This window comes from Theropithecus gelada, chromosome 1, assembly GCF_003255815.1.
Source record: "Theropithecus gelada isolate Dixy chromosome 1, Tgel_1.0, whole genome shotgun sequence".
Lineage (NCBI taxonomy): Eukaryota > Metazoa > Chordata > Mammalia > Primates > Cercopithecidae > Theropithecus > Theropithecus gelada.
Window position 1 is genome coordinate 56,191,890 of NC_037668.1, and position 52,529 is coordinate 56,244,418.

General features: G+C 45.7%; 1 protein-coding gene and 1 non-coding gene across 3 annotated transcripts; both read left to right on the top strand.

The window, feature by feature from the left end:
• Window positions 1–13,401: 13,401 nt before the first annotated feature.
• GMEB1 (glucocorticoid modulatory element binding protein 1) lies at window positions 13,402–45,732 on the top strand. Of its 2 annotated transcripts, none has more exons than XM_025369641.1 (9): window positions 13,402–13,567; window positions 20,457–20,569; window positions 21,958–22,082; window positions 23,564–23,667; window positions 28,808–28,965; window positions 31,659–31,790; window positions 33,111–33,248; window positions 39,560–39,682; window positions 44,561–45,732. In XM_025369641.1, exons 1-9 carry the CDS (start codon window positions 13,440–13,442, stop codon window positions 45,259–45,261), a joined length of 1,722 nt encoding a protein of 573 aa, XP_025225426.1. In that variant the 5' UTR covers window positions 13,402–13,439; the 3' UTR covers window positions 45,262–45,732. The 2 variants fall into 2 exon arrangements, with proteins under 2 accessions (XP_025225426.1, XP_025225434.1); XM_025369649.1 differs by having other exon boundaries at window positions 20,487–20,569.
• On the top strand, window positions 20,045–20,174 carry LOC112616137. The gene has a single exon (XR_003117577.1).
• Window positions 45,733–52,529: the final 6,797 nt, after the last annotated feature.

Below are 52,529 nucleotides of genomic sequence, written 5' to 3' on the forward strand. Positions count from 1 at the left end.
CCACCACGCCCGGCTAGTTTTTTGTATTTTTAGTAGAGACGGGGTTTCACCATGTTAGCCAGGATGGTCTCGATCTCCTGACCTCGTGATCCACCCGCCTCGGCCTCCCAAAGTGCTGGGATTACAGGCTTGAGCCACCGCGCCCGGCCTTCCAGAGAACTCTTATCCCATCTCTCACTCAGACATCTACATAGTAGTCTCCAGTCTGTGACTTGGAATTTCACCTCCTCTGGATACTTCTCTCAGTATTTCTGCATAATTTGCTTGTTGACATCATTACATTTTGTAGCACTCTGGATCACCCATTGAATGCATGAGAAGAAATAAAGGGGATATCAAGGAGTTTTAGCCTCAAGTAACAAAGTTTTAACTTGGATTTTTCCCCCTCGTTTTAAACAAAACCGTAGTTTAGATTGGAAATTTCTTTTTTCTTTTTATTTTTTTAGGGGGACAGTTTTCCTCTGTCGTCCAGGTGGGAGTGCATTGCGGGATCTCAGTTCACTGCAAACTCGATCCTCTCAGCTCAGCCTCCTGAGTAGCTGGGACTACAGGCGCGGCACTGCGCCTGCCTAATTTTGTTAGTTTTCTGGCGGGCGCTGTGATTTATGCCCGTAATGCCAGCACTATAGCATTACAGCACTAATCCCAAAGTGAGTGGCCTCCTTGGCCTCTCTTTAGCTCGAGTTCCAGACCAGCTTGGGCAACATGGTGAAACCCTGTCTCTACAAAAAATAACAAAAATTAGCCGGGTGTGGTGGAGCTAGCTGCCTGTGGTCCCAGCTACTCCAGAGGTTGAAGTGGGAGGATCGCTTGAGCCCCGGAAGTCGAGGTTGCAGTGAGCTGAGAGCTAGCCTCGGCTCTCTGGCCTGGGTGACAGAGTGAGACTATGTCTCACCAAAAAAAAAAAAAAAAAAGAACGACTACACAGTCTCCAAAAATTATAATAGTGTGGAACAAATAAATATTTTGGGCTTGGGGCGGTGGCTCACGCCTGTGATCCCAGCACTTTAGGAGGCGGAGGCGGAGGTGGGCGGATGACCTAAGGCCAAGAGTTTGAGACCCACCTGGCCAACATGGTGAAACCCTGTCTCTACTAAACATACAAAAATTGGCCGAGTGCTGTGGCTCACGCCTGTAATCCCAGCACTTTGGGAGGCTGAGGTGGGCAAATCACGAGGTCAGGAGATCGGGACCATCCGGGCTAACATAGTGAAACCCTGTTTCTACTAAAAATACAAAAAATTAGCAGGGCATGGTGGAGGGCGCCTGTAGTCCCAGGCTGAGGTAAGAGAATGGCGTGAACCCCGGAGGCAGAGCTTGCAGTGAGCCGAGAATCGCGCCACTGCACTCCAGCCTAGGCGATAGAGCAAGACTCCGTCTCAAAAAAAATAAATAAAAATAAAATAAATAAATAAATAAAAATTAGCTGGGTGTGGTGGCAGATGCCCATAATCTACTTGGGAGGCAGGAGAATCGCTTGAACCCGGGAGGCAGAGGTTGCAGTGAGCCGAGACCATGCCATTGCACTCCAGCCTGGGCAACAAGAGAGAAACTCCATCTCAAAAAAAATTAAATAAATATTTTGGGGTTAGAAAATTTCAGAAAATCTCGTATTCATTTTTACTTTTTTAAGTCCCCAGAAAGTGCCAATATTATTATTATTGTTTGTTATTATTGTACTTTAAGTTCTAGGGTACATGTGCACAATGTGCAGGTTTGTTACATATGTATACATGTGCCATGTTGGTGGGTGTGCTGTACCCATTAACTCGTCATTTATATTAGGTATATCTCCTAATGCTATCCATCCCCCCTCCCAAAAGTGCCAATAGTATTCCCTTTTTTTTTTTTTTTTTTGATGGAGTCTCACTGTCGCCAGGCTGGAGTGCAGTGGCGCTATCTTGGTTCACTGCAACCTCCGCCTCCTGCGTTCAAGTGATTCTCCTGCCTCAGCCTCCCGAGTAGCTGGGACTACAGGCACACATCACCACGCCCAGCTAATTTTTTTTTTTTTTTTTTTTTTGAGAGACAGAGTTTTTCTCTTGTTGCCCAGGCTGGAGTGCAGTGGCGCAATCTCAGTTCAACGCAACCTCTGCCTCCTGGGTTCAAGTGATTCTCCTGCCTCAGCTTCCCAAGTAGATGGGATTGCAAGCATGCACCACTATGCCTTGCTAATTTTGTACTTTCAGTAGAGACGGGGTTTCTTCATGTTGGCCAGGCTGGTCTCGAACTCCCGATCTCAGGTGATCCGCCTGCCTCGGCCTCCCAAAGTGCTGGGATTACAGGCGTGAGCCAGTGTGCCCAGCTAATTTTTGTATTTTTAGTAGAGACGGGGTTTCACCATGTTGGCCAGGCTGGTCTCGAACTCCTGACCTAGTGATCCGCCCTCCTTGGCCTCCCAAAGTGCTGGGATTACAGGCGTGAGCCACCACGTGCAGCCTGATACTTGCATCTTGCCACATTTTAGACATTGGATTTTCAGGACACGCAAAAATGAATTTAGAGTGGGTCAGAAGTCATTTGTTTAGTTTTCTGGTAAATACATGAGCAGTGATGTGCTTAGTTTCAAAGCGTCTTTTTTGTCTTTGAAAATAACTACAGGCTGGGCACAGTGGTTCAGGTCTTTAATCTCAGCACTTTGGGAGGCTGAGGTGAGAGGATTGCTTGAGCCCAGGAGTTTGACACCAGGCTAGGCAACATAGCAAGACCTCATGTCTACAAAGAAGTAAAGAAATTAGGCCGGGCATGCTGTCTCACGCCTGTCCCAGCACTTTGGGAGGCTGAGGCAGGTGGATCACGAGGTCAGGAGTTCAAGACCAGCCTGACCAACGTGGTGAAACCCTGTCTCTACTAAAAATAGAAAAAATTAGCCAGGCGTGGTGGCAGCACCTGTAATCCCAGCTACTCAGGAGGCTGAGGCAGATAATTGCTGAACCCGGGAGGTGGAGGTTGCAGTGAGCCAAGACCCTGCCTCTGTGCTCCAGCCTGGGCAACAGAGCGAGACTCTGTCTGGAAAAAAAAAAAAAAAAAAGAGTTAATGAAAAAAAGGAAAACAGAAATTAGCAGGGTTGGTGCTTGGTACCTATAGTGGCAGCTACTCCAGAGGCTGAGGTGGGAGGATCACTTGAGGCTCTGAGGTCGGGGCTGCAGTGAGCCAGAAACACTCTACTCCACTCTGGCCTAGGTGACAGAGGGTGACCCTGTCTCAAAAAACAAGACAAAACAAAACAAAAAACCAAAAAACTACAGAATAGTTATTATTATTTTTTGAGACGGAGTCTCTCTCTGTCCCCCAGGCTGGAGTGCAAAGGCACAATCTCGGCTCACCTGCAACCTCCGCCTCTCGGGCTCAAGCAATTCTCCTACCTCAGCCTCCCAAGTAGCTGGGATTACAGACATGGGCCACCATACCTGGCTAATTTTGTATTTTTAGTAGAGACGGGGTTTCTCCATGTGTGTCAGGCTGGTCTCTAACTCCCAACTTCAGATGATCTGGCTGCCTCGTCTTCCCAAAGTACTGGGTTTACAGGCGTGGGCCACTGTGCCCAGCCAGAATAGTTAATTTTTTTTTTGTTTGTTTGAGACAGAGTTTCGCTCTCCTTGCCCAGACTGGAGTGCAATGGCGCAATCTTGGTTCACCGCAACCTCCGCCTCCCGGGTTCAAGCAATTCTCCTGCCTTAGCCTCCCAAGTAGCTGGGATTACAGGCATGAGCCACCACGCCTGGCTGATTTTGTATTTTTAGTAGAGACAGGGTTTCTCCATGTTGGTCAGGCTGGCCTCCAACTTCCGACCTCAGGTGATCCGCCCGCCTCGGCCTCCCAAAGTGCTAGGATTACAGGCGTGAGCCACCATGCCTGGCCCAGAATAGTGAGTTCTTAAGCATTTAACGTACATTTGACATATTTCCTTTACATGTGTTCACTTAGAATTCCAGATAGAGGCCGGCCAGGGTGGCTCCCTCCTGTAATCCCAGCACCTTGGGAGACAGGCGCGGGCAGATCACTTGAGGCCAGGAGTTCTGACACCAGCCCAGCCAACATGGTGAAACCCCGTCTCTATTAAAAATACAAAAAGTCGAGCATGGTGTTGTGCACATGTCATCCCAGCTGCTAGTCAGAAGGCTGAGGCGCAAGAATCGCTTGAACCCAGGAGGCAGAAGTTGCAGTGAGCCAAGAGCTGCATTCCAGCCTGGGCGACAGAGTGAGACTCTGTCTCAAAATAAAATAAAATAAAAGTAAGTTTAAATTTAAAAAAAGAAAAAGAAAAAAGAATTCCAGAGAGAGTTGTGTGATTTCACAATGAATACTCTAAAGCCCCTTCCATGAAATACTCAAAGGATCAACTCACTGATCTTGCCTCAGGATTTTTTGTTGCTGTAAACAAGAGCTACTTTTCCATTTACACTTAGCTTAGAGATGACCTTGCATTTAGAGCTGGTTTCAGGTTACCTGCAAGGAATATGGTATTTAGGGTAATGAGTGATACTCAACCCAAACTTGCTTCTCTGAAGAAGGTCAGAATTGCCATGGTGAATCAGACCCATGACTTAGACTGACATTGAGAGATGTATTGTGGATGATTATAATTATCCTCTCTGATAAACTCTGAGAAGGCTAGAGAAGAAGCCAGAACATTCTTCTTGGGTGCTAATATATGGTGTGGGTAAAGGGTAAAATGTGAGTTCCTATTGAGGAAGATATTAAGAAGTTAGTCAACCACCTATTCAGAATGTTGTAGAGGGGACTTACTTTAGGGTAGAAAGTTGAAGTTAGAGACATCCTTTTAAATCTGCTTCTTTAACCATCCAGTAACCCATTTTTTTGCCTAAGGTATTACAGATTGAGTATCCCTAATCTGAAAATCTGAAACCCCAAATCTCCAAAATCTGAAAGTTTTTGAGCCAACATGATGCCATAAGTGAAAAAATCCCACAGATTAGTAGTTAATGCAGGCTCTGTTTCATGCAAAAAATTATGAAAAATATTGTATAAAATTGCGATCAAGCGGCCGGGCGCCGTGGTTCACACCTGTAATCCCAGCACTTTGGGAGGCTGAGGTAGGTGGAGTTCAAGTCCAGCCTGGCCAAGATAGTGAAACCCCGACTCTACTAAAAATACAAAAAAATTAGCTGGGTGTGGTGGCGGGTGCCTGTAATCTCAGCTATTCTGGAGGCTGAGGCAGGAGAATCACTTGAACCCTGAAGGCGGAGGTTGCAGTGAGCCGAAATTGCGCCACTACACTTCAGCCTGGGCGAAAAATCGAGACTTTGTCTCAAAAAAAAAAAAAAAAAAAAAAAAAATTGCCATCAGGCTATGTGTTTAAGGTGTATATGAAACATAATTGAATTTTGAATTTTGTGTTTAGACTTGTGTCCCATCCCCCAGGTGTCACATTATGTGTATGTAAATATGCCAAAATTTAAAAAAAATCTGAAATTTGAGGCACTCCTGGTCTCAAGCATTTCAAATAAGGGATGTATAATCTTAATTTTTTTTTTTTTTTGAGACAAAGTCTCGATTTTTCGAGGTTGGACTGCAGTGGTGCGATCTCAGCTGGGACTACAGGTGCCCACCCCCACACCTGGCTAATTTTTTGTATTTTTTTCGGTAGAGACGGGGTTTCACCATGTTAGCCAGGATGGTCTCGATTTCCTGACCTCGTGATCCGCCTGCCTCGGCCTCCCAAAGTGCTGAGATTATAGGCGTGAGCCACTGCACCTGGCTCATAATCTGTAATTTTTGAAAATTTAAAGCACATTTTTGGAATAATGAATTCTATAAGTTTGCTACCTGCTAAAGTATTACATCTTTTAAATTAAATGTGTTATAGCATGATGCTTGACAATGAGTGCTAGCTCAATAAAGGTTAGCTGATTCTTTTAATTCCGCCTGTATTTTTATGGTTCAAATTTTGAAGATATTTATTGGTTCAATTATTCTAGGATTAGATGGCATTTGTATGCTTCATCACATTCCTTTTTGGCCTTTTCTAGACTCAACGGTCTTAATTGTTTTGGTTCTACTGTTGTTAGCCAGCTGAACCAGTTCATTGATTTTTATTATTTTTTAGTTTGGTTTGGTTTTAAGGAGCGGAGAGTTTAATAGGCAAGAAAGAAGGGAGAAGAGGCCGGGCACAGTGGCTCACACCTGTAATCCCAGTACTTTGGGAGGCCGAGGCGGGTGGATCACCTGAGGTCAGGAGTTTGCGACCAGCCTGGCCAACATGGTGAAACCACGTCTCTACTACAAATACAAAATTTAGTCGGGCGTGGTGGCAGGTGCCTGTAATCCCAGCTACTCAGGAGCCTGAGGCAGGATAATTGCTCGAACCTGGGAGGCAGAGGTTGCAGTGAGCTGAGATCACACCATTGCACTCCAGCCTGGGGTACAAGAGCAAGACTTCATCTAAAAAAAAGAAGAAGAAAGAAAGAAAGAAGGGAAAAGAAAGGAATAAGCTCGCCTATACAGAGACAGAGGGAAGGGGGCTCCAAAGCTGAGAGAGGAGACCCGTGATTTTCTTTTCTAGTTTTCTTTTTTTTTTTTTAGAGACAGATTCTCGCTGTGTCGCCCAGGCTAGAGTGCAGTGGCACGATCACGGCTCACTGCAAGCTCTACCTCCTGGGTTTGCCGTTCTCCTGCCTCAGCATCCCGAGTAGCTGGGACTACAGTGGCCTGCCACCACGCCCAGCTTATTTTTTATACTTTGAGTAGAGACAGGGTTTCACCATGTTAGCCAGGAAGATCTCGATCTCTTGACCTCATGATCCACCCGCCTTGGCCTCCCAAAGTGCTGGGATTACAGGCGTGAGCCCCTGCGCCCAGCTCTTTTCTAGTTTTATATAATTTTATTTTGAGACAGACTCTTGCTCTGTCACCTAGGCTGGAGTGCAGTGGCATGATCTTGGCTCACTGCAACCTGTGCCTCCCGAGTAGCTGGGACTACAGGTGCACGCTACCACACCTGGTTAATTTTTTGTACTTTTAGTAGAGACAGAGTCTTACCATGTTGCCCAGGTTGGTCTTGAACTCCTGAGCTCAGGCAATCCACCCACCTCAGCCTCCCAAAGTGCTAGGCATCAGCCACCGTGCCTGGCCCTTTTCTAGTTTTTTTTTTTTTTGAGATGGAGTCTCGCTCTGTCACCAGGCTGGAGTACAGTGGCGCGATCTTGGCTCACTGCAACCTCTGCCTCTCGAGTTCAAGCGATTCTTCTGCCTCAGCCTCTGGCTGATTATGCCTGGCTAATTTTTGTATTTTTAGTAGAGACAGGGTTTCACCATGTTGGCCAGGATGGTCTCGATCTCTTGATCTCGTGATCCGCCCACCTCGACCTCCCAAAGTGCTGGGATCACAGACATGAGCCACCACACCTGGCCTTTTTTTTTTTTTTTTTTGAGATGGAGTTTTGCTCTATCGCCCAGGCTGGAGTGCAGTGGCGCCATCTTGGCTCACTGCAACCTCCGCCTCCTGGGTTCAATGAATTCTCCTCCCTCAGCCTCCTGAGTAGCTGGGGTTACAGGCACCCACCACCATGCTCTGCTAATTTTTCTATTTTTAGTAGAGATGGGGTTTCACCATGTTGGCCAAGGTGATCTTGAACTCCTGACCTCAAGTGATCCACCGGTCTTGGTCTCCCAAAGTACTGGGATTACAGGTGTGAGCCACTGTGCCTGGCCCCTTTCTAATTTTAAGCCTTCAAATTGTAGAAGTTCATATTCTGTACTGTAATATCTTGCAGTTAACTTTTCCCCTGCAATATCCAGTAGTGTCATGTATCTCTTTTCCTTCTGTAGTTCCTCAAGAGCAGGTATTGTTGCTCCTCATATCTAAGGAAACTAACTCTAGCTGATGTGAGGTAGAGACTCAATATAATATTTGTTGAACTGGCCATAATGATGAGCTATAAGCTGTATAGCTTAGCCTAGCTGCCTAAGTAAATTTATATCCCCCCCAGATAGGACGGTAGAAAGTTCTAGAAGTGGCCAGGCATGATGGCTCACACTTTTTTTTTTTGAGACGAGGTTTCACTCTTGTTGTCCAGGCTGGAGTCCACTGGCACTATCTCGGCTCACCCACCACAACCTCTGCCTCCCAGGTTCAAGCAATTCTCCTGCCTGAGACTCCCAAGTAGCTGGGATTATAGGAATGCGCCACCACGCCTGGCTAATTTTTTGTATTTTTAGTAGAGATGGGGTTTCTCCATGTTGGTCAGGCTGACCTCCAACTCCCGACCTCAGGTGATCCACCCGCCTCGGCCTCACAAAGTACTGGGATTACAGGCGTGAGCCACCCCACCTGGCCAGATGGCTCACACTTATAATCACAACACTTTGGGAGGCTGAGGCGGGATGATCACTTGAAGCCAGGAGTTCAAGACTAACCTGGTGAATATAGTGAGATCCTGCCTCTATCTTTAAATAAATAAATATAAAAATAATAAAAAAGAAAATTCCAGAAGTCTTTTTGGGTAAGGCGAGTCACTAATTGGACAAAAATGTATTGCATACCTGCTGTGTGCTCAGGTTTACAAAGGTTCAGATAAGCAGTTTTGTAGATAAAATATAAGTCCGATATTTGAAAACCATTTATTAAACTCCTGTCCTGGGCACTGTGGTAGCCTTGGGGGAATTGCTGAATAAGAAAAGCAATCCTGGCCGGGCGCGGTGGCTCAAGCCTGTAATCCCAGCACTTTGGGAGGCCGAGACGGGCGGATCACGAGGTCAGGAGATCAAGACCATCCTGGCTAACACGGTGAAACCCCGTCTCTAAAAAAATACAAAAAACTAGCCGGGCGAGGTGGCAAGTGCCTGTAGTCCCAGCTACTCGGGAGGCTGAGGCAGGAGAATGGCGGGAACCCGGGAGGCGGAGCTTGCAGTGAGCTGAGATCCGGCCATTGCACTCCAGCCTGGGCAACAGAGCGAGACTCCGTCTCAAAAAAAAAAAAAAAAAAAGAAAAGCAATCCTGTCCAGGCACAGTGGCTCATACCTGTAATACTAGCACTTTGGGAGGCTGAGGTGAGTGGATCACGAGGTCAAGAGATCGAGACCATCCTGGCCAATATGGTGAAACCCTGTCTCTACTAAAAATACAAAAATTAGCTGGGCGTGGTGGTGCGTGCCTATAGTCCCAGCTACTCGGGAGGCAGAGGCAGGAGAATCGCTTGAACCTAGGACAGGGAGGTGGCAGTGAGCTGAGATCACGCCACTGCACTCCAGCCTAAGGAACAGAGCAAGACACCATCTTTTTTTTTTTTTTTTTTTTTTGAGACGGAGTCTTGCTCTGTCACCCAGGCTGGAGTGCAGTGGCCGGATCTCGGCTCACTGCAAGCTCCGCCTCCCGGGTTCATGCCATTCTCCTGCCTCAGCCTCCCGAGTAGCTGGGACTACAGGCGCCCGCCACCTCGCCCGGCTAGTTTTTTGTAATTTTTAGTAGAGATGGGGTTTCACCGTGTTAGCCAGGATGGTCTCGATCTCCTGACCTCGTGATCCGCCCGTCTTGGCCTCCCAAAGTGCTGGGATTATAGGCTTGAGCCACCGCGCCCGGCCAAGACACCATCTTAAAAAAAAAAAAAAAAGAAAGAAAGAAAAGCAATCCTTGGAATTCTTGGCCAGGCATGGTGGCTCATGCTTATAATCCCAGCGCTTTGGGAGGCCAAGGCGGGCGGATCACCCAAGGTTGGGAGTTCGAGACCAATCTGACCAACATGGAGAAACCCCGTCTCTACTAAAAATACAAAAATTGCCGGGCATGGTGCTGCATGCCTGTAATCCCAGCTACTCAGGAGGCTGAGGCAGGAGAATTGCTTGAACCTGGAAGGCGGAGGTTGTAGTGAGCTGAGATTATGCCTTTGCACTCTAGCCTGGGCAACAAGAGTGAAACTGTATCTGGAAAAAAAAAAAAAAAAGGCAATCCTTGCTTTCCCAGGATGCACAGACTGGGGAGGAAAAGCCAACAAAGTGAGATGATGGTTGTGACAGGGGTACTGCAGGTTCTGAGAGATCAAGAACACAAACTCAAACCTAGTGAAGGAATTCACAGAAGGCCTTCCCAAGGAAGTGATGTTTCAAGTAAATCACAAAATGGTTACAAGGGACTAGCCAAAAAGAAAGGGAAAAAGAATTGCTTGAACCTGGGAGGCGGAGGTTGCAGTGAGCCAAGATCATGCCACAGCACTCCAGTCTGGGTGACGGAGCGAGACTGCGTCTCAAAAAAAAGAAAATAGTTTGGCAGTGACTGTGGAGAAGTGAGCTTTGAACTGGACTTTGAAGGGAGAAGATGAGGGAGGAAGGCATTAAAGCCATTTCAGGCTTAAGGAATAAAAGGCAAAGAAATATAAAGGTATATTATGATATGCTCAGAGTACATTAGGTGGCTGGTATGGCTAGGACTTAAGATTATTGGGGTGTGATAGTTGCAGATAAGATCAGAAGAGTATTTTTAGGCCAGTGAGAGAAAATCTGAGTGCCATGCTTAAGTATGTGTGTTATAGGCAAACAAGTGCTGTGGGAGAGGTGAGATGTGGATTAGACCTGACTATACTTTTATTTTTGAGATGGAGTTTTGCTCTTGTTGCCTAGTGGGGAGTGCAATGGCATGATCTCAGCTCACCGCAACCTCTGCCTCCCGAGTTCAAGCGATTCTCCTGCCTCAGCCTCCCGAGTAGCTAGGATTACAGGCATCTAACACCACGCCCGGCTAATTTTTTGTATTTTTAGTAGAGACAGGGTTTCTCCATGTTGGTCAGGCTGGTCTCAAACTCCTGACCTCAGGCGATCCACCCTCCTTGGCCTCCAAAAGTGCTGGGATTACAGGTGTGAACCACCACGCCTGGCCCTGACTACACGTTTTGTACTCAAACTTGCATCCATTGTGTGCCTACTCTGTTCAGGCACAGTCATAGTCATCTTTACACACTCACATATTAAAATAAATACAGTGCTCTTACCTATACTCTCTTTTTTTTTTTTTTTTTTGAGACAGAGTCTTGCTCCGTCGCACAGGTTGGACTGCAGTGGCGCGATCTTGGCTCTCTGCAAGCTCTGCCTCCCGGATTCACACCATTCTCCTGCCTCAGCCTCCCTAGCAGCTGGGACCACAGGCACCTGCCACCGCGCCCGGCTTATTTTTTGTTTTTGTTTTTGTTTTTTGAGACAGAGTCTGGCTCTGTCGCCCAGGCTGGAGTGCAGTGGCACCATCTCGGCTCACTGCAAGTCCGCCTCCCGGGTTCACGCCATTCTCCTGCCTCCTCCCGAGTAGCTGGGACTACAGGCGCCCGCCATCATACCCAGCTAATTTTTTGTATTTTTAGTAGAGACGGGGTTTCACCGTATTAGCCAGGATGGTCTCGATCTCCTGACCTCGTGATCCGCCCGTCTCGGCCTCCCAAAATGCTGGGATTACAGGCGTGAGCCACCGCGCCCGGCAATTTTTTGTGTTTTTAGTAGAGACGGGGTTTCCCTGTGTTAGCCAGGATGGTCTGGATCTCCTGACCTCCTGATCCGCCTGCCTAGGCCTCCCAAAGTGCTGGATTACAGGCCTGAGCCACTGTGCCCGGCACCTATACTCTCTTAAGTGACTCTTTTCAACGGTGAAGACTAATAACTGCAGAATATCTTGGGGTCCTCTGAGTTTTCATTAAGATTGGGACAATGCTTGGAGTAACTTTAGAGTCAAGGAGCACATGGTGCTGGAGGCTGGTTTTCTCAGTAACTCTGCAAGGGAGATACTGGGCAAGATTACCTCTCCATTCAGTCTGAGGCAAAGAGGTATTGAAAAGTCCTAGAGGGGCCAGGCTCGGTGGCTCACACCTGGAATCCAGCACTTTGGGAGGCCGAGACAGGTAGATCATTTGAGGTCAGGAGTTCAAGACCAGCCTGGCCAACATGGTGAAACCCTGTCTATACTAAAAATACGAAAATTAGCTGAGTGGTAGTGGTGCACACCTATAATCCAAGCTACTTGGGGAGGGCGAGGCAGGAGAATCACTTGAGCCTGGGAGGCAGACGTTGCAGTGAGCCGAGATTGTGCCACTGCACTCCAGTCTGGGCGACAGAGTGAGACCTTGGCTCAAAAAAAAAAAAAGTCCTAGAGGTCGTACAAGTGAATTCAGCATTTATTAAGCAACTACATGATGTAAGTCATCTTCCTGTTCCCATGCAGCTCTGTTCACTTACTCCCTCCACAGATACTAAGTATTTTAAAGGACAGAGAACTTGAGGCAAAATGGCTGTTTGCACAGAAAGTAGATGTGATTCCTAATTTTCAAGAGCTTACTGTTTGGTGTGAGCTAGTAATATGCTGCAAACCAGCTCTCTAGAAAAACAAAATACTCTGATTTGTAGTGCTTGTCAATTTTGGGTCTGTTTACGCCCAGCATTGCTGATTTCAAGCTGTCAACTTAGTGTCACTAAACTCAAAGTTGGAAGAGATATGTATGCACAATTGGTTCTCAGGAGCTGTTAGAGCTTGCTGCAGAACACCATGGAATGAGTCACACATACTAAGAAAACCTATACTAGCAAGTGACTGTTGAGGCGTTTCTGGAAGGATCGGAGCCTGTGATAGCCCATCTCATAGTTCCCATCCTTTTTAGAGACCCATGATCTCTAGGGTGCTCTAGGCATTATCTTGGCGTTCCTTTCACATGGTTGACTTCTTTTCTTTTTTTTTTTTTATTTTTTGAGACGGAGTCTCGCTCTGCCGCCCAGGCTGGAGTGCAGTGGCCGGATCTCAGCTCACTGCAAGCTCCGCCTCCTGGGTTCACGCCATTCTCCTGCCTCAGCCTCCCGAGTAGCTGGGACTATAGGCGCCCGCCACCTCGCCTGGCTAGTTTATTTTTGTATTTTTTTTAGTAGAGATGGGGTTTCACCGTGTTAGCCAGGATGGTCTTGATCTTGTGACCTCGTGATCCGCCCGTCTCGGCCTCCCAAAGTGCTGGGATTACAGGCTTGAGCCACCGCGCCCGGCCGGTTGACTTCTTTTCTTTTCCCCCTCCCCTCCTCTCCCCTCCCCTTCCCTCCCCTGCCCTCCCCTTCCCTCCCCTCCCCTCTCTTCCTTTCTTCCTTTCTGTTTTTTGAGAGGGAATTTCGCTCTTGTTGCCCAGGCTGGAGTGCAATGGCATAATCTCAGCTTACTGCAACCTCTGCCTCCTGGGTTCAAGCAATTCTCTTGTCTCAGCTTCCCGAGTAGATGGGATTACAGATATGCGCCACCACGCCCAGTTAATTTTGTATTTTTAGTGGAGACAGGTTTCTCCATGTTGGTCAGGCTGGTCTTGAACTCCCAACCTCAGGCAATCCACCTGCCTCGACCTCCCAAAGTGCTGGGATTACTGGTGTGAGCCACCGTGCCCAGCCTATTAACCTCTTTTCAAACCGGATTAAGTTATTGGTGCTTCTCATTCCCGACAGCAGTCCCAGCTATCTGACTTCATGTGAAAGATGGCTAATGCAGAAGTGAGTGTCCCAGTGGGGGATGTGGTTGTGGTACCCACTGAAGGAAATGAAGGGGAGAATCCTGAAGACACTAAAACTCAAGTGATCTTGCAGTTACAGCCTGTGCAACAAGGGTAAGTGGCTAGAGATTTGGGTATTCTGAAGTATTTTGGGAAGTTTCAAGGGTGGGGAAATTACAACTTTATGGTTGCTTAGCACAATGGAACATTTAACATCAATCAGAGCTGGCTCAGTTTTCATCTGTATAATATACTGTATTGCGTGCTGTATTTGTCATTTTAGTACTTATTACCAACAGTTACATGTTTCCTTATGTCTGCTTCTCTTCTCCACCTTGAGCTCCTTGAGGGTAGGTTACATGGCGCCCTCATTTTATTTTATTGTTTTTTTTTTTTTTTTGAGATGGAGTCTCGCTCTGTCACCCAGGCTGGAGTGCAGTGGCCGGATCTCAGCTCACTGCAAGCTCCGCCTCCCGGGTTCACGCCATTCTCCTGCCTCAGCCTCCCGAGTAGCTGGGACTACAGGCGCCTGCCACCTCGCCCGGCTAAGTTTTTTTTTGTATTTTTTAGTAGAGACGGGGTTTCACTGTGTTAGCCAGGATAGTCTCGATCTCCTGACCTCGTGATCCGCCCGTCTCGGCCTCCCAAAGTGCTGGGATTACAGGCTTGAGCCACCGTGCCCGGCCAGTTATTTTATTGTTATTTTTGTTGAGACAGAGTCTTACTCTGTGACCCAGGCTGGAAGGCAGTGGTGTGATCATAGCTCACTGCAACCTCGAATTCCTGGTCTCAAAAGATCCTCCCACTTTAGCCTCCTGAATAGCTGGGAATATAGGCACATGCCACTGCACCTGGCTGATTTTTCTTTTGTTCTTTTTTTTTTTTTTAATTTTCATAACATATTTTATTTAACCCAATATACCCAGCACATTATCATTTCGGCACATACTCAATTTAAGAATTCCAGGCCTGGCCGGGTGCGGTGGCTCAAGCCTGTAATCCCAGCACTTTGGGAGGCCGAGACGGGTGGATCACGAGGTCAGGAGATCGAGACCATCCTGGCTAACACAGTGAAACCCCATCTCTACTAAAAAATACAAAAAACTAGCCAGGCGAGGTGGTGGGCGCCTGTAGTCCCAGCTACTCGGGAGGCTGAGGGAGGAGAATGGCATAAACCCGGGAGGCGGAGCTTGCTGTGAGCTGAGATCCGGCCACTGCACTCCAGCCTGGGCAACAGAGCGAGACTCCGTCTCAAAAAAAAAAAAAAAGAATTCCAGGCCTACATGGATGGAGCTGGATGCCATCATCCTCACCAAACCAACACAGGAACAGAAAAGCAAACACTGCATATTCTCACTCATAAATGGGAGTTAAACAATGAGAACACATGGACACACAGAGGGGAACAACACACACTGGGGCCTGTTGCGGGGTGAAGGGGCGAGGGGAGGGAACCTAGAGGATGAGTCAATAGGTGCAGCAAACCACCATGGCACACGTATATCCATGTAACAAACCTGCACGTTCTGCACATGTGTCCTGGAACTTTGATTAAATAAATAAAAATTCCAGTTCCAATCCCACTCTTGCACAGTTATGATTCTTCAGCATAACCATGAAAGCATGATTTACTTCAGAGTTCAAATGTTGACTTTTATTTTTTGTAGAGATAGGGGTCTTGCTTTGTTGCCCCGATTGCCTCATCTTATTTATCTGCACTATTCACAGAGGCTCCTTATGTGTCTACCAAAAGACAGTGTAGCTAGAGTCAGAGGACTTCAGGCAAGGCAACGACCATAAATTCTCTGAGCCCCCATGGAGGGGAAATTATCAAGCTGAGTCTAGCACCTACTACAATACAATGTATTATGAAGGTATTGGAAAAAGAGAAGATTTAAAAAGGAGGTTTTTTTTTTTTTTTTTTTTTTTTTGAGATGGAGTCTCTCTGTATCGCCCAGGCTAGAGTGTAGTGGTGGGATCTCAGCTCACTGCAACCTCCGCCTCCCAGGTTCAAGCGATTCTCCTGCCTCAGACTCCCTAGTAGCTGGGACTATAGGCTCCTGCCACCGTGCCTGACCAATTTTTGTATTTTTAGAAGAGATGGGATTTAGCTGAGATCGTGCCACTGCACTCCAGCAGTAGGTGAGAGAGTAAGACTCTGTCTCAAAAAAGAAAGAATACAATAATGTGGACTTACCTTTTAAGCTCTAGTAAACATAATGATGATTCATAGGGAATGTCAGTATCTTACGATGCCTTAACGTTTTGAACGTATTTCATGACTTTTAACTATGGCTATAGTAGATATAGAGAATTAAGCTCAATCCATCACTATCCTGAGTGAGTTTAGATAATTTTTCCCTGATAAAAACCTTGTTTACGGCCAGTTGTAGTGGCTCACACCTGTAATCCCAGCACTTTGGGAGGCCGAGGTGGGTGAATCATGAGGTCAGGAGTTTGAGACCAGCATGACCAACATGGTGAAACCCTGTCTGTACTAAAAAATGTAAAAATTAGCTGGGTGTTGGCACACGTCTGTAATCCCAGCTACTCAGGAGGCTGAGGCAGGAGAATTGCTTGAACCCGGGAAGCTGAAGTTGCAGTGAGCTGAGATTGTGCCATTGCACTCCAGCTTGGACGACAAAGTGAGACTCCATCTCAAAAAAAAGAAACAAACAAACAAAAAAAGGGAAATCTTGTTTGCTTGTAAAAATATAGACTGCCTCCTACTTGCCACCCTTAAGTACAATTTACTGGTTGCTGAAATTACTTGGCCAGGCCGGGCGCGGTGGCTCACGCCTGTAATCCCAGCACTTTGGGAGGCTGAGATGGGCGGATCACAAGGTCAGGAGATCGAGACCATCCTGGCTAACACGGTGAAACCCCATCTCTACTAAAAAATACAAAAAACTAGCCGGGTGAGGTGGCGGGTGCCTGTAGTCCCAGCTACTCGGGAGGCTGAGGCAGGAGAATGGCGTGAACCCGGGAGGCGGAGCTTGCAGTGAGCCGAGATCTGGCCACTGCACTCCAGCCTGGGCGGCGGATGGAGACTCCGTCTCAAAAAAAAAAAAAAAAAAAGAAATTACTTGACTGGGTGCAGTGGCTCATGCCTGTAATCCTAGCACTTTAGGAGGCCAAGGTGGGAGGATCATTTGAGCCCAGGAGTTCAAAACCAGAACGGGCGACACAGCGAGACCCTGTCTCAACAGAAAATTTAAAAATTAGTTAGGCATGGTGGCTCACACCTGTAGTTCCAGCTACTCAGGAGGCTGAGCTAGGATGATCACTTGAGCCTAGGAGATTGAGGTTGCAGTGAGCTGTGATCATGCCACTGCACTCTAACCTGGGCAACAGAGTAAGACCATGTGTCAAAAAAACAAAACAAAAAAAGGCCAGGTGTGGTGGCTCACACCTGTAATCCCTACACTTTGGGAAGCCAAGGCGGGCAGATCACCTGAGGTCAGGAGTTCGAGACCAGCCTGGCCAACATGGTGAAACCCTGTCTCTACTAAAAATACAAAAATTAGCCAGATGTGGTGGCACACGCCTGTAATCCCAGCTGCTCGGGAGGCTAAGGGAGGAGAATTGTGTGAACTCGGGAGGTGGNGTAATCCCAGCTGCTCGGGAGGCTAAGGGAGGAGAATTGTGTGAACTCGGGAGGTGGAGGTTGCAGTGAGCTGAGATTGTACTACTGCCCTACCAGCTTGGGCGACAGAGCGAGATTCTGTCTCCAAAAAAAAAAAAAAAAAAAAGACATTATTCATACATGAGAATGTATTCTTTTAAGAGATTTTTCACACAGTGGTCAATTTAGGATGAGTTTACCAATCTTATTTGAAGCAATGGTTTCTCATGTTTATCAAAATCCTCATCCCCTGAATAGCCATTTATGGGGTACTTTGCCATGTTCCAGTCAGTCAGCTACATGCTGAGCATACAACATTGCATAAATGAATAAGCTATAATCTATGCACTCGGGGACCTCTTAGCCTGTGCTCAATGGGAGACAGACAGATAAATAAGCATACATTAAGTGTGATAGGTGTTATGACAAAACCCAAAGTACAGCTGGGTCATAAAGTAGGAAGTAAGTGGTTATACTGAAGGGATTGGGAGGGAAAGAAAAGCATCCTAGAGGCTACTTATTAAAAGACAGATAGGAGATTGGCGCAGTGGCTCATGCTTGTAATCCCAGCATTTTGGGAGGCAGAGGCAGGAGTTTGACTTGAGTCCAGGAGTTCAAGGCCAGCCTAGGCCAAATAGGAAGACCCTGTCTCTATAAAAAAAATACAAAAATTAGCCAGATATGGTGGCGTATTCCTGTAGTCCCAGCTACTGAAGAGGCTGAGATGGAGGATTGCTTGAGCCAGGGAGGTTAAGGCTGCAGTGAACTATGATCACACCACTGCATTCTAGCCTGGGCAACAGAATGAGACCCTATCAAAAAAAAACAAAAACAAACAAACAAAAAAAAAACGTGGAGAATAATGTTCTGGGAAATGGCAGAAGTAAGAGAAAGAAGGTATAAGAAGATGGCACTTTTGGGAACCACAAATAGTTTGGCAGTGTCGGGGCCTGGATTTTAAGGCGAGGTTTGGGAAGAGTTGAAACCAGGGGCCAGATCTTAAAGAAGCTTAAATATCACACAAAGGATTTGGAGCTTTATTTTAACAATGAGGAGAGAGGGTGTTTGAGGGATTTTAAGGAGGGAATCACATGATCAATCTGGTGGGAATGTAGAAGATTAGTTAGATGCAAGGATACTAGTATAGCAATGATGAGGCCTGAATTAAGGCAGTAGCAGTGGAGATAGAGACAGGGAGGGAGGATGGATAGTGTTAAAGTGATGCATCCAGCAGGATTTGGTGACTGACTATGTGGAGTTGAGAAAGAGGAAAAGAAAATCTAGTGTGATTCCCAGATTTCTGTCTGCAGTGTGCTGAGTGGTGCTATTAACAAGGATGGAGAGTATAGGAAGAATAATAGTTTGAGGGTGATTGGGAAAAGGGAACTTGATGGTTATTTTAGACATAATGAATTCGTCAAAGTCCTATGAGACTTCCAAATGTATTTATTTGGCTGAGTGTGGTGGCTCACGCCTCTAATCCCAGCACTTTGGGAGGCTGAGGTGGGAGGATCACCTGAGGTCGGGAGTTCGAGACCAGCCTGACTAACATGGAGAAACCCTGTCTCTACTAAAAATACAAAATTAGCTGGGTGTGGTGGCGCATGCCTATAATCCCAGCTACTCGGGAGGCTGAGGCAGAAGAATTGCTTGAACCTGGAAGGCAGATGTTGCGGTGAGCCGAGATCGTGCCATTGCACTCCAGCCTAGGCAATAAAAGCGAAATTCCATCTCAAGAAACAAACACACACACAAATGTATTTATTCATTTAGCAGTTGGCTATGTTTGAGTGTGAAATTCAGAAGGGAGGTCTGTACTAGAGGTATCACTGTGGAGGTAGTCATTGATACAAAGGAGAATATTCAGGCAGTGCTTTCAAGTAACAAGATGCAATAATTAGCACATCAAGTTTATTACAGAAATTAAATAAAGGATGTTGATTGTTGATGTATCAGGTTACATTATCTGACCCCATAAATGTAGAGATATCTTGGAGAGATCTGCATTATATAACCTTCTCTAAGTGGTGCCTCTAGTCACTCCTAGTTACTTTGGATGTAGTTTCTCTCTTACTTTTCTTCCACTAGGCTTTGCTCATGTCAATAGCTTGGTTATGGTACCTTAAAAGATGCTAAAAACAAACAAACAAACACCTCCCACCCCAGCGGCAAAATACACTGTTTCCAACAACGGACATCAACTTTTCAGTCAGCCTGGTTCTTCCTGTCTCAAACTATCTGCTGGTACTACTTTTTAGTCTTCTCAGGGTAATTCCATAATATGAATTAGTCGTGTACTTGTAGCCATACTATGCCATGGGCATTTAAAGTGTTTTTTTTTTTTTTTTTTTTTTTTTGGAGATGGAGTGTTGTTCCATTGCCCAGGCTGGAGTGCAGTGGTGCAATTTCAGCTCACTGCAACCTCCGCCTCCCTGATTCAAGTGATTCTCCTGTCTCAGCCTCCTGAGTAGCTGGGATTACAGGTGCACCACCATGCCTGACTAATTTTTGTATTTTTAGTAGAGATGGGGTTTCACCACGTTGGCCAGGCTGGTCTCGAACTCCTGACCTCAGGTGATCTGTCTGCCTCGACCTCCCAAAGTGCTGGGATTACAGGCATGAGCCACCATGCCCGGCCAATTTAAAGTTACGAAGGGAGCCAGGCGCGGTGACTCATGCCTGTAATCCCAGCACTTTGGAAGGCCGAGGCGGGTGTATCACAAGGTCAGGAGATCGAGACCATCCTGCTAACACAGTGAAACCCTGTCTCTACTAAAAATACAAAAAAAATTAGCTGGGCATGATGGTGGGCGCCTGTAGTCCCAGCTTCTCAGGAGGCTGAGGCAGGAGAATGGTGCAAACCTGGGATGCAGAGCTTACAGTGAGCCGAGATTGCACCACTGCACTCCAGCCTGGGAGAGAGAGTGAGACTCTGTCTCAAAAACAAAAAAAAGTTATGAAAGGAGTGGACATTTATTTTTATTCAGTTTCTTCTCAAGGTGAAGGTAACTGTTTGTAAATGTCCTAGAGAAATATGGTAGCTTTCTGTTCACCCTTTGCAAGTAAAAAGCGTGGATTATTCCACCGCTGACATTTAAAAAATAAAGTTATGAAGGGAAAAGTCTGGTGTAATACAGTAGTAGCAAGTGGTGGTGTAAATAAATAAGTAGCAAGAATTACTTTCCTTTGAGGTGAGGAGAGTTGTCGATTCATTTCCATGGTAGAAGCTGCTAAGCAGTCCTGGGAAGTTTGGAGTTTAAATGTAACGGGAAACTAGTCAGAGTTATAAAGTATATTTATTTTATTTATTTTGAGATAGATTGAAACAAATTTCTTAACCCCATGCTGTGAATATTAATTTTTTCATGATTTATGTAGTTTGTTTATCGATGGACACTTTTACAACAGGATTTATGAAGCTGGGTCGGAGAACAACACGGCAGTTGTAGCAGTAGAAACTCACACGATACACAAAATTGAAGAAGGGATTGGTAAGGTTTTTTTTGTTTTTGTCATTCTAATGCCTTTGACCTTAGCTTCCTTGGTTGAGTTTTCTTGCCATCTATGCCTTATGTTTTTCTCCCATCCCTGTGTGCTCTACCAGTACTACAGCCCTCGATTTTGATGGTGGTACATCTTGAGACACCACTGACTTAAGATGCTAGGGTCATCAGTTGGTTGGTTAACGTCAGTTTGGAAGGGTAACTGAAAAGACTTTTTATCTATAAAAATCCCACATAGAAATTGGAACCTCAAAGTTGATACCTGTCATTAAAGAAGTTGTTGATGACTGATAAGGTATTGTTTAGAAGGCAGTCAGTGGAAAGAAACTGGAAAGAAACTTTGAAATTTAACAAATCTGAGTTTAAATCCCAATTTCTCACCTCTAAGTGTGTCCTTGGGAAAGTCAGTTAACCTGAGGCCCATATACTTATATTTAACACCTAGGAAACAATTAATTAATTAATTAATTAAAAAAAAACGTAATCGAGCACAGTGGCTCATGCCCATAATCCCAACACTTTAGGAGGCCAAGGCGGGGGATCACCTGAGGTCAGGAGTTCGAGACCAGCCTGGCCAACATGGCGAAACCGCATCTCTACTAAAAGTATAAAAATTAGCCTGGCGTGGTAGTGGGCGCCTATAATCCCAGTTACTCAGGAGACTGAGGCAGGAGAATTGCTTGAATCCGGGAGGCATAGGTTGCAGTGAGCCGAGATCGTGCCACTGCACTCCAGCCTGGGCAACAAGAGTGAGACTTCATCTCCAAAACAACAACAACCACCAAAAAAACACCACCTACACCGGGCGAGGTGACTCACACCTGTAATCCCAGCACTTTGGGAGGCCAAGGCGAGTGGATCACGAGGTTAGGGGTTCAAGACCAGTCTGGCCAAGATGGTGAAACCCCATCTCTACTAAAAATATAAAAATTAGCCAGGCGTGGTGGTGTGTGGTATATGGCTGTAATCCCAGCTACTTGGAAGGCTGAGGCAGGAGAATTGCTTGAACCCGGGAGGCATAGGTTGCAGTGAGCCAAGATCACGCCACTGCACTCCAGCCTGGGTGATAGCGTGAGACTCCATCTCAAAAAAGGCAAAAAGAAAAAAAAAACACCTAGGAAATAATCACTGCCTCACAGGATTGTTGTAAGAACTAAACAAGATTACGTGTGTAAAATATATAGTATGGTGTCTGGCACACTGTGGGAGCTTGGGAAGAGATAGCTGTTAGGCCAGACTTCTTCCAGAGGATCCCTAAACGATACCAGCAAGAGTGAAGTGTTAGTCCCTCAGGGGAACCAGGAGACTAGAGATTTTGAGTTTCAGCTTTGGGGAAGAGTTGTTTGATAAATAACGGATTTTTTTTCTGTTTTCAGATACAGGCACTATAGAAGCAAATGAGGATATGGAAATTGCTTACCCTATAACTTGTGGGGAGAGCAAAGCCATCCTCCTCTGGAAGAAGTTTGTGTGTCCGGGAATAAATGTGAAGTGTGTCAAGGTAATTGTCTTCTCCATGCTGAAGCCAATTTTGGGACTCCTTGTTTTCAAAGGGTGTCAGTTCCATGCATCCTTTTTCTCTTGCACTAGATCAGGTTTTTTTTTTTGGTGGCTATTGTTCTGTGTCACAGTAGAAAAAATAAGAACTTTGGGTTGGATGTGGTGGCTCATACCTGTAATCCTAACACTTTGGGAGACCAAGGTGGGAAGATCACTTGAGCTTAGGAGTTCGAGACCAGCCTGGGCAACATGGTGAGACATTGCGTGACTTTCTTTGTTGCCCAGGCTAGAGTGCAATGACACGATCTTGGCTCACTGCAGCCTCCACCTCCTGGGTTCAGGTGATTCTCCCACCTCAGCCTCCTGTGTAGCTGGGACCACAGGTGTGCACCACTGTGCCTGGCTAATTTTTGTAGAGATGGAAGGTTTTGCTATGTTGCCTGGGCTGGAAAACCTTGCATCTTCAAAAAATATATTGGCGGCCAGGCGCGGTGGCTCACGCCTGTAATCTCAGCACTTTGGGAGGCCGAGGTGGGCGGATCACGAGGTCAGGAGATCGAGACCATCCTGGCTAACACGGTGAAACCCCGTCTCTACTAAAAATACAAAAAATTAGCTGGGCGTGGTGGCGGGTGCTTGTAGTCCCAGCTACTCGGGAGGCTGAGGCAGGAGAATGGCGTGAACTCAGGAGGCGGAGCTTGCAATGAGCTGAGATCGCACCGCTGCACTCCAGCCTGGGCGACAGAGCGATACTCTGTCTCAAAAATATATATATATATACTGGCTAGGTGAGGTGGCTTATGCCTGTAATCCCAGCACTTTGGGAGGCTGAGGTGGGTGGATCACCTGAGATCAGGAGGTAGAGACCAGCCTGGACAACATGGTGAAGTCCCATCTCTACAAAAAATACAAAAATTAGCCAGGCATAGTGTTGGGCGCATATAATCCCAGCTACTGCGGAGATTGAGGCAGGAGGATCACTTGAACCTCGGGGCAGAGTTGCAGTGAGCTGAGATTGCGCTGTTGTACTCCAGTCTGGGTGACAGAGTGATGCTCTGTCTCAAAAAAAAAAAAAAAAAAATTATTAGATTGACTAGCCAAAAACAAAATTGATAAAAATAGAATTGCTTATGCTGTCTTCATTAGGGCTGGATAGATTATTTCAGTTTATTTGAACAGCCTTTGTTTGCCACACTAGACCCAACCACCTGATTCCAGGCATAAATGGATTTTAGAGATTTATTAATATATTTATCTCTTATCTCTGCATGTATTCTGTAGCTTCGTACCAGGAATGGAGACTGTGCTCCGAGAAGCATCGTCTTCTCTAACACAATAGTGCAGGAGTTTGGATAGTCAAGGCTTAGGATGTCATCTGGGTATTTTTTATGCAAATGATGTAGAGTTATCATTTCATTATTTCCCCTCTTGGCCTGCCTAAGTTGACATTAGACTATTTTGGACTTTTCTTTTTACTTTTAGTTCAATGATCAGTTGATCAGCCCCAAGCACTTTGTTCATCTGGCTGGCAAGTCCACTCTGAAGGACTGGAAGAGAGCTATTCGTCTGGGTGGGATCATGCTCAGGTAAGCTCTAATGTTAAGCACATACCTTTCAACAAACTTTGGGGCACGTAATCATGCTAGAATGTGGGTTTTTCTCTTTTTTTTTTTTTGTTTTTTTTTTGAGATGGAGTCTCGCTCTGTCGCCCAGGCTGGAGTACAGTGGCCGGATCTCAGCTCACTGCAAGCTCCGCCTCCCGGGTTTACGCCATTCTCCTGCCTCAGCCTCCCGAGTAGCTGGGACTACAGGCGCCCACCACCTCGCCTGGCTAGTTTTTTGCATTTTTTTAGTAGAGACGGGATTTCACCGTGTTAGCCAGGATGGTCTCGATCTCCTGACCTCGTGATCCGCCCGTCTCGGCCTCCCAAAGTGCTGGGATTACAGGCTTGAGCCACCGCGCCCGGCCATGGTTTTTCTCTTTAGGTTGACATTTTTATTCTTTCTGAGAAATTGGCTTGAGCAATCCCTGCATTATTTGACTTTAATCAACTTATTCTTCAAAATCCTGGGAGACAAGAAAGATTTTTTGTTTGTTTGTTTGTTTTTGAGACAGAGTCTTGCTCTGTCACCCAGGCTGGAGTGCAGTGGCGTGACCTTGGCTCACTGCAACCTCCGCCTCCTGGGTTCAAGCAATTGTAGTTTTTAGTAGACACAGGATTTCACCATCTTGGCCAGGCTGGTCTTGAACTCCTGACCTCATAATCCACCCACCTCAGCCTCCCAAAGTGCTGGGATTACAGGCATGAGCCACTGTGCCCGGCCATTTAATTCTTTTTAATGGGGGGAAAAAATAAAATTTTAAAAAATAAATAAAAAATTAAAAAATAAAAATAATTATTTTTAAGGAATCTCTTTCAAGAAAAATCCATAATGCTTGTAGAGATTCAAGCATAAAGATGTTTATTACAACATTATTTATTAATGTGAAACTTATAGTCTGCTTTAATATATAGTCAAAGACTTCTAAAGTCAATTATGACCTGTCTAAATATATATGAGTATATACTATGAATGTTTTGCCGTCATTAAAATATTTCTGAAGAGATTTTACATGAAAAATGCTTATGACATAATTTGAAGGAAGAAAAACAGAAAATTTATTAAATTGATTTTGGCTGTGTTAAGACATATATGTAAGTAAAATTTAGTAGAAGAAAATATGCTAAAATGTTGACGTTGTCTGTGTATTGTAGGATTTTTTTGGTTTTTTTTTTGAGATGGAGTCTCGCTCTGTTGCCAGGCTGGAGTACAGTGGTGCAGTCTTGGCTCACTGCAGCCTCCACCTCCTGGGTTCAAGTGATTCTCCTGCCTCAGCCTCCCGAGTAGCTGGGACTACAGGCTTGTGCCACCATGCCCAGCTAATTTTTGTATTTTTTTTTAGTAGAGACGGGGTTTCATCGTGTTAGGCTGGTCTTGATCTCCTGACCTCGTGATCCACCCACCTTGGCCTCCCAAAGTGCTGAGATTACAGGCGTCAGCTACCTTGCCCGGCCTAAGATTTTAGTTGTTGTTGTTGTTTGTTTTTTTGGTGAGACGGAGACTTACTCTTGTTGCCCAGGCTGGAGTGCAATGGCGCGATCTCGGCTCACCACATCCTCCACCTCCCAGGTTCAAGCGATTCTCCTGCCTCAGCCTCCCGAGTAGGTGGGATTACAGGCATGTGTCACCATGCCTGGCTAATTTTGTACTTTTAGTAGAGATGGGGTTTCACCATATTGTCCAGGCTGAACTCGAACTCCTGACCTCAGGTGATCCACCCACCTTGGCCTCCTAAAGTGCTGGGATTACAGGCGTGAGCTACTGCACCCAGCCCAAAGATTTTTTAAAAAGGGCAATTGAAAAAAAAAAAAAGGTCATGTTCTGTCACTAAGGCTGGAGTGCATTGGCATGATCAGCCTCAAACTCCTCAGCTCTAGCAGTCCTACAGAGTAGCTTGGACTACAGATGTGAGCCACTGTGGCCAGCTGAAAATGCTAAATATTTTCTTCACATAGGTTTTTTTTTTTTTTTTGGAGTCTCGCCCTGTCACCCAGGCTGGAGTCCAGTGGCGTGATCTCGGCTCACTGCAAGCTCTGTCTCCTGGGTTCATGCCATTCTCCTGCCCCAGCCTCCCGTGTAGCTGGGACTACAGGTGCCCGCCACCACGCCTGGCTAATTTTTTGTATTTTTAAAAAGTAGAGACGGGGTTTCACCATGTTAGCCAGGATGGTCTCGATCTCCTGACTTGGTGATCCAACCGCCTTGACCCCCCAAAGTGCTGGGATTACAGGCGTGAGCCACCGCGCCCGGCCTTTTTTTTTCCTTTTCGAGTCGGGATCTCACTCTGTCGCCCAGGCTGTAGTGGCACAGTCTTGGCTCACTGCAACCTCCGCCTCCCAGGTTCAAGTGATTCTCCTGCCTCAGCTTCCCATGTAGCTAAAATTACAGGAGTACACCACCTTGCCTGGCTAATTTTTGTATTTTTGGTAGAGACGGGGTTTTACCATATTGGTCAGGCTGGTCTTGAATTCCTGACCTCGTGATCTGCCCGACTCAGCCTCCCAAAGTGCGGGGATTACAGGTGTGAGCCACTGTGTCCGGCTTTTGTTTTTTTTTTTTCTTTTTTTTTTTTTTTGAGACGGAGTCTTGCTCTGTCACCCAGGCTGGAGTGCAGTGGCCAGATCTCAGCTCACTGCAAGCTCCGCCTCCCGGGTTCACGCCATTCTCCTGCCTCAGCCTCCCGAGTAGCTGGGACTACAGGCGCCCGCCACCTCGCCCGGGTAGTTTTTTGTATTTTTTAGTAGAGACGGGGTTTCACCATGTTAGCCAAGATGGTCTCGATCTCCTGACCTCATGATCCACCCGTCTCGGCCTCCCAAAGTGCTGGGATTACAGGCTTGAGCCACCGTGCCCGGCCTGGTTTTTTTTGGGGGGGGAATTTTTTTTTTTTTTTTTTTTTTGAGACATAGTTTTGCTGTGTGGCCCAGGCTGGAGTGTAGTGGCATGATCTCGGCTCACTGCAATCTCTACCTCCTGGGTTCAAGTGATTCTCATGCCTCAGCTTCCTGAGTAGCTGGGATTATAGGTGCGCACCACCACACCCAGTTAATTTTTTTGTATTTTTAGTAGAGACGGGGTTTCACCATGTTGGCCAGGCTGGTCTCGAACTCCTGACCTCAAATGCTCTGCTCACCTCAACTCCCAAAGTGCTGAGATTACAGGTGTGAGCCACCATGCCCCGCTTTTGTTGCCCAGGCTGGAATGCAGTGGTGTGATCTCAGCTCACCACAAACTCTACCTCCTGGGTTCAAGCGATTCTCCTGCCTCAACCTCCCAAATAGCTCGGATTATAGGCATGTGTCACCATGCCCAGCTTATTATGTATTTTTAGTAGAGATGGGGTTTCTCCATGTTGGTCAGGCTGGTTTTGAACTCCCAACCTCAGGTGATCCACCCACCTTGGCCTCCCAAAGTGCTGGGATTACAGGTGTGAGCCACTGTGCCCAGCCCACATCGTTTTTGTTAGTCAGAGACACGCAAACATTATTTGTGTTCTTTTTGTTTTTATTTAAAAAATTTTGGCCAGGCGTGGTGGCTTAAGCCTGTAATCCCAGCACTTTGGGAGACCGAGACGGGCGGATCACGAGGTCAGGAGATCAAGACCATCCTGGCTAACACAGTGAAACCCCGTCTCTACTAAAAAATACAAAAAACTAGCCAGGTGAGGTGGCCGGCGCCTGTAGTCCCTGCTACTCCGGAGGCGGAGGCAGGAGAATGGCGTAAACCCGGGAGGCGGAGCTTGCAGTGAGCTGAGATCCGGCCACTGCACTCCAGCCTGGGCGACAGAGCAAGACTCCATCTAAAAAAAAAAAAAAAAATTTTTTTAAATTATTTTACTCCTGTACTTCCAAAGAAACATCGTTTTTTAAAAAAAATTTCAGATGATTTGTAAGCAGAAATTAGTAATGCAATGAAATTGGGAAGGAATACCTTTATTTTTATTTTTATTGTTTGTTTATTTATTTATTTATTTATTTTTGAGACAGGGTCTAACTGTCACCCAGGCTGGAGTGCAGTGGCGTAGTCTCGGCTTACTGCAACCTCAGCTTCCCAGGCTCAAGCAACTCTTCAGCCTCAGCCTACCAATTAGCTGGGACTACAGGCATGAGCCACCATGCCTGGCTGATTTTTGTTTTTTTTTTTGAGACAGAGTCTCGCTGTGTCACCCAGGCTGGAGTGCAGTGGCGTGATCTCGGCTTACTGCAAGCTCCGCCTCCTGGGTTTCATGCCATTCTCCTGCCTCAGCCTCCCGAGTAGCTGGGACTACAGGCGCTCGCCACCACGCCCGGCTAATTTTTTTTTGTATTTTTAATAGAGGAGGAGTTTCACCGTGTTAGCCAGGATGGTCTTGATCTCCTGACCTCGTGACCCACCCGCCTCGGTCTCCCAAAGTGCTGAGATTACAGTCGTAAGCTACTGCGCGTGACTGATTTTTGTATTTTTTATAGAAATGAGGTTTTACCATGTTGCCCATGCTGGTCTCAAACTCCTGAGTTCAAGTGATCCTCCTGCCTTGGCCTCCCAAAGTGGTGGGATTACAGGCATGAGCCACTGCGCCTGGCTAAGGAATACCTTTAAGTTTGAGTTTTGTTGTTCTTGGTGGGTTTTATTTACCCAGAAAGACAAGCACATGCCAATTCTTCCCAAATGTAAAAAAGAAAATACTAAAAAATATTTAGTGAAAGCCACGTGACATTATAACATAGAATTTACTATAATTAAAATACCCCATGGTTTTGCTCGTGGTCTATAATAACGTTTTGTGGATCCAATTATAAGGACATTTTCCAGAGTGGGTTTAGTATAGTCAACTTTTTTCTGTATACCTAGGAGAGTTTTTTAAAAGACTGAAACTTTATGTCTGTGAAACTGGCACCAGATCTTGCTGGAGTACTCATAATGAATAAACTACGGAGGGAGAAGGAATACTGGTAAATGTGGGCAGGACCAGTGAAAATTTAAAGCCCAAATTAGAATTTTTGCAACCTAATGACTTCTAACACTATTAGGTTTCCCTAATTTACACAGTAGACTCAGCAATGTTGTCCCTATTTTTCCCTAAGGCCTAGTTCCCACTATATGAAGTATAGGCTGAACTGGTACTTCTTGTCTCCCTTTGCACAGGAAAATGATGGACTCCGGACAGATTGATTTTTACCAACATGACAAAGTTTGCTCCAATACCTGCAGAAGCACCAAATTTGATCTTCTGATCAGCAGTGCAAGAGCTCCAGTGCCAGGACAGCAGACAAGTGTGGTGCAGACACCCACTTCGGCTGATGGTAGGGGGTAGGAAACCACCTGAAAACCCACTGTGTTTTTCAGCAGAACTTTCCCCCTTATTTCTCCCTTGTGTGTGTGTGTGTGTATGTATATGTGTGTGTGTGTGTATATATATATATATATATATATTTTTTTTTTTTTTTCTTTTTGATACGGAGTTTTGCTTTTGTTGCCCAGACTGGAGTGCAATGGTGCGATCTCAGCTCACCGCAACCTCTGCCTCGTGGGTTGAAGTGATTCTCCTGCCTCAGCCTCTCGAGTAGCTGGGATTACAGGCATGCACCACCACACCCGGCTAATTTTGTATTTTTAGTACAAACAGGGTTTCTCCATGTTTGTTATGTGGTCTTGAACTCCTAACCTCAGGTGATCCACCTGCCTCAGCCTCCCAAAGTGCTGGGAATACAGGCATGAGCCACCACACCCGGCCTCTTATATAATCTTAATTTCAATTCTCATGAGCGTTGATGTGCCTTGTGAAGTATGCTAATCTTGGATGGGATTCCATGCTTTGGAAACATGCTTTGTTTTCTTCCAAATGATTCCTATTGGCCAGACCTCCTCCTTTGTTTTTTCCTTACAATGCATTGTAAGCATTGGAAAGGTAGTTCAATAGTTATAATTATATAAGAGTTTCACTTTGGTGCCACTTTGCATATTAAGGTTCAATTAGGCTGTTTTGAAAAATGGAGAATGGCGTGAACCCAGGAGGTGGAGCTTGCAGTGAGCCGAGATCACACCACTGCACTCCAGCCTGGGCGACAGAGCAAGACTCCGTCTCAAAAAAAAAAAAAAAAAATTAGCTGGGCGTGATGGCACATGCCTGTAATCCCAGCTACTCAGGAGACTGAGGCAGGAGAATCACTTGAACCTGAGAGGCAGAGGTTACCGTGAGCTGAGATCATGCCTCTGCACTCCAGCCTGGGTGACAAAGCAACACTCCGTCTCAAAAAAAAAAAAAAAAAAGATCTTTTGGTCAGTTCTAATATACTGTGTGTAACCAGTGGGTGAGTAGAAGCCAACTCTCTTGAAACCTAAATCCCTTTCAGGAAAGTATAAAATATCTGGCAGTTTGAATATTTGAACACTTGACTTTTCACTTGAAAAGTGAAAAATACTGTGAAATGTTATTTACAGTTGGCCGTTGAACAATGGGTTTGATCGGCAGGGGTCCACTTTTATGCAGCTTTTTTTTTTTTTTTTTTTTTTTCCAGCCAAACATGGATTGAAAATACAGTATTTGCAGAATGCAAAACCCGGGTCTATGAAGTGTTAACTTTTACTTTTTGTATATGTGGATTCCACGGGGCTGACTTTAGGACTTGAACATGTGCAGATTTGGTTATATATGCAGGTGGTCCACGAATCAATCCCTCATGTATACTGAGGGACAACTGTACTTCCTTTTTATTTGGCTATAAGTCCTTTACTTGATTATCTTTTGCTTGATTATTGATATCCTCCAGTGTGTAGAGTCCATACTTACCTATATTGCTTTTTGGATTAGTTTGTTTTTTCTCAATTCTCTTTGTTAAAAGCTTTCTTTTTTTCTTTTTTGAGATGGTCTCGCTCTGTTGCCCAGGCTGGAGTGCAGTGGGACAATCTCGGCTCAATGCAAGCTCCGCCTCCCAGGTTCACGCCATTCTCCTGCCTTAGCCTCCTGAGTAGCTCGGACTACAGGCGCCCGCCACCACGCCTGGCTAATTTTTTGTATTTTTAGTAGAGATGGGGTTTCACCGCATTAGCCAGGGTGGTCTCGTTCTCCTGACCTCATGATCCATCTGCCTCGGCTTCCCAAAGTGCTGGGATTACAGGCATGAGCCACCGCACCTGGCCAAAAGCTTTCTTTTTTTTTTTGAGACAGGGTCTTACTCTGTCACCCAGGCTGGAGTACAGTGGCACAGTCATGGTTTACTGCTGCCTTAAGCCCCTGGGCCCAGGTGATCCTCCCACCTCAGCCTAGTGAGTAACTAGTGGTGCACAGATGTGCACACCACACCCAGCTAATTTCTGTAGAAATTGGGTTTCGCCATGTTGCCCAGGCTGGTCTCAAACTCCTGGGCTCAAGCGATCTGCCCACCTTAGCCTCCCAAAGTGGTAGGATTACAGGCATGAGCTACCATGCCCAGTCAAAATCTTACTATACAAGTCATAGCAAAGGGTATTTTTTCCCCCTTGTGAATCTGCTATACATGAATCTCTTATCTGATTTTTATGATCTCCATTTCTTTTACTTTGTCTTTATAGGCTAATAAATAAGTTAGATGCTTAGTATCAAACTTGCTTGTAGTAGAGCTCTTGGCAAAGCACTATACCTTTCTCTTAAATTATTTCAAGCTTTCTTCACCCTCAATAAGTCTGGGGCAGGCAGCCTAGTAGTAATGCCTATCTTCAATCTCTTTCAAAAACATATCCACCCAGGAAACACATTGCTCTTTTGTGATTTTGTAAGTTATCTTTCACTTTCTATTCAAAGTAAGAAAGCATTTTCCTTTGCAAGTCAGGTTTTCTTTAGAAAATCCAGTATTCATCCTGGCTTACCTAAGAGTCTAGTTTTTAAAATAGGGACCTGCAGCCAAGAGACTAGAATGTTAAAATAACAAGGTCTTTGTAGCTGTTGACTATGAGATATAGGATGGCTATAATTTTTTCATTACATTCACCATTCTCACCTCTACTGGACTGCTTTTAGGTAGCATCACGCAGATTGCCATCTCAGAAGAGAGCATGGAAGAGGCAGGGCTGGAATGGAACTCAGCTCTCACCGCTGCTGTCACCATGGCCACGGAGGAGGGTGTAAAGAAAGACTCAGAGGAAATTTCAGGTATTCTTCTATAGGGCTCAGATATCTTGCAGGGTCTTGTGACCCTTATCACCATTATCATTATGGACACGGAAAACCTCTTAATTACTTTCGCTGGATTTTCTCATGCATATAAATACTAACTATAGCTACAAACATCCTACTTTAATCCATGCAATAACCCTGCAGAGTCACATTTTACACACAAAGAAATCAGAATTCAGAAAGGTTCAGCAACTTGCCTAAGACCAGTCACAAACAAGTGTCAGAGCTGAATTTAGCTGTTTGACTATGTAGTCTATGCTTTTCATCCGATCAAACTGCCTCCAACCTTGGCACATTTCTTAGATAACCTAAGTTTTGAGATGTTAGCTGGAAAAAATAGATGCCAAGTGTTATAGAGCATGGTGATTAATGATTGTTCACTTAGAAGGGACCAGGAGAGGCTTCACATCACCCTCCATTTATTAATTCATTTTTAGTTGGCACTGTTGTTAGGTGCTAGGTGCATAGATGAAAAGACAGGCCGGGCACGGTGGCTCACGCCTGTAGTCCTAGCACTTTGGGAGGCCAAGGTGGGTGGATCACCTGAGGTCAGGAGTTCAAGACCAGCCTGACCAACATGGAGAAACCCCGTCTCTACTAAAAATACAACGGTTGTGGTGGCACATGCATGTAATCACAGCTACTTGGGAGGCTGAGGCAGGAGAATCGCTTGAACCTGGGAGGCGGAGGTTGCAGTGAGTTGATATCGCGCCATTGCACTCCAGCCTGGGCAACAAGAACGAAACTCCATCTTAGAAAAAAAAAAGAAAAAGAAAAAGAAAAAAAGAAAAGATAGAGCCACCACCCTCAGAGAGCTTATAGCCCCGTCTATCCAAATGTTTTGTTTTGTTTTCTTAAGTATAGGACTAGGGAGAGTATATCTTAATTAATATTTAATTTAATATCTTTACTATTTAACTTTTATGATATTAAATATCTAATATCTCATTTTTAAATTAAATTAAAATTAAATATTTAATATTAAATATGTTTATTTAATGTTTAATATCTTTATTGAAAGAAAATGACTATTCTTTGTAGTGAGAACTATGACAAATTCAGAGAATAACAAATTGAGGCAATTATCCCAAGCACCTATGCTGCTGAAAGGGCCAAATAATTGGGTGCCCACTCAGGAAGCATCTAGTATTCCAAAGCCTATTCCTTTTTTTCAGGAATGGCCCAATAAGAAATTCTTTTGAGTTAAAATAATTTTGAATTTCACATTGTAGAGATTTGCCTAAGTATCTGTGTAGTGTCTCTTTTTTACCCTCTGTCTTATCCTTCTTGTGCCAGAGGACACTTTGATGTTCTGGAAAGGAATAGCTGATGTAGGGCTGATGGAAGAAGTTGTCTGCAATATACAGAAGGAAATAGAGGAGCTACTCCGGGGAGTTCAGCAGCGGCTCATCCAGGCTCCCTTCCAGGTCACAGGTAAGTGCACTAATCCTAACAGTAGCAGTCATTTATTGAATACTCACCTCTGTAGGCAGGTCCTGTAAGCCTTGCAAAAACCCTGATGTATAGGTATTACTATCTTAATTTTACAGATAAAGAAACTAAGGCTCATATAAATTAAGTCACTTGTCTAAGGTTCATAACTAGGTTTTTTTTTTTTTTTTTTTTTTTTTTGAGACGGAGTCTCGCTCTGTCACCCAGGCTGGAGTACAGTGGCGCGATCTCCGCTCACTGCAAGCTCCGCCTCCCGGGTTCACGCCATTCTCCTGCCTCAGCCTCCCGAGTAGCTGGGACTACAGGCGCCGCCACCTCGCCCGGCCAATTTTTTTGTATTTTAAGTAGAGACGGGGTTTCACCGTGTTAGCCAGGATGGTCTCGATCTCCTGACCTCGTGATCCGCCCGTCTCAGCCTCCCAAAGTGCTGGGATTACAGGCTTGAGCCACGGCGCCCGGCTCATAACTAGGTTTTGAACTCAGATCTGGCCATGCTTTTCCACAGGTAATTTTTGTCTTTATAAATGGTGCCAGTAATCTGGGCAACATCATGAAATGCTTTGTCTCCACAAAAAAACTTTTTTTTTTAAGATGGAGTTTCACTCTTATTGCCCAGGCTGGAGTACAGTGGTGCAATCTCAGCTCACTGCAACCTCTGCCTCCTGGGTTTTAAGCAATTCTGTTTGCCTCAGCCTCCTGAGTAGCTGGGATTACAGGCGCCCACCACCATGCCCGGCTAATTTTTGTATTTTTGGTAGAGACAGGGTTTTGCCATGTTGGCCAGGCTGGTCTTGAACTCCTGACCTCAGGTGATCCCCCTGCCTCGGCCTCCTAAAGTGCTGGGATTACAGGCATGAGCCACTGCTCCTGGCCTACAAAAAGCTTTTTAAAAATTAGTCAGGTGTGGTTGGTAGTGGGTGCCTGTAGTCCCAGCTACTTGGGAGGCTGAGGCTTAGAAGAATCACTTGAGCCCAGCAGTTCGATGCTGCAGTGAGCTATGATCATACAATTGTACTCCAGCCTGGGTTACAGAGCAAGACCCTGTCTCAAAAAAAAAAAAAAAAAAAGGCCGGGCGGGGGGGGTCACGCCTGTAATCCCAGCACTTTGGGAGGCCGAGACGGGCGGATCACGAGGTCAAAAAATTTAGACCATCCTGGGTTACAAGGAAAAACCCCGTCTCTAATAAAAAAAAAAAAAAAAAAAGGTCGGGTGCAGTAGCTCACGCCTGTAATCCCCGTATATTAGAGGTTGAGAGTGGCGGATTACTGAGGTCAGGAGTTCGAGACCAACTGGCCAACATGGTGAAAACCTGTCTCTACTAAAAATACAAAAAAAAAAAAAAAAAAAATATTAGCTGGGTGTGGTGCATGTCTGTAATCCCGGCTACTCGAGAGGTTGAGGCATGAGAATCACTGAATCCAGGAGGTGGAGGTTTGCAGTGAGCCGAGATCACACCACTGCACTCCACTCTGGGTGACAGAGCAAGACTCCGTATCAAAAAAAAAAAAAAAAAAAGAAACTGACAAAGCATTCTGTCTCTCAATATATGTATTTTCTTTTCTTTTTTTTTTTTTTTTTTCCATGACACGGAGTTTCACTCAGTCACCCAGGCTGGCGTGCAGTGGCACGATTTCAGCTAACTGCAACCTCCACCTCCTGGGTTCAAGCAGTTCTTCTGCCTTAGACTCCTGAGTAGCTGGGACTACAGGCTCGTGCAACCACGGCCAGCTAATTTTTTGTAATTCTAGTAGAGATGGGGTTTCACCATGTTGGCCAGGCTGGTCTCAAACTCCTAATCTTGGGTGATTCGCCCACCTCAGCCTCCCAAAGTGCTGGGATTACAGGCATGAGCCACCGCGCCCAGCTGAGATATGTATTTTCAGACTCTCTCTGTATATACTCATTATGTGTGTATGTCCACTATGTGTATATATAGAGAGTCTGAAAATTGGAGAAATCCACTTGATTTTAGATTATTCTCATATCCTATTAACTTAAGGCTTTCTGAACCTACTGTGTTCACTTATAGCTGTTTCTGAATACTTTCAGGGTGCTGCTGTGCAGAATGTAAAAGGATGTTCTAATCTGATAGAAATGGGGTTATGGGCCAGGCGCTGTGGCTCATGCCTGTAATCCCAGAACTTTGGGAGGCTGAAGCGGGCGGATCACCTGAGGTCGGCAAGTCAAGACCAGCCTGGCCAGCATGGTGAAACCTTGTGTCTACAAAAATACAAAAATTAGCCAGGCGTGATGGCAGGTGCCTGTAATCCCAGCTACTTAGGAGGCTGAGGTGGGAGAATTGCTTGAACCCGGCAGGCGAAGGTTGCAGTGAGCGGAGATTACACCATCGCACTCCAGCCTGGGTGACAGAGCGAGAGTCCATCTCAAAAAAAAAAAAGAAAGAAAGAAAGAAATGGGATTATGGTGAGACCTCGTATGTTCAGTGAATCCTTATTTGGTTATTTATTTATTTATTTATTTATTTATTTATTTATTTGAGACGGAGTCTCACTCTGTTGCCTAGGCTGGAGTGCAGTGGTGTGATCTTGGCTCACTGCAACCTCTACCTCCCAAGTTCAAGTGATTCTCCTGTCTCAGTCTTCTGAATAGCTGAGATTATAGGCACACACCACCATGCCTGGCTAGGTTTTTTGTATTTTTAGTAGAGATGGGGTTTCACCATGTTGGCCAGGCTGGTCTCGAACTCCTGACCTCAGGTGATCTACCTATCTCAGCCTCCCAAAGTGTTGAGATTACAGGTGTGAGCCACCGCACCCAGCGAATTCTTATTTTTGTTAGTCATTTGTTGTTACTTCTTTATAACTCATACCTTACATACCATACACTTAAGCAAACTTGACAACAGAATCTTTTTTTTTTTTTTTTCCTTTGAGATGGAGTCTGGCTCTGTCGCCCAGGCTGGAGTGCTATCTCAGCTCACTGCAACCTCTGCTTCCTGGGTTCAAGCAATTCTCCTGTCCCAGCCTCCCGAGTAGCTTGGATTACAGGTGCCTGCCACCACACCTACCTAATTTTTGTATTTTTCAGTAGAGACAGGGTTTCACCATGTTGGCCAGGCTGGTCCTGAACTCCTGACCTCAGGTAATCCACCTGTCTTGGCCTCCAACAGTGCTGGGATTATAGGTGTCAGCCACCGTGCCTGGCCTCCAGATTTGTATTTTTAAGAGGTTGTTCTGGTTGCTGTGTGGAGAGTAGACTCAGACTCTATGGGGAAAAAGTAGAAAGAAGACCAGTTGGGAAGCTCTTAAAGGAATTAGTCCAAGCAAGAGATAATGTATCATGGATTAGAGCGGGTAGCGGTAGATTTAGGAAGAAGTGATTAGATTGAGAATGTATTTTGAATGTCAAACTGTCAAGTCTTGCTGATGGATTGGATGCAGGGTGAAAAAGCAAGAAAGATACCGGGATGATTCACACATTTCTGGCCTGAGCTGTGAGTGGTGATGCCATTTACTGAGATGGTGGCCACTGGGAAAGGAGCAGGTTTAGAGAGGAAATCAAAATTAGTTTTACCTCTTAAATTGAGATGACTATTGGACCATCAAATAGAGATGTCACTCATCTAGACAGAAGTATGAATGTGGAATACAGCAAAGAGGTCAGGGCTGGAGATGTACATGTGGGAGTGCTCAGCATGTGTATGTTATTTCAAACCATGGGACCAAGTGAGGTGACCATGGAAGGAATGTAGGTAAAGTTGTCCAAGTTAAGGAAGCAATGAACACAAATACTGACCTTTTTTTTTTTTTTTTTTTTTTTTGGAGACAGGATCTTGCTCTGTCATCCAGGCTAGAGTGCAGTGATGCAGTCACAATTCACTGCAGCCTTACCCATCTGGGCTCAATTGATCCTCCTGCCTCAGTCTCCCAATTCGCTGGGACTACAGGCACATACCACTGCAGCTGGCTAATATTTGTAGTTTTTGTAGAGACTGGATTTTTGCCATATTGCCCAGGCTGGTCTCAAACTCCTGTGCTCAAGCCATCCGCCTGCCTCAGCCTCCCAAAGTGCCAGGATTATAGGCGTGAGCCACTGCACCTGGCTTACAGTTCTTTCCAGAAGTTTTATATAGAAGGGAACAGAGGGCTAAGCGCGGTGGCTCACGCCTGTAATCCCAGCACTTTGGGTGGCTGAGGTGGGCATATCACGAAGTCAGGAGATGAAGACCATCCTGGCTAACACGGTGAAACCCTGTCTCTACTAAAAGTACAAAAGATTAGCCAGGCGTGGTGGCGGGTGCCTGTAGTCCCAGCTATTCGGGAGGCTGAGGCAGGAGAATGGCGTGAATCCAGGAGGCGGAGCGTTTTTTTGTTTGAAACGGAGTCTTGCTCTGTCGCCCAGGCTGGAGTGCAGTAGTGTGATCTCGGCTCACTGAAAGCTCCGTCTCCCGGGTTCACACCATTCTCCTGCCTCAGCCTCCAGAGTAGCTGAAACTACAGGTGCCCGCTACCATGCCCGGCTAATTTTTTGTATTTTTAGTAGCGGCAGGGTTTCACCGTGTTAGCCAGGATGGTCTCAATCTCCTGACCTCGTGATCCACCTGCCTCGGCCTCCCAAAGTGCTGGGATTACAGGCGTGAACCACCGTGCCTGGCCCAGTTTTTTTTTTTTTGAGACACGAGTTTCACTGTTGTTTCCCAGGCTGGAGTGCAATGGTGCAATCTCGGCTCACTGCAACCTCTGCTTCCCAGGTTCAAGCAATTCTCCTGCCTCAGCCTCCCAAGTCGCTGGAACTATAGACATGACCACCATGCCCGGCCATTTTATTGTATTTTTTGTATTTAGTGGTGACGGGGTTTCACCATATTGGTCAGGCTGGTGATTCATCCACCTCGGCCTCCCAAAGGGCTGGGATTACAGACATAAGCCACCACGCCCAGCACTTTGGGAGACTGAGGCAGGTGAATCAGTTGAGATCAGGAGTTCAGGATCAGCCTGGGCAACATGGTGAAACCCTGTCTCTAATAAAAATATAAAAATTAGCTGGGCTTGGTGGTGCGCACCTGTAATCCCAGCTACTCAGGAGGCTGAGGCAGTCGAATCGCTTAAACCTGGGAAGCAGAGCTTGTAGTGAGCTGAGATTGTGCCACTGTACTCCAGCCTGGGTGACAGAGCAAGACTGCATCTCAAAAAAATAATAATAATAAAAATAATAATCTTGCATGCCAATCCTCATGTTTGACACTTAAAATATATTTCTAATCTTCATGTCTATTTTGCAGAGTATTATTAGTTCCATTCGTTTTAGATGAGAAAAGAGTGAAATGACTTACCAAAGGTTGCACAGATAGAAAATAGCAAAATTGAGATGAAACTTAACTCTATCTAGTATAGGGACTATGTTTTCAAAACCTAAAGTCAGAACTATAAACAGATGCAAGATATTAAAAAAAAATTTTTTTTTGAGGTGGAGTCTAGCCCTGTCTCCCAGGCTGGAGTGCAGTGGCATGATCTTGGTTCACTGCAATGTCTGCCTCCTGGGTTCAAGCAATTCTCCTGCCTTGGCTGCCTCCCATGTAGCTAGGATTACAGGGACATACCACCACACACAGCTAATTTTTGTATTTTTGTTAGAGACTGGGATTACAAATGTGAGCCACCGCTCCTAGCCTTAAAAATTTTTCTAATTGGCTGGGCGCGGTGGCTCATGCCTATAATCCCAGCACCTTGGGAGGCCGAGGCAGGTGGACCAAAAGGTGAGGAGTTCGAGACCAGCCTGGCCAATATGGTGAAACCCCGTCTCTACTAAAACAGCCGGGTGTGGTGGCGGGCGCCTGTAGTCCCAGCTACTCGGGAGGCTAAGGCAGGACAATTGCTTGAACCCAGGAGGTGGAGGTTGCAGTGAGCCAAGATCACGCCACTGCACTCCAGCCTGGGGGACAGAGCAAGACTCTGTCTCCAAAAAAAAGAAAAAAAAGTTTTTTCAAATTTATGTAAGTAGAGACAAGGGTCTCACTATGTTGCCCAGGCTGGTCTTGAACTCCTGGCCTCAAGTGATCCTCCCGCCTTTGCCTCCCAAAGTGTTGGGATTACAGGCATGAGCCGCCATGCCCAGCCTGGTCTTTGTATTTATTTATATGGAAAGACTTACAAAAATATAACAATTAAACCAGAATTCATTATACATGTAATAAATCTTGGTTAAAAATGTGTTAAAATGCAGTTAGGAGAGTCCCATAATTTCTGGTTGTTTCATATTTATAAACAGCACAATGGAGAGTGGTGTAACATATCTGTTTTAACTGGACAGGCATGTCTTTTGTTTCAAATAGATGCTGCTGTTCTCAACAATGTAGCACACACATTTGGCCTAATGGACACAGTCAAGAAGGTTTTAGACAACAGAAGGAACCAAGTAGAGCAGGGAGAAGAACAGTTTCTCTATACTCTGACAGGTATGTGTAACTTATCTCTCTTCTTTGGTGATATGCTAATATTCTTGTCTTCCCATTTTCTTGTTGACTAATGTTAGGGTAACTTTCTTTTTTTTTTTTTTAATAGTTTCAGATTTTGCTTTTAAAAATAAAAAAAAAGCCGCAGGTGAAGTGTATTGATAAGAAACAAAAGAGGCACAAAGGAAATAAAGAAGGCAGTTGACATCATAGTCCCGCTTCTGTGTCTTGTGGAGGATTAAGATGTTTCTTAGATTGCTCCATTAATTCAATAATGTTGGTGGCAGAAGACACAAATTGATCTTTGTCTTTTTTACATTATTGATACTGCTTGTTTGGTAGATATAAATTTAGCACTTTCTCCATTGTTTGTGGTAATCAGAAATTTTGTGTAATCGCAGCACTTTGGGAGGCTGAGGCAGACAGATCACAAGGTCAAGAGATAGAGACCATCCTGGCCAACATGGTGAAACCCCATCTCTACTAAAAATACAAAAATTAGCTGAGTGTGGTGGTGTGTACCTGTAGTCCCCAGCTGCTCAGGAGGCTGAGGCAAGAGAATCGCTTGAACTCAGGTGGTGGAGGTTGCAGTGAGCCAAAATAGTGCCATTGCACTCTAGCCTGGGCAACAAGAGTGGGACTCTGTCTCAAAAAAAGAAAAAAAAAGAAAAGAAAACCTTTAAACCATCAGAAAAATGATATTTGTTAGAAATATAGGCGTTTGGTCCCTTGTCTGTATTATTTTTATTTTTTTTTATTTTATTTTTATTTTTTTGAGATGGAGTCTCGCTCTGTCGCCCAGGCTGGAGTGCAGTGGCCGGATCTCAGCTCACTGCAAACTCCGCCTCCCGGGTTTACGCCATTCTCCTGCCTCAGCCTCCCGAGTAGCTGGGACTACAGGCACCCGCCACCTCGCCCGGCTAGTTTTTTTGTATTTTTTAGTAGAGACAGTGTTTCACCATGTTAGCTAGGATGGTCTCGATCTCCTGACCTCGTGATCTGCCCGTCTCGGCCTCCCAAAGTACTGGGATTACAGGCTTGAGCCACCATGCCCGGCCGTCTGTATTATTTTTTCAGATGGTTTTGATCATTGTGTACATAAAGTTTTGTTTTCTGCTTTTTTTCATCATGACATACTAATATTTTTCTTTTTGTTTGTTTTTGAGACAGGGTCTCACTCTGTCACTGAGGCTGCAGTGCAGTGGCATAGTCACGGCTCACTGCAACTTTGACCTTCCCCGAGCTCAGGTGACCCTCCCACCTCAGCCTCCTGAATAGCTGGGACTACAGGTGTGTACCACCATGCCCAGCTGTTTTATATTTTTGGTAGGGATGGGGTTTTGCCATATTGCCCAGGCTGGTCTCAAACTCCTGGGCTCAAGTTATCCACCCACCTCAGCCTCCCAAAGTGCTGGGATTACTAGTGTGAGCCATTGCGCTCAGCCCTATTAATATTTTTCAAGTTGCTACTCAGTATTATACCTGGACATTCTTCTAGGGATGACATTTATTTATTTATATATTTTATTTAATTTATTTATTTTTTTTGAGACAGAGTCTCGCTCTCTCGCCCAGGCTGGTGTGCAGTGGCGCGATCTCGGCTCACTGCAAGCTCCGCCTCCCGGGTTCACGCCATTCTCCTGCCTCAGCCTCCTGAGTAGCTGGGACTACAGGCGTCCGCCACCACGCCTGGCTAACTCTTTTGTATTTTTAGTAGAGACAGGGTTTCACCGTGTTAGCCATGATGGTCTCGATCTCCTGACCTTGTGATCTGCCCACCCCGGACTTCCAAAGTGTTGGAATTACTGGCGTGAGCCACTGCGTCCGGCCATTTATTTATTTATTTTATTTATTTTTGTTTTTTGAGATGGAGTTTCACTCTTGTTGCCCGGGCTGGAGTGCAGTCACATGATCTCGGCTCACCACAGCCTCTGCCTCCCGGGCTCAAGCAATTCTTCTGCCTCAGTCGCCCAAGTGACGGATTACAGGCATGCACCACCACACCCGGCTAATTTTGTATTTTTAATAGAGATAGGGATTGACCATGTCAGTCAGGCTGGTCTCAAACTCCCAACCTCAGGGGATCTATCTGCCTGCCTTGGCCTCCCAAAGTGCTGGGATTACAGGTGTGAGCCACCACGCCTAGCCTTATTTTTATTTTTATTTACTCATTTATTCATTTATTTATTTTGAGATGGAGTTTCACTCTTGTTGCCCAGGCTGGAGTGCAATGGTGCGATCTCAGCTAACCGCAGCCTCTACCTCCCGAGTTCAAGTGATTCTCCTGCCTTAGACTCCCAAGTAGCTGGGATTACAGGCATGTGCTACCACACCTGGCTAATTTTGTATTTTTAGTAGAGACAGGGTTTCTCCATGTTGGTCAGGCTGGTCCCGAACTCCTGACCTCAGGTGATCCACCCGCCTCAGCCTCCCAAAGTACTGGGATTACAGGCATGAGCCAGTGTGCCCGGCCACTCTTGGCGTTTTATAGTATAAGTCATTGGAAAAACCAAAGTGTTTTTCACATGCTCATACACTCAGTATAGCACAGAACACTTCTGCAATCAGATGTGTAGGGGTTTTTCTGCATATACCGAGCAATCAACTCTCCAGTGGACACTGACTGGGTATATATAATTCAGTTCAATTCTGATACTGTCCACCTGGAGATAGCATCAGATCACACAGGTAAGGCGCAGTCTCACCTCGCATTCAGCCCCAGATTGTGACCTGTGCTTTTTTTTTTCCAATTAATTGTTGAAGGCAAACTGCAAAATGACCTGTGCTTCTGACCAACTGGCTATAAATTGGGGGTTCCCACAATCACCTTCTTGTGTTTGATTAATTTGCTAAGGTGGCTCACAGAACTCAGAGGAGCAGTCACTCAATGTTTATTGGGTTTATTATAAAGGTTATTACAGAGGATACAGATGAATGACCAGATGGAAGAGATGCATGGGACAAGGTGGGAAGGAGAGTGGGACTTCCATGCACTCTGTAGTCATGCCACTCTCAGGAACCTCCAACAATCCGATGCTCTCTGAACCCTGTACTTTTGGGGTTTTATGGAGGCTTCATTATATAGGTATGATTGATTACCTCATTGGCCATTGGTAATCAGCCTACAGCCTCTCTCCACTCCTTGGAGGTTGTAGGGGTAGGGCTGAAAGTCTTAATCCTTCAATCATGCCTGGTTCTTTCTGGTGACCAGCCCCCATCTTGAATCTAGCTAAAGCTTCCCAGATACCGGTCATCTCATTAAGATACAAAGACATTGGCTGGGCGCGGTGGCTTAAGCCTGTAATCCCATCACTTTGGTAGGCCAAGGTGGGCGGATCATGAGGTCAGGAGATCGAGACCATCCTGGCTAACACAGTGAAACTCTGTCTCTACTAAAAATACAAAAAATTAGCCAGGCACGGTGATAGGCATCTGTAGTCCCAGCTACTCGGGAGGCTGAGGCAGGAGAATGGCGTGAACCTGGGAGGCAGAGCTTGCAGTGAGCCGAGATCGCGCCACTGCACTCTAGCCTGGGTGACAGAGCGAGACGCCGTCTCAAAAAATATATATATATAATATATACGTATATATATTATATAGATATAAAATATATACGTATATATTATATATATGTATGTGTGTGTGTATATATATATAAAGACATTTAGGTCGGACGCACTGGCTCACGCCTGTAATCTCAGCACTTTGGGAGGCTGAGGCGGGCGGATCATAAAGTCAAGAGATTGAGACTGTCCTGGCCAACATGATGAAACCCCATCTCTACTAAAAATACAAATATTAGTTGGGCATGGTGGTGCATGCCTGTAGTACCAGCTACTCGGGAGGCTGAGGCAGGATAATCGCTTGAACCAGGGAGGTGGAGGTTGCAGTGAGCCAAGATCGCGCCATTACACTCCAGCCTGGCGACAGAGCAAGACTCTGTCTCAAACAAAAAAACAAAAGAGATATAAAGACATTTACTGCTCTAGAGATCCATGTATTTTTAGGAGCTGTGTGCCAGGATCCAGGGTCAGAGACTAAATATGTATTTCTTATTATATCACAATATAACACATAGGGAGCAAAGTGTTCTACAAGTGTAACTGATTCTTGGGTGCTTATCAGGTACTAAGTAATAAAGAGGTTCCATTGTGGAACCTAACTTACCAGGGGTCACCTAGGTTGGACTGGACACTTGGGAGAGGGATAGTGATAGGCGTATTATAATGCACAGGCAACCAAGTTGACCATCAGATGATTTTTGTCCTGGCCCTACCTTTATAACCTTGTTAGTCACTTTCCCTCTCTGGATCCCTGTTAAAATGAATTTGTTTGAACTCTTAAGACCTCTTTTAGTTCTGTAATTTTTAGGGACTTCTTCTGTAACTTTCTGTAGACCTTTCTGGGCAACAATCGTAAACTGTGGCTATTTGAGTAACCAGCAAAGTAGTTTTCCAGCCAATGCAGCAAGGCATTCTTGCCTTGAAGGATAGTTTGAAAATCAGTTTTTTGGAGTGGCCATTGTAGCTTCTTTGTAGGTCCATGAGAGTTCCAAGGGACTGTGCAGGCTGGGCGCACTGACTTATGCCTGTAATCCCAACACTTTGGGAAGGTGAGGTGGGTGGATCGCTTGAGGCCAGAAGTTTGAAGCTGTAGTGCGCAATGATAGCACCTGTGAATAGCCGCTACCCTCCAGCCTAGGCAACATAGCCAGACCCTGCCCCCCTAAAAAAAGCACAACAAGAAGGAAAACAATATCACGACTTGCCTGAGGCTACTTAGTAACAAAACCAGACAGAGACACCAAGTCTCCTGACTCTCAGTTTAATGCTCCCAAGATTTTACTTCCCTCCACACAAAGTCTTTTCTTTTTTTCCATAGACTTGGAACGCCAGTTGGAGGAGCAGAAGAAACAAGCCCAGGATCATAGGCTAAAATCTCAGACGGTTCAAAATGTGGTACTGATGCCTGTGAGCACTCCTAAGCCTCCAAAACGGCCCCGGCTCCAGCGGCCAGCCTCCACCACTGTCTTGAGCCCTTCTCCTCCTGTCCAGCAGCCTCAGTTCACAGTCATCTCACCCATCACCATCACCCCAGTGGGTCAGTCATTTTCCATGGGCAATATTCCAGTGGCCACCCTCAGCCAGGGCTCCAGTCCTGTGACTGTCCACACACTGCCTTCTGGCCCTCAGCTCTTCCGCTATGCCACAGTGGTCTCCTCTGCCAAGAGCAGCTCACCAGACACAGTGACCATCCACCCTTCATCTAGCTTGGCGCTGCTGAGCTCTACTGCCATGCAGGATGGGAGTACACTGGGCAACATGACCACCATGGTTAGCCCTGTGGAATTGGTGGCCATGGAGTCCGGCCTAACCTCGGCAATTCAGGCTGTTGAAAGCACCTCAGAGGATGGGCAGACCATCATTGAGATTGACCCAGCCCCGGACCCAGAGGCTGAAGATACTGAGGGCAAAGCGGTCATCTTGGAGACAGAGCTGAGGACTGAGGAGAAAGTTGTGGCTGAGATGGAAGAACACCAGCATCAAGTTCACAATGTGGAGATTGTGGTCTTAGAGGATTAACTGGGGATCTCAGGGCCAGGAGTTATGTTTTGATTTGGAATTTTAATTATTTGTTTATTTTTATCATTGTCCCACTCATTTCCACATAGGACCCTTTTTAAAAAAAAACAAAACAAAATCTTATTGTTGTAACTGAAAATGTTGGGTTCCTCCCACTCCCTCATTGAAAAATGGACAAAACGAGCTGCCCTTCCAGAAGTTGAGAGTAGGTCATTCAATGTCCTAATCATCTTACACCAAGAAAGTAATTTCTTTTAGGGGAAGTGTCAAGATAACGAGTAACCCTGTCCAGAAAGCCATTTACAGGCTCATTTCTCTGTGTAGGCATGTGGTTTTATTCTTGTAAAGATGCATTGACCAAACTCCGGAACACAGATCTGACACTGGAAGGCAACCCATTTGCATGTGGATGCAGAAGGGCACTTTATTTTGTATCCTGAAAAGGGCCTACAGAGGCCAGTACAAAACTCTGAAACAAAAGGAAGTTGACTCTGCTTTGAGGGGAAGGTGGCATGCCAGCACTAGCTTAAAAAGGGAAGTGCTAGCCGGGCGCGGTGGCTCACGCCTGTAATCCCAGCACTTTGGGAGGCCGAGGCGGGTGGATCACGAGGTCAGGAGTTTGAGACCAGCCTGGCCAACATGGTGAAACCCCGTATCTACTAAAAATACAAAAAGAAATTAGCCGGATGTGGTGGCGGGTGCCTGTAATCCCAGCTATTTGGGAGGCCAAGGCAGGAGAATTGCTTGAACCTGGGAAGGCAGAGGTTGCAGTGAGCCAAGACCGCACCACTGCACTCCAGCCTGGGCAACAAGAGCAATACTCCATCTCAAAAAAAAAAAAAAAAAAGGAAGTGCTTTGACAAGTATGGGCAGGGAAATCATCTTACTTCCAGAGGTGCAACTGACACCTCTGGAGATCTCTAAAAGTTAGTACCGTGAGTGCCATTTTGAGAAGAGGGTGGTAATAAGTGGAAGGCACATCTCCACAGAACAAGTGGCAGCAGTGGCCTCTGATTTTGCAGAGATGGAAAGCCAAGGCCGGGTGCGGTGGCTCACACCTGTAATCCCAGCACTTTGGGAGGCCGAGGTGGGCGAATCACCTGAGGTCAGGAGTTTGAGGCCAGCCACTAAAAAAAAAATTAGCTGGGCATGGTGGCAGGCGCCTGTAATACCAGCTACTTGGGAGACTGAGGCAGGAGAATTGCTTGAACCTGGGAGGTGGAGGTTGCAATGAGCTGAGATTACGCCATTGCACTCTAACCTAGGCGAGAAGAGTGAAACTCTATCTCAAAAAAAAGAGAAAGAAATGGAAAGCCAAGGATGATGCTACAGCTGTGCTTTGGGGTTCAAGGTAGTAGCTTACCTTGTTCCACACTTTGTCAAAGCACTCACCCTCCTAAACTAGGATCAGTCCATTCATTTGAAACTGTGCAATGTGATGTAAATTGCTCTGGTTCTTGGACTGTGGCTGTCACAGGGATGGGGCTCCAAGGCCATCATTTTCATTGCATGACTCCAGGATCAGGGAGTTCCTCCATCACACCAGCTGCCATTTTTGGTGGGGCCATTTTTTTGGCTTTGGAACCAAAAGCAGCCACTCATTTGGTGCTTCCTCTTGTTCTGCCCTCCATCCCTCAACTCTTAATGGCATCTGTCTCCTGGAACCCACGCTCTTCAGCTTTTTGGCTGATTTGGAGAACAGTGACAGGTGCCTGCCTGCCTTCATCCCCTTTTAGATTCATTTATACCACAGATGTTTCTGTGAGATACTGAGATCATAAAAAGCTTTAGGCTTGGCAGAGAGGACTCAACACCCCCAGGCTTTCCTGAGGCACCAACTAGATGTCTCCTGAGTGAGCTGGACTCCCTGGGAAAGAAGCATTGTCTGCAACATTATATTATAGGAAATGTACCAGGAATGTCAATAATAATGTGTTGGGGGGGAGGGGGTTATTTTTTTTGTTTTGTTTTTAATGTTGTTTGTATATTTAGAGCTGGGCCATTTTCCGTGCTGTGATTCCTTCTTTGACCCTCTTCAGTGTTTGGGGCAAGAGTGGACCCTGGTTTTTATTTCTTTGATTGCATTGTTTACTGCACTAGGAAAAATATAGGGATGCAGGGAAACTACAGACAAATTAAAGGAAAAATAGGTCAAAAAAGAAAGCACACACCTTAGGAGTGGGAGGAATTTTTTTTTATTAAAAACATAACTTTGACCTGTAGTTTCTTTTTCTTTTTTATTTTTAAGAAGGCATCTATCAGAAGCCATGTTTCTTCCAACAGATGTTGGAAACCCCATCGAGCAAGTAAAAGTTTCATTCTCCATCCCTCAGATGGCTGTATTTGGCCAAAGAAACCCTGTAACATGGGAAGGTTACTCTTTTTTTTTTCCCGAGACGGAGTCTTGCTCTGTAGCCCAGGCTGGAGTGCAGTGGCGCAACTTCAGCTCACTGCAACCTCTGCCTCCTTGGTTCAAGCGATTCTCCTGCCTCAGCCTCCTGAGTAGCTGGGATTACAGGCTCCCGCCACCACGCCCGGCTAATTTTTGTATTTTTAGTAGAGATGGAGTTTCGCCATGTTGGCCAGGCTGGTCTCGAACTCCTGGCCTCAAGCGATCTGCCCGCCTTGGGCTCCCAAGGTGTTGGGATTGTAGGCATGAGCCACCGCACCCAGCCTGAAGGTCACTCTTAAGAATGAGATTTATGAACTCCATACGGTTGTAGATTTCAGTTTTTAAATAGTCTGGGGTTTTATTTTTCTTTTCAAAATATCTAATAGACTTAGCAATCAATGTAGAACAAATATTTGGCCCTTAATATATCTTTAGTGAGGGAAGTAGCTTTTATTTCCTGCTTCTTTAGGTTTTCTGTTGGTACATAAAAACAAAATTGCTATCTAAGACTGAATCTACTTGAATCTAGGAAGGCACATCTCATCCGTATTGTGGTTTGTAGGGACACTTTTTCTCTTTCCCAGAGATGAGAGGACCAATTCAGGACAGAAGAGCCCTCGTGAATACCAACATGCTAGCTCAGGTTCCGTTCTTTCCTCCATCAGAGCTATTGGTCAGGGTTTTAAGGTAGTGTGTGCATCATGCTTCCAAAGTCAAGAGATTTCCTCAAACAGCCTGTTTACTAGATGAATTTTCCAGCTGGTGAAATACATGAGCTTTGTTGTTTTCCCGGTCTTCCAATAGCCTGTCATTATTGTTAGATATTATGGCATCTGTTGTTGAATGTGGGTTCCCTTACAGCCCTGGTCTAGATGATCCTTGATGGGGTGAGACATATGCAAGCCATTGGTATGTGCATAAGCAGTTGCAATGAACCATTCCTTAGGCTGACTTGGTAATAGCCATTTATCTTTCTGTTCATGCATTGAATAAACATTTTTAAGAACTATCTATGTGCCAGGCTTTGTGCTAGGCACTGACAGTAGAGAGATGAAGACATAGTCCTTGCACTCAAGGAATTCATACTCCAGATGTCTGGAGTTAAGAAATACATATTTCCACCAGGCACAGTGGCTCACACCTAGAATCCCAGCACCTTCAGAGGCTGAGGCAAAATTGCTTGAGGCCAAGAGTTTAAGACTAGCCTGGTCAACATAGCCAGACCCCATCTCTACAAAAAAAAAATGTAAAAATTAGTCAAGTGTTGTGGCTCACACTTGTAGACACAATTACTCAGGATGCTGAGGCAAGAGGATTTTGCTTGGGCCTAGGAGTTCAAGGCTGTAGTGAGCTATGACTGTGCTACTGTACTCTAGCCTAGGCAACAGAGCAACACCCCCAGCTCAGAAAACCAAAACTAGGCCGGGCGCGGTGGCTCAAGCCTGTAATCCCAGCACTTTGGGAGGCTGAGACGGGCGGATCACGAGGTCAGGAGATCGAGACCATCCTGGCTGACACGGTGAAACCCCGTCTCTACTAAAAAAATACAAAAAACTAGCCGGGCGAGGTGGCAGGCGCCTGTAGTCCCAGCTACTCGGGAGGCTGAGGCAGGAGAATGGCGTGAACCCAGGAGGCGGAGCTTGCAGTGAGCTGAGATCCGGCCACTGCATTCCAGCCTGGGCGGCAGAGCGAGACTCCGTCTCAAAAAAAAAAAAAAAAAAAAAAGAAAACCAAAACTACACATTTCATTATAATTGGTTTCCTTTGTAATCCTATGTATTTTATTTTATGCTTTGAAAAACATTATTTAAGAATTGGTTCATAGGTTTCAGCAGACTGCCAAAGGTACAAACAAGCAGCTCTCCTCTACTGAGGTACTGAAACATATGCTACTGGGATAAGTGCTGTGTGTGATAGGGCTATTGGCTAGGAGCTGAGAGAACAAAGCATGAAGCGCCTAACCCAGCTTAGGGGTGTGGAGGTGGGGTCAGCAAATAAGGGAGATCTTCCTGGAGAATGCATATACCTAAGCTGATTTAGGAGAGACCACTTTTGGCTAGGTTTATTGTACTGGTTGATTTTCAAGTAATTGGGCTTATTTATTCTAGAGAAAAAGTCTTCAGTCTCTTGCTTCTGCCTGCAGAGCAAGGCAGAGTCAGCAACACGGGCAGTCTCTGCATTGGAGAACGCTGAGTCATGCATGGGCTTCTCCAAGTTTCCATCATAGGGGACCCAGTGTTGAATCCAGTGCAGGACTGGAGTCTAGCTGGCAAAGGGTAAATGCCCCAAGCCTTTCTGCCATATGGTTTCCATGAAGGCCTGAGAGTCAACTGTACAACTGTCTTGTGTTGGCCATGTCCCTGTTTAGTCCCTGCCTTGTTCTCTTCCCTTTCTCAATTTCCAAGCTCCACCCACTCCTAAAAATACCAGTCATTCTGAAGTAAAAAATGGACAATAAACATGAATATTCAAGATTCAAAGCCACTTCATATGAAAGTTCTTTCGCACCTCTGTCCTTATTAGGGAAGGAGGACCAATGTTAATCCAAATATCTGGAAAATTAATATTCAGTTCAGGTAGTTTGTACACCCACTAGTAGCATTTTATCCCATTTCATGAAAGGCATTAAAGGTAAGACTATGGTGGAGAGTGTTGATTATGAAGATAGTAAAAGTCAAGCATGAAATGTGGAATTAGTAGTTGAGTTACAGCATCCAGGTTTTAGTACTATCAAAGAGATGGAAAGGACAAAGGAAAGGTTGAATTCAGAAAATAAGGCTTGAGGTTGTGATTCACCTTGGGCAGTACTCCTGAGGAACTCGTCCTCTCTGAGACATAATGTCATACACTAGCCTAGCTCCTGCATTTTGAGACAACTCTCCTAGTACAATTGATCACTTTCCTGGAGGTGCAGCACATCCCTTACTCCAGGATAGTTCCTCCCTGGGAAATCCTTCCTGGGAAATTTTTGTGTAGTCTGAAACGTACTGCTATAACAACCAAGGTTGTCAGGGACCTCAAGGGTGTGGTGTAATTATGTTAGACTTGGACTCTTGGCTGGGCACGGTGGCTCACACCTGTAATCCCAGCACTTTGGGAGGCCGAGGTGGGCGGATCACCTGAAGTCGGGAGTTCGAGACCAGCCCAACCAACATGGAGAAACCCTGTCTCTACTAAAAATACAAAATTAGCCAGGCATGGCGCATGCCTGTAAATCTCAGCTACTTGGGGGGCTGAGGCAGGAGAATCACTTGAACCCAGGAGGTAGAGGTTGCAGTGAGCCGAGATCGTGACATTGCACTCCAGCCTGGGTAATAAGAGTGAAACTCTGTATCAAAAAAAAAAGATTTGGACTCTTTGTCCCTAGAATTTCTGCTCTTAGGCAGCCCTATTTGAGCCCTTTCCAGGTTTCCTTCCCAAGTCCTGGAATACCTTAGCCCTGAGTTAGGCAATTTGACTTCCTCTAGAAGGTTCTACTTGCCTCAGACTCCCGTATCCAGACACCCACATCATCCTTCTTCTTTAGCTCTTTTGGGAACCATGATTTAGTTCCCAAATTCTGCCATGTTAGTAACTTTGCCTTCCTGCCATGGCAGTAACTCTTTCAACTCTTGAGATGATCATCTCTTCCCAACTAAAGTAATGCCACCCCCAGGACCCAAACCTGAGCATACATTCATAGACCGCAGTCTTCACTAACTACAACAACCTTGCTGACACCGTTAGTCACCTGAATTGAAGCCCTTTTGCGATGTGCTTACATAGTGACATTAGGCAAGTTCCCCTAAGACAAACAGACTCTAAAAAACTATCTTCTACACCTGATTGATTACCCCTGGTCCATGGCCCCAGGCTTAGACATACCTTGTTTTCCTGGGTAACTTACTTCAGCCCAGTATGAGTAACAATACATAAACACATGGATTTATTTTTCTAGTTTGAGAACAAGAATGAACAATAGGTTTGGATCGCATATAATGGTAAACCTGAGGCTGAGTAAGGACCCAGAGAGAAAGAGCTTCCTCACTGGGCTTTGTAGGAGATACTCTAAAGAAAGCACACACAGAAGGAATTTACCTGATTTCAAAGTTTCCTTTTTTTTTTTTTTTTTTTTTGAGATGGAGTCTCACTCTGTCACCCAGGCTGGAGTGCAGTGGCGCAATCTCATCTCACTGCAAGCTCTGCCTTCCAGGTTCATGCCATTCTCCTGCCTCAGCCTCCCTAGTAGCCAGGACTACAGGTGCCAGCCACCACACCCAGATAGTTTTGTTTTTGTATTTTTAGTAGAGACGGGGTTTCACCGTGTTAGCCAGGATGGTCTCGATCTCCTGACCTCATGATCTACCTGCCTAGGCCTCCCAAAGTGCTGGGATTACAGGTGTGAGCCACCACGCCCAGCCTCAAAGTTTACTTTAAAAAAAAAAGTCTCTGATGTTTTCTTTTTCTTTTTCTTTTTTTTCCTTTGTGAGACGTAGTCTTGCTCTGTTGCTGAGGCTGGAGTGCAATGGCACCATCTCTGCTCACTGCAACCTCCACCTCCCGAGTTCAAATGATTCTCCTGCCTCAGCCTCCCAAGTAGCTGGGACTACAGACACACCCCACCACGCCCGGCTAATTTTTTTGTATTTTTAGCAGAGACGGGGTTTCACCATGTTGGCCAGGATGGCCTCAAACTCCTGGCCTCAAGTGATCAGCCCACCTCAGCCTCCTAAAGTGCTGGGATTACAGGCATGAGTCACTACGCCCGGCCCTCTGATGTTTTCTTAAAGATGTCTGTACATGCCGGGCGCGGTGGCTCAAGCCTGTAATCCCAGCACTTTGGGAGGCCGAGACGGGCGGATCACGAGGTCAGGAGATCGAGACCATCCTGGCTAAC

What these genes read in the sequence shown, in the direction of transcription:
- GMEB1 (XM_025369641.1), top strand. Translation starts at nt 13,440, where the DNA reads ATGGCTAATGCAGAAGTGAGTGTCCCAGTGGGGGATGTGGTTGTGGTA. An exon ending in TTACAGCCTGTGCAACAAGG is followed by an intron (nt 13,568 to 20,456) that starts GTAAGTGGCTAG and finishes TGATTTATGTAG; the next exon opens with TTTGTTTATCGATGGACACT. An exon ending in AGACTCAGAGGAAATTTCAG is followed by an intron (nt 31,791 to 33,110) that starts GTATTCTTCTAT and finishes TTCTTGTGCCAG; the next exon opens with AGGACACTTTGATGTTCTGG.